This window comes from Cnephaeus nilssonii (assembly GCF_951640355.1).
Source record: "Cnephaeus nilssonii genome assembly, chromosome: 7".
In the NCBI taxonomy this organism is placed as follows: domain Eukaryota; kingdom Metazoa; phylum Chordata; class Mammalia; order Chiroptera; family Vespertilionidae; genus Cnephaeus; species Cnephaeus nilssonii.
In genome coordinates, this window is record NC_137078.1 from 43,357,652 (window position 1) to 43,429,740 (window position 72,089).

Genomic DNA, 72,089 nt, shown 5'->3' on the forward strand with positions numbered 1-72,089 from the left:
ATTGCTGGCTTCGTGAAATAAACTCCCTTAGCTTTCTTTTTTTGGTCTGTGAAGCTCCTGATTCCACCTTCAACTTTAAATTTTAGCCTTGCTGGATAGAGTATTCTTGGGTTCAGTCTCTTGTTTTGCATCACTTTTTATACTTCATTCCATTCCCTTCTGGCCTGATATGTTTCTGTTGTGACATCAGTTGATAGTGTAATGGGAGATCCCTGGTAGGTAAATTTCTGTCTCTCTCTTGCAGCCTTTAAGATTATTTCTTTGTCTTTTACGTTCACCAATTTAATTACAATGTGTCTTGGTGTGGGTCTTTTTGTGTTCATCTTGCTTGGGATTCTCTGTGCTTCTTAGATTTGTGTGACTTTTTTCTTCCCCAATTGTGGGAAATTTTCTGTCATTATTTCTTCAAACAGTTTTTCTATCCCTTGCTCAGCTCCCTCTCCTTCTGGCACCTCTATTATGTGGATGTTGTTTCGTTTCAGGTTGTCCCAAAGCTCCCTTAGACTCTCCTCTTGTTTCTTAATTTTTTTTTTCCAATTGCTGTTCGGCTTCGGTATTTTTATACTTTGTCTTCTAACTTGCTGATTCGGTCCTCAGCTTCTAGTCTACTGTTGAAGCCTTCCATTGTGTTCTTTATTACAGCTATGTCATTCTTCATTTCCACTTGATTCTTATTCATGCTGTTGAAATTCTCATCTGCTCCTTATAATTCTCATTGAGTTGTGTGTCTTTGTCATCCAGACATTTGAGCATTCTTATAACCATTACTCTGAATTCTTTCTCTGATAAATTACTTTCCTCCATTTCATTTAATTCCTTTTCTCGAGATTCCTGTTTCTTTCCTTTGGGGATTGTTTCTTTGTCTCCCCATTTTTGCTTTCCCGTTTTAATTGTTTCTATGTCTTAGATCCAACTGCTATGCTACCCAACCTCTTTGGAGTGGTTTTTTGGTAATTTGTGGGACCTAGTGGTGCAGTCTCTCAGATCTCCTGAGCTTAGTGTTCTAATGGAGCCCCCCACTTGAGTTATTTGTGTTCTCTTGATGTAGTTTGGTCTTGAATGTTATTTTCTTGTTCGTGGATGAAGTTTCGTCACAGGTTGTCTGACAATGAGACTCACCTTCGGCCTCATAGTGCAAGCTGTTATAGATGTGCTAGTGGTTCTGGCTCTTGTAGCAAGGGTTGTCTGAGATTTCACTGGCATGCGTCTCACTTTGAGATCCTGGAGTCCATGGCCTGGGAGGGTTCCTGGGGCCTGAGGCTGAGGTAGTGTGCCTCTGACCAGTGTGGCATGACTCTTGCTAGAGTAGTGTCACTCTGCAAATCACTGCAAGGGTCCCTGAGCTTGTGATTGGGGGCAGAGGGTGTCCTGGAGGCTGCAGATGAGGCAGCAGGACTCTGGCCAGGGTGGCTTCACTCTGTGAATCACAATGGGGTTCCAGGAACCAGCTGCTGGGGATGTGGGAATTATGGAGTCTGTGGCTGAAACAGTACAACCTTGATCGAAGAGGTACGCCCTCAGCAGTTCACCCAGGGGCCCAGGGGCCAGCAGCCAGGGAAGTGGTAGTCACAGGTTCTACAGCTGAAGCCATGTACCCTTCCTTTGACTGGAGAGGCGTGCACTCAGCAATTCACTGAGGGGCCCAGGATTCAGTGGCCAGGGAAGCGGTAGTCCTGGGGGATCTGCTGTTGGAGCAAGGTGACCTTGTGTGCAGAAGCTGGCAGCCGAGGATGGGGAGGTCGAGGGTCATGCTCCTGGAGCTGTGTTCCCTTGGTTTGAGAGGTGTGCACCCAGCGGCTCACCAAGAGGCTCAGGAGCCAGCAGCCAGGGAGGTGAGCTTACAGGGTCTGCTTCTGAAGTAGCATGACCGTGGTGTCCAGACGCCAGAAGCTGGGGATGGGGAAGTCCTGGGTTCTGCTGCTGGAACCATGTACCCTTGGCTGGAGAGGCATGCACTCAGCAACTCACCAAGGGGCCAGGATCCAGTGACCTGGGAAGCAGTAGTTGCAGGGTCTGCTGCTGGAGCTGCATGCCCGAGGAGCCCAGGAGCTGGCAGCCAGGGAGGCAGACTTCCTAGGATCTCTGGGCCTGAGCGGCTGCAAGGTCCTGGGTGGTGTCCAAAGCTAGTCTGGGTGGTGGTGAGGCTGGGCTCCTAGTATAGGCTGCTCTACCCTTCAAGATGGCATGAGCTCTGTGCCTGAGCCCCACAGCTATTTATGTTCTATAGTAATATTTTATTAAGTGGATTTCCAAATCATATTCTTTTAAATAATAGAATTACAATAGTTTCTAATGAGATGGGGATTGACTTTGAAAATTTAGTGTACCAAAAAAAATATTTTGTGGTTACTTCATGGAAAAGTACTTAAAAAGAGCTATTGATTCATGACCCAGTAAAGATTATTCCAGGGATGCAAAGGTTGGTTCAATATTAGGAAATCTATTTATATAATTTGTTATTTAATGGAGCAAAGGAGCTTATCTTCAAAGCTAGCAAAATCATATTTTAAAAATTTATCATTGTAATTTTATACTAAAAAAACCTGGCAGATACTATTTTAAACAAGTGATAAAATTTAATATCATCAGTAACACGACATATCAACATCATGTACACCCTAATATCATGCACTGAGAATGGTATGGCATCTCTGTGGTGTTGTTGCTTAATCTATGACATCAATCTAATCATGAGAAAACAGCAGAAAAATACAAATTAAGGGACATCCTGCAAAATAAATGACTCATTCTTTTCACATGTCAAGATCATGAAAACCAAGGAAACACTGAGTAAATGTCATAGATTACAGAAGACTAAAGTGACGTGGCCACTAAATGCAATGTGGGGTCTTGGGTTAGACCTTAGAACAGATATTAGTAAAAGAACCAGTAAAATGTGAATTTAAAAATGTAGCACAGCTCATAACATTATACCAATGTTAAACTCTTAGTTTTAAAAAATGTACCATAGTTGTACAAGATGTTAACATTAGAGAGAGCTAAATGAACTATATAAAAGAATTCTATGTACTATCTTGACGTTATTCTGTAAGTCTAAATTAATTCAAAATAACATTTTTTGTTGTTAATCCTCACCCAAAGATATTTTTCCATCAATTTTTTTCTTTATTGATTAAGGTATTATATGTGTCCTTATCCCACCAACCCCCCCCCCCCCCCCCTGCTCATGCCCTCACCACCCTGTTGTCTGTGTTCATTGGTTAGGCTTATATGCATGCATACAAATCCTTTAGTTGATCTCTCCTCCTTACCCACACCCTCCCCTACCTTCCCTCTGAGGCTTGACAGTCTGATAGATGCTTCTCTGTCTCTGGATCTGTTTTTGTTCATCAGTTTATGTTGTTCATTATATTCCATAAATGAGTGAGATCATGTGATATTTATCTTTCTCTAACTGGCTTATTTTGCTTAGCATAATGCTCTCCAGTTCCATCCATGCTGTTGCCAATGGTAAGAGTTACTTCTTTTTTATTAAAGCAGAGTATTCCATTGTGTAGATGTACCACCGTTTTTTAATCCACTCATCTGCTGATGGGCACTTAGGCTGTTTCCAAATATTAGCTATGGTAAATTGTGCTGCTATGAACATAAGGGTGCATATATCCTTTCTGATTGGTGTTTCTAGTTTCTGGGGATATATTCCTAGAAGTGGGATCATTGGGTCAAATGGGAGTTCCGTTTTTAGTTTTGTGAGGAAACTCCTTACTGTTCTCCACAGTGGCTGCATCAGTCTGCATTCCAACTAGCAGTGCACAAGGGTTCCTTTTTCTCCGCATCCTCTCCAGCACTTGTCCTTTGTTGATTTGTTGATGATAGCCATTCTGACAGGTGTGAGATGGTACCTCATTGTCGTTTTGATTTGCATCTCTCAGATGATTAGTGACTTTGAGCATGTTTTCATATGTCTCTTAGCCTTCCTTACGTCTTCTTTCGAAAAGTATATATTTAGGTCTGTTGCCCATTTTTTGATTGGGTTGTTTATCTTCCTTTTGTTAAGTTGTATGAGTACCCTGTAAATGTTGGAGATTAAACCCTTTTCGGTGATAACATTGGCAAATATGTTCTCCCATGCAGTGGGCTTTCTTGTTGTTTTGTTGATGGTTTCTTTTGCTGTGCAAAAGCTTTTTATTTTGATGTAGTCCCATTTGTTTATTTTCTCTTTAGTTTCCATTGCCCTAGGAACTGTATCGGTGAAGAAATTGCTTTGTCATATGTCTGAGATTTTGCTGCGTGTGGATTCCTCTAGTATTTTTATGGTTTTCCATCTTGTGTTTAAGTCCTTTACCCATTTTGAGTTTGCTTTTGTGTATGGTGTAAGTTGGTGGTCTAGTGTCATTTTTTGCATGTATCTGTCCAATTTTCCCATCACCATTTATTGAAGAGACTGTCTTGACTCCATTGTATGTTCTTGTTTAGAGAGAGTAGAAAGGAGGAAAAGACAGAGAGAGAGAGAGAGAGAATCACTGATGTGATAGAGACACATTGATTGGTTGTCTCCTGCACATGCCTGACCCAGGCCCAGGGATCGAGCCTGAAACCAAAGTACTTGCCCTTGACCAAAATCAAGCACGGGTCAATGCTCTAACCACTGAGAAAAACTGGCTATACTCAAAATAACATTAAAAAAACACTCATCAAACTGTATACTTAAAATGTGAATTTTATATACTATTTCATAATTATATATAAATTATACTTCAATTAAGCTACTTTTAAAAACAAAATTAATTTTGTTAGGAATAATTTTATTATCACTAAATCATTCCATCACTAACACTCTTAATAATCATGAGTACATATCCTTATGTCTATAATGTTATAATGTGGTTTTCTTAAAAATACTTCTCTAATAGATGTACATCCTTAAGTGTTTATAAGTAAATAGCATGGAGTTTGGGACCTACTTTAAAATACTTTAGTCAAAATAAACAAAACAGAGATTATTGAAGTTGGGTGATTTGTACTCTGTTTTTGTGAAAGTTTAATATTTCCCAAATATAAAATTTTTAGAATTTTTGAACATATTTATTTTTCAAAGTGACAGGAGCTCCAAATTCATGACTTTTATTATAATAATAATTAGTTGTCAAGAGCATGTATCCTAGCAAATATTTAAAAAAATGCATCCCCTTCAAGGTAAAGATGATATTTTAATGAGTCAGAAACTTTTGTCAAGTACTATGAAGAGAGCATTGAGAAAGTTTAGAAATGTTTCCATTGTTATATGGCTTTGTAAATGAAAATGGTGTCTATCTCCCATTAAAATTTCCATATCCAAATGTTTTAAAAAATTGGAAACAGAACTTTTAACCAGTTTTTAGAAAATCTAAATGAAAGGTTTTGTTGGGTATTATTGAACCACTAGAGGCCCGGTGCACAAAATTCATTCCCGGGGATGGGGGTGAGGGGGGAGGAAGTTCCCTCAGCCCAGACTGCACTCTTTTTTCTTCCTCTTGCTTTAAAATCGGTCAAGGGGGAGAGAGAGAGAGAGAGAGAGAGAGAGAGAGAGAGAGAGAGAGAGAGATCAATGATGAGAGAGAATCAATCATGGATCTACTGCCTCCTTGCCTCCTGCATACCCCCTACGGGGGATCAAGGCTGCAACCTGGGCATGTGCTCTGACCAGGAATGGAACTGTGATGTCCCGGATCAGGGGTCAATGCTCAACCACTGTGCAATACTATCTAGAAAGGGATCAACTTTTAAGAACATATTAAACAAACAAACAAACAAAAACAAACAAACCACCAGTCATGGTGGAACAGGAAAGACTTACTGTAAGAATCCATGACTAAGTGAGATCCAAATGATTAATATAATCTGTCAAGATGATGTTTGGGCAAGATAAAATATGTATGCTTTTCACATAGTCAAATTCAAATATTATTAAAATATTGGACATTAGGTGTCTTCAATACTTATGTCAATGATTTCTTCATTTATTATGGCTCCAACAAAATTTTTATTGACTATTAACTGTGCATTAAACACTGTGCTGGGAACTAGGATTTTATGGTGAGGAAGACTAGCATGATACCTCGCTTTACAGAAGTTAGAACTGAATAGTAAGAAAATTAAGTAAGCAATGATAATCAGATATCTTAACTTTCCAATTTACCCTTTGAACTACAGTGACCATTTTCTCTATTCTACTTTATCCACTCAAACTCATAACCACCTCCTTAGATACTGAAATTGCTCTTATCAGTTATCCGAACCATTATTTTTCAATTCTTTGACATCCATTAACCTTTCTCATTCTATCATACCCACTAACCTTCTCTTAGATCTGAGGAAACAGTCAGCTTATTGATTGCTTCATTCATTATGTTATTCTGTTTGGTCTTGTCCTCTCCTGCTTCTCTATTTGCCTTAAACTACATAGATCATCATCTGAATTATTCTATCACTAGCACTCTTAATAATCATGAGTACAAATCCTTATGTCTAATTATCTAGAAAAACAAAACAGAATCCTAATTCATTCTGAACTCTGCTATTTCATCTAGGAAGCTGAGTGCTGCAAGAAGAGCTCACACAAACATGAATATTTTTGTTAGCACAAATTCATGTTCTTCAACCTCAGCTGGATTCATCACTCAACTCACCACCCATACCATAGTGTCACTGTATATTAAAATAAATTAATAGTCTATCATTCTTAGGGTTCCTTTGCCATGACTTTCTCCATAATGAGAGAGAGCCACCCACAAGTGCTGTGATAAGTATTTTGCAAAGAGAAAAAAAAAATCAATATTTAGCCTTTTACCTTAAAATTAGGTTTCTTGAAGCTTATTTTAGAAAACAAATATACAGTTGTGGACATGAAGACTCGTGATTTGTAAAAGTAAGCGTTTTTAGTAAAAAGATAGCCACTAAAACCATTTTGCAAATAAAATAGCATAATTCATTATGAGCTTATCATTATATTCAAGATACTTAGCAGATTAGGAAGGAAACTGATGAAGATTTGGGCTACACAATTACAAGAGAGCACATTGTGAAAATAGCTCTGCCTAGTGCTAATGAGGGAGGGTAGTAGGATCCTGTGGCTCTCTGGTGAAGCACATGGCAACATCTAATACATATCGCCTCTTTAGTGTTTCACAGGCATCTGTACTTTAAAATTTTCCCAGTCCATCCAAATACTCCCAGCTCCTGATACCTGTGAATCAATAAGAGGGACTTTAGATGGCCAGCAAGGGCAATGGGAGTATGGAATGGAAAGTTCCCACTGCCTGTTTTGGATTAGATTAAATGGAAACAACTCAAAATGTTCTTTCAAATCCAGGAAAATGGGAACATCCAGGCCCTCGTTACTCAATGAGAGGATCTGGCACATCATAAGTACTCAACAAGTATCTATTGAACAAATGCATGTGTAAATGAATATATAAAATATGATAAAGTTGGGGAAGTGATATTGGGAGATAGACATATGATCAGGAGAAGAATAGGATAAGGAGTGATAGAAGGGCTATAGCTTAGTAGAATGATGCCAAAGGAAGTAGATTTTACTTAAGGGTAGAGGATGAGATGCTCTGGAAATTAATAGGTTCCAAGTTCTACCCTTAGACAAGGCAATTATTAATATAGAATTAACATATATGACATCATCTCCATGTACATTAATGGGTACATTTTCTGGACAAATGGTAATGGATGGAGAATGGGTAATAAAGGGTTGGGATGGTATGACATAGGTATTCATTCAATAAACATATATTGGACACCTAACATACTCCAGGCATCAAGTTAGGCTCTGGTGAATGGCGGCAAGCAGAAAAAACATGGTTTCTGTCCTTTTGTGACTTACCATCTATTGAAGAAAACTGACATTAAATAAATAACTTCAATTTATATTTATGCATAACATAAATTGTGAAAAATTCTGTGAGGTAAGAGAACAGTGTGTCATTTCAGAGAACTGTAAAGAGGTAGGGGAAGTCTTCTTTAGGGAAAGAGCTCAGGCTGAAAAAAGGAGTTAACCAGGCACAGAGTTCACATCTCTCCTAATTTCTCTCCACCAAGGTTAAAGAGAAAACGAGTTTTGGCAAGTAGAAAACAAGCTAAAGAAACTTGTACCAAAGTAAATACCCCAGTTCTCAAATATTATTGTTTAACTAGAGGCCCGGTGCATGAAATTCATGCACTGGTGGGGGGTGTCCCTCAGCTCAACCTGCACCCTCTCCAATCTGGGACCCCTCGGGGGATGTCCGACTGCCTGCTTAAAAACAGGCAGTCGGACATCCCTTTCACAATCCGGGACTGCTGGCTCCCAACTGCTCGCCTGCCTGCCTGATTACCCCTAACCACTTCTGCCTGCCAGCCTGATCACCCCCTAACCACTCCCCTGCCAGCCTGATCTATGCCTAACTGTTTCCCTGCCAGCCTGATCATCCCCAACTGCCCTCCCCTGAAAGCCCGGTCACCCCCAAATGCGCTCCCCTGCTCCCAGCCGCGACCTGGGCAGTGGCCTGGGAGACTGTGTGCACCTTCCCCCACCCCCACGATCTGCTCCCAGCTGGGACCTGGTTCTCAACTGGGAGCAGATCATGTGGGGGTGTGTGCCATCTCCCAGGCCACTGCCGGGGTTGCGGCTGGGAGATCACGCGGGGGAGTGTGTGCCTTCTCCCAGGCCACTGCCCAGGTCACGGCTGGGAGCAGATCACGCCAGGGGATGTGTGCCTTCTCCCAAGCCACTACCTGGGTCTCAGCTGGGAGCAGATCACGCCTGGGGTGCGCGCCATCTCCCAGGCCACTGCCCGGGTCACGGCTGGGAGATCATGCCAGGGGGGGTGTGCCTTCTCCCAGGCCACTGCCCTGGTCTCAGCTGGGAGCAGATCATGCAGGGGGTGTGCGCTGTCTCCCAGACCACTGCCCAGGTTGCGGCTGGGAGAAGATCATGCCGGGGGATGTGTGACTTCTCCCAAGCCACTACCCGGGTCTCAGCTGGGAGCAGATCACACAGGGGGTGTGCGCCGTCTCCCAGGCCACTGCCCAGGGCGCGGCTGGGAGATCACGCGGGGGGGGGGGGGAGGGGGAGGTGTGCGCGCCGTCTCCCAGGCCACTGCCCAGGTCGCGGCTGGGAGATCACGTGGGGCGGGGGTGTGCGTGCCGTCTCCCAGGCCACTGCCCGGGTCGTGGCTGGGAGCAGATTGGGGGGTGGGGTGGGGTGGTGCGCGCAGCCTCCCAAGCCAATGCCCTGGTCGCAGTTGGGTGCAGATTGTGTGGGGGGAGGTAGGCGCGGCCTCCCAGGCCACTACCCAGGTCAAAGATCACACGGGGGGGCGGTTCCTTCTCCCAGGCCACTGCCCGGGTCTCGGCTGGGAGCAGATCACACGGGGGTTGTTCGCAGTCTCCCAGGCTACAGCCGGGTCTCTGCTGGGAGTGATGTGGGGGGTGGGGGGGGAGGAAGCAGCGGCAGCCCTCCAGGCCAACAGCCAGGGCCGAGGCTGGGAGCAGATCAGCCAGGGGTATTCGGGACCCTCCCAGGCCAACAGCCCCGGTTGCATGCTGCCTGCTCTCAGCGGTAGCCCTCTCTGGGACTGGGGGACTTCAGTGGGCCTGAGAGGACTGGGCGCCGCCATCTTGTGGCCATGGGCACCGCCATTTTTGTCGCGGAGTGATGGTTAATTTGCATATTACTCTATTATTAGATAGGATTTTACATCATTTTGTTTTAACTTTGATGAGATGAAACAGGAACTTACCTCTTGTTTATATCAATTAGCCTATTGTAAAATTGGTTTTGGTATAAGTTGTTTCACTTAAAGTTGCAGAACTTATCGATGACTTATGTGAGGACTTACTGTATATATACCTATGTATATGTATACATACTTACAAATATATATACACATGTGAACATATGTAAACAATATATAAATATATATTGTGTGTGCCCATATACCCTCATATATACATATGAATATGGATTTATTAAGAGAACTCACCCTTATGCAATTGTGGTAGCATGTTGAACAGTTTATGAGAAGCTATTATCTTTGCATCTGGTTCAAAGAAGGTAATTGGGGAAGGAATGTAGATGTGAAGTAAGTAGCAGAAAAGACTAATTGCAGCCCACAAAAGTGAGCTAGAACCCAAGCCTTTAGCCTGGAACCTTTGCTCTCCTCACCTCCTCCAAGACTCCACCTTCAGGATGTAGACATCTTGCAGAAGAAGTTGGCCCATTTTTTTTTCACAGAACTAAGCACACACCTGGTGTAGGATTTAGAGAAACTGAAGGATGATCAGGTGAGAGACTGAAATTTTGCAGGCACAGTTGCTGCCCACATGGACAAGGTAAACCAGGAGATTTGCAAGAATGTACCTTGAGTTGCAAAATTTTGTGTCCTGCAACAAATCTTCCAAATGTAAAATGAATATGAATGCTGCTTTACATTCCCCCTTCCAAATCCTATGCACTCTCACAGGGAATTCTGAGAAATGTAGTTCCAGGTTAGTTACATTGACACAATACAAATCCACTACAGTACTGATGCTTTTTAAAAAATTCTTTCTGGAAGTCTTTAAGTATAGGTGAGATAGTTGAATGACTTTTATTGTTAGGGACTGAAGGTAGGAAGATGAGAGATTTGGCCCTGGTGTTGTAATCAGAGAAGGCTCAGGTGTAAGACAAATAGAGGGAGACTATTAAAGTTTTAGGAACCTAGTATTAGAATAGAGGATAATTCTGTCATTCATTTCTCTTATTAGGAAAAGGTATTCAGTCAATATAGTCCTGACCAAACTTTTCTGTAAAGGAAATAGGGAATAAAAGGAAATAAAGACAACCATAATCCCACCAATTTAATGAGAGTTCATCTGGAGAATACTATGAAGAAATAAAAGAGTTTTATCCAGCCAGCTAGTGTTTCCCCTAACCCAGCCAAAATATCTATTTCTTCATGAAGCATCTCCAAACTAACCCCACTTGGCTTCTTTTAAAGTTTCAACCACCCTAAACCTCTTCCTGTCCACTTCCCTGAAAGGTGAACACTCACTAAAATGCCTCTTTACAGTTGTGAACTTCCATCTGGCAGATGTTTCTGTCACTTGAGCTCATAGTTTTATAGGTCTACCGTGTGACTTCATGGGGCCATAAGCTCTGCAAAAGCAGCACTGGGCTTCTTGATCCTTTTACAACACTCTTTTGGATCTTGCTCTCCATATGAGGGTCACACATAGAAAATGCTGTTGACTGACTCAGTGATGGATGAAAGGATCGTCCTGTTTGGAGGAACTCAGTACAATCTGAGCAATTTGAAAACCTCTTGCTTACAAACTGCTGAAGCAATGTCATAAAAGTTAGACTTTTAAATAAAAGATACTTTAAAAATTTTATTTTATTGTTGAGAGTATTACAGATGTCCCCTATTTTTCCCCCTTGACCCCTTCACCCAGCTCCTGCCCCTCCCCAGGTCTTAACCTGTTTATTGTCTATGTCCATGGGCTATGCATATATGCATATATGTTCTTTGATTAATCTTAAGGAGTTGTTTCCTTGGGAAAAAAATTGTATAATATTAATGTGATAAATCCTTTAGAAGCAAACTGATTTTTTGTTTGGTTGGTTTATTTGTTATGTCAGCATATCCTTTTTTATCATATTCTATTCTTAAAAGGTTGCCCTCTTCCCTAAAAAAGTTTCTGCGTCCATTCATCTGCTGATGGACACTTGGGCTACTTATGATTTCACTTATTTGTGGAATCTAATGAACAAAATAAGCTCATAAACAAATTAGAAACAGACTCATGGAAGCTGTCAGAGAGTTGGGGGTTGGGGACTGGGTAAAAAGGGTGAAGGGATTAAGCAAAGAAAAAAATATAACTCATAGACACAGACAACAGTATGGTGCTTACCAGAGGGGAAATGGGGTGGAGGGAAATAGAGTAAAGGGGGGTAAATGGTGAAACTTGACTTGGGCTGGTGGACACACACTACAATATTGTGGGAACCCTAATCAAAGTACGCCGGATGTTCAAGGCCAATTGGAGTGTGGGGGTCCTGTCCAGAGTATGCAGAATGCTCAAGGCCAATTTGTCATATGCAGGTGCAAAGGCAAGGACACAGCGATTCAACTGTATGCACTACACAGGCATACTTTTCTATAACCCAAATACTGATGTCACTATTTGGCAAGAAGCCTCTTTTGCTAAGTTGGTATAAAGTATGTTACTGACCAGCCGGTACGAGGCTGCTTTCATGTAGGGTGAGGCTGCTGGGTATGGCTCCTGTGTTTGCTACTGTATTAGCAAAGGCTGCTGTGTTAGCAATGGCTGCTATGTTAGCAATGGCTGCTGCTTTGTAGGCTACTTTGAAGAACTATTTTGTCTAATGGTTCCTTAGTAGCAATGGCTACTTGGGCTGCAATAAAGACTCTCCTATTTGCCTATGACTTCTCATGTCTTCTCAGTCTAATACCTGGCATCCACGTGGGTACAGCTCCTAGCAGAGAAGGATCTGTGCCCCCACAAATATGCAGGTTATAGATTTGTATACCTAAAGCCTATATAATTTTATTAACTAATGTCACCCCAATAAATTCAACTAAAAAAGTTTCTGTGACCTTTAGAAGAAGGAAACTCTGCCTCATGCACTATAATGTCCTATTGGTAAATCTTACTTCTGGGTTATTGCTGGTTTTTAAAACTGCTACTTTATTAAGTTTTTCCTCCTTCTTCCCCTTAGGGAGTCACTTTCCCTATCTGATATCATAGGATATATTATATTTTTATGTATCTATTGAACATATTACACTATATTCTACATACTTACTACTATCTTTTCTACATGGTAGTAGGTCACTATGGCTGGTGCTTGTGTCTTGAATGAAGGGATATTGTAAAACACCCACAATAATAGGTTATATATGTTTTATCTCTGTGTACAGAGCCATGAAATATATATTTTGTAATGAATTTCCAGAATGAGGATAATCACGTAAGTTGGATCTGGGGGAAAAAATGTCCTCCTAAAGACCAAACTAGTAATAAATTTATAGCCCCACATACATGGAAATGGCTGGGGTAGATGTGTGATATGGTGTCAGTCATATCTCCTTCCATTGTTTAGTAGATGTATTACCTTGAACATGTTAATTCTTCTCTTTAAGCTTCATTATCTTGTTTTTTAGAATATGTATATTGCTACCAAACTCATAATGATGTTATAATAAATATGTAAGTCATAAGGTAAATACCTAGTACCTAGAATATCATAAAGCACTTAGGCAGGTGCTCAAAATTTATAAATGTTGCTTTCATGTACAATGCCCCTTTATCTTTCCTATTCCCAGACAAAAGCCAGTCATTTCTAAGGGCCCAACTTAAATTTCATTTTCTCCTAGAAGCCATACTCATATATACACGCTTTCTTCTTTCTTTCTTTTTTAAAATATATTTTTATTGATTTTAGAGAGGAAGGGAGAGGGAGAGAGAGATAGAAACATCAATGATGAGAGAGGATCATTGATTGGCTGCCTCCTGCATGCCCCCTACTGGGGATCAAGCGTACAACCCAGTCATGAGCCCTTGACCAGAATCGAACCCAGGACTCTTCAGTCTGCAGGTAGATGCTCTATCTGCTGAGCCAAACTAGCTGGGGTGGTTTCTTCTTTATATTTCCAATGTACACATAGAATTTTCCTATGTGTTTTACATTTTTGAAATGGTTCTCTTTTTAATTTCAAAATAATAATGTTTTCATAAGATAATAGATTTAAGAATCATTAAGACAATGCCTATTAACAAATACCCCTACCATTAATTGATGTCATCATTAGTTGTAACATCATTATACATAAAAGGAAAAACTCTCTTCATATATATACAATTGTGTATTTAGTTGTAGGCATACCTAGAACACATGAGGATTTATTGACTTGGTGAAAAACTCTGAACAATCATTATCTGGCTCCATCTCCCCATCTCTACACTCCCTGCTATCTCCTCATTAATCTTCTCCAACCTAAATCCATTCATGTTTATATTATTCAGCCCATAGTTTGTTAATACCTGGACTACATTTCCCCACCAGTTTCTGCCTACATATTGTATTTACATATATGCTCCATTTGTTCTAACAATTATTAAAGCGCATTGAATGTGAACATCTATTCATGATCAACTACCTCCACCTGTTCCAGTGGTGTTCAATAGATATTGAATGAATGAATGAATGAATCCCAAATATGCTATATCATAAACATAGTAAATATAATGTTTTATTAGTTATGTTTTGGGGCATGGAGAAAGTTATATTCTAATTGGATGAAATAGGGTCAGAACTTGGGGAGATACATTAATTCAACTAGTTGAAAAAATTGAGGTGAACATGATAACCATTACACTATTATGCTAAGTGAAATAAGCCAGTTGGTGAAAGACAAATTCCACTTATATGTGGAAACTAAGGAACAAAATAAACTGACAAACAAAATAGAAACAGAGGCATGAATATCTGGAACAGACTGACAACTGTCAGAGGGGAGGGGGAAGGAAGGAATTGGATGAAAGAAGGTTAAAGGGATTAGCCAAAGAACATACTGCATATGCATAACCCACAAACACAGACAACTGTGTGGTGGTGGCTAGAGAGAAGAGGGGAAGCCAGAGTTGTGTGGAGGTGGGCAAAGTGGGGAGGGAATGGGACATCTGTAATAATATGAACAATCAAAATAAAGTTAAAAAAATGGAAACAAATGCCAAGTTGGGATTAATTGACCAGGACATTATTAGGGGATGTGTTTATGAGAGAAAACTAGAAAAGAACCACAAAGAGCTGGGAGGGCGGTCAGACTGGGATGTAGGTCTACCTCCAAATGAAAGGGCAAGAAAAGGAATGTTGGGAGGGAACATCCTAGGCTGTCATACAGTATAAGGAATGTTCAGCAAGGCCAGTAGGGAACTCCTCAAGCCAAAGTCAGAGGGCAAAGGAGTTCCATGTCTCCCAGGAGGGGCCTGCGTCAGCAGCCCTGTTACATACAGTTGCTGACTGAGTAGCCTGAAGGAAACATGGCCTCAGAGCAAATGTGGCAGCCGATTTCTAAGAGTAGCCTCTGGGGCTCCTCTGCAAGGTGGAATCGCTTGTATGTCACAGGTGGTTCAGAGAGGAACACATATTCAGTAAAACAAATGTAATTCATGATTATCACAAACATTTATTGTGTACTTCCCCTGCCTGGCACAGGTGCATAGTCCCAGTCACATAAAAGTGTGTGTATGTGTGTGTGTGTGTGTGTGTGTGTGTGTGTGTGTGTAGCCCTCCTTCCAAACACACATTTTTACTTAATTTTGACTCAACATAATTTAATTCAATCATAATTTTTTAAATCCCAGACTATTCTACTGATGTTTTCAGCAACCAAATTTTCTCTGAGCCTTAGTTCCACTATGAAAATAATTTGAGAGTAAGTGGCTGATCTTTAAAATTCCCTCTTACTTCTAATGAAGAAGACTAACATTTTTGAGTGCCTATTTTATATTATGTTTTGTACCATGAAGATTCAAATATGTCATCTTACTTGATTCTTAAAGAAAAAAAGTCATTCAAGTAGATATTACCAGTATTGTCATCTTCATTTGGACAGATAAGAATTCAGACAAGTTTGACCAAGGTCAGTTAGCTAGTGGTGGATCTGGGATTCAAAAAAACTCTGAATTCATTTTTCCATGTTTTCTTAGTCAAAAAGAGAAGAAAAAAAAGCCTTTCCCATTAATCAAGAATAGTCACAGCTATCTCAAAGTGGTTTTCAAATTTTTTCTCTTTTTTTATGAAATTTATTGGGGTTTTCAAACTTTAAAATGCATGAGAACATCCAGGGAGCTTGTTAAAAGTACATATGAATGCTCCTATCCCATTTTCCCAGTGAATGTTGGATGGACCTTCAAATCTGCATTTGAAGAAGTATTCAAGATATGCTGATGCAGCTGGTCAGATGGACCCTGTCTTAGACAATATAGGCACAGTATATTGTTTCTAAGTAAAAGCGATCAAACAAACACGCAAACATAAAAAGTACAACCAAGACAGAGTCATTGCTCAAGGATGAACATAGTTGACCAAGACTATAAAGCTACCATAAGGCTGCACTCTCCACCTTTATCCCACTCCCCATCCATGTATTTTCAGACTTTCTCCCCTAAAATTATTTCCAGATATCTACCCTAGGGAAATAGAAACTAATCCATGAAAAAAAATGTTTACATAAAAATCTCACATGATTGTGTTATGATATATTACACTCATTTTATATCACAACATGCACTGGTGGGGTCCCTAGGCATGGTCGGCAATCAGGGCCTATAGGGGCTGTCTCTTCCAGTCCTGATCAGGGCTGGGCCAGCTGCTGTCCAGGGCCTGCCAGCCGGGGCCTGCCAGCTGCTGGATGGGACATGCCGGCTGCCGGATGGGGCCTGCTGGACAGGGGGAGGGACTGTAGGAGGTGTGCTGGCTGCGGGGAGGAAGTAGGGGGAGGTTGGGTGGCTGTGGGAGGTTGGCTATGGGAGTGCACTGACCACCAGGGGGCAGCTCCTGCATTGAGCGTCTGTCCCCTGGTGGTCAGTGCACATCATAGCAACTGGTCGACCAGTTGTTCCCGTTGTTCTGGTCATTCAGTCATAATGGCTGCTTAGGCTTTTATATATATAGATAATCTTGCATAGTATTATCTTTCCATTTAATTATATTTCATACGTAGTAAAAAATACTGGAAGAGCCCTGGCCGGTTTGGCTCAGTGGATAGAGCATCGGCCTGCAGACTGAAGGGTCCCAGGTTCGATTCCGGTCAAGGGCATGTACCTTGGTTGCAGGCACATCCCCAGTGGGGGGTGTGCAGGAGGCAGCTGATCGATGTTTCTCTCTCATCAATGTTTCTAACTCTATCCCTCTCCCTTCCTCTCTGTAAAAAATCAATAAAATATATTTAAAAAAAATACTGGAAGAAAATATATCAGCTGATTAACGATGGTTATTCACAAGTGATGACATTTGGGGGGGTTATTTACTTCTGTGTAATTTCCTATGATTTCCAAACTCTCAATGAATATACACATATTACCTTCTTATTAAAAATACTTCTTTAAACATTTGCTAAACTTAAATTTGAAAATTTCTTTGAGTGTTTGAAATGTACACTTCTAAAACAGCAGAAAAGCATATTTGATAGAAAGTTTTATTGACATATATTCAGACAAAGGAATTATTTCAATCTATGGAGATAATCAAACAACATTAACTTCTAGGATGTTTTTAAAATAAATTTGTTTTTTTTCTACAGTATGCTCTGGTTTAATTAACATTTCATTATGTGTAACAAATACAACTAATTATAGTAGTTTTCTTATAAAGTTATTAAAATACTAACTGGAGAGTCTTGGAGAAAATCATGATACCCATTTCTACATCAGAAACCTTTTTTCTATCATTGTTTTCCAAAGAGCCAGGCCTGTTTTTGAGATCTAGTAAATAATTTTCTCAGTGAAGAAAAAAATGGCAGATTTCATTATTTTGATGTTTTCTTTTAAATTTGCATCCTTAAAGAAGTGTTACTTCATTTCAATTCATGTGTTTATTTTTGGCATTAAGTTTGAGGTATCTAGAATTTCATGACTGAATTTAAACTATTCAGTCACATCTACCACTTCTGGGAAATTCTGACATCTTCCTGTAGTGTGCTTGTAAGTTTTTGGTTGTTTTCCCTTTCAAATTCAGTAGTGGATCATCAAGCCTTTGTATATGGTAGTTCTGGCAGTTGTCAAAGCAAAAAGCCCTACATGTTTCCAAATATAATTGATGTTCTTACAGTGAAATGAAAGCTTCTATTTAATGAAGAGCAAATTAATCAAATTATTTTTCTATATTTCAGATGAGTAAATTACTATAATTAAATTATTCATGGAGATCCGGTTTAAACAGCAACAGTTATACTATTCAGAAATATAGTAAGAAAAGTATTTCAAAACGTATACCCTAGAAGTATAATCAAGAAGCATCTTCCCAGGAGAAAATACATGAGCACTAAATGAGATTAGAGTACCTTAACTAAGGGAGTTTCTGATAATTATTTCTCCAACCTGCATATTTCCAATATGAATAGTAATGTTCTGAAAAGTGAGTTGTTGTTTTTTTTTTATTTCTGATCTCATATATGCATGGGTATCAGGGCCTATAGGGGTTGTCTTGCCCAGTCCTGATCAGGGCCGGGCCAGCTGCCGGCCAGGGCCTGCCAGCCAGGGTCTGCCAGCTGCTGGACGGGACCTGCCGGCTGCCAGATGAGGCCTGCCGGACAGGGGGAGGGACCATAGGCAGTTTGCTAAATATTTAATATTTATTAAATATTAATAAATATTTAATATTTATTAATTGTCCACACTGTTAGGCTTCTATCAATAATTGATAGAATGTAACCATGTTGGAGTACTGAGAATTAAAACAATCCAGATAGCATAAAAATAAAAACTGGTAATATTGTACAGCTTTCTAGTAGCCATATATTCTTTATCTTCCCTTCTGTTATTTTGTTTGTTTGTTTATTTGTTTCTCTTGTTTCATTTTCTGGTAAGAAAAAAAAGTGTGTTTTTTTTTTTCTTTTAAATATGGGAGCCTTGAGCCCATATTTCTTTTTATTAAATACTAGAGGCCCAGTACACGAAATTCGTGCATGGGTGTGTGTGTCCCTCAGCCCAACCTGCACGCTCTCCAATCTGGGACCCCTCAAGGGATGTTTGACTGCCAGGCCTAAACAGGCAGTCGGACATCCCTCTAACAATTCTGGACTGCTGGCTCCCAACTGCTCGCCTGCCTGCCTGATTGCCCCTAACCGCTTCTGCCTGCCAGCATGTTCACCCCCTAACCACTCCCCTGCCAGCCTGATCAATGCCTAACTGCTCTCCTGCTGGCCTTATCATTTCCAACTGCCCTCCCCTGACAGCCTGGTCACCTCCAAATGCCCTCCCCTGCATATTCCCTCTTTATTAGTTAGGGTTTTTTCTTTAACATATTGGACAGCCCTAACTGGTTTGGCTCAGTGGATGGAGCAACAGCCTGCAGACTCAAGAGTCCCAGGTTCAATTCCAGTCAAGGCCATGTACCTTGCTTGGGGGCACATACCCAGTGGGGACTGTGCAGAAGGCAGCTGATTGATATTTCTCTCTCATAGATGTTTCTAGCTCTTTATCCCTTTCCCTTCCTCTCTGTAAAACATCAATAAAATATTTATAAAAAAAGAAACATTTAAGATTCCTCCACATCTACCTGGCTGGTGTGACTCAGTGGCTGAGAATCCAGGCTGGGCTGGGAGGGAATCACTGCGTGGGTGCGCGCGCCACTGCCAGCCTGAAACCCCAGGCTGGGGGCGTGGACCCAAACCTCCGCTTGGTGCTAGCATTCCCAAGTGGCTGCAGGCGGGGTGGGAATGTCCCCGTGTCACCATAGTGACGCGGGGACGTTCCCGCCCTGCCCCCAGCCACTTGGCCCTGCACTCATAGGCTCCGAGTGGCCAGGGGGCTTTCTGGGACCCCTGCCGCTCAGGGCCTACTGGCCTACAGGCTAGGAGCAGCCTGGGTCCTGAAGATGTTCCGGGACCCAGGCCAATCAGCGCATGCGTATGCAAATTACCCGCCATCTTTGTTGGGTTAATTTGCATACTCACTCTGATTGGCTGATGGGCGTGGTTTGGCTGGTGGGCGTGGCTTGCATATTACCCTTTTATTAGGTAAGATGAACATATGAAAACATTATTTAACTTGATTGAGTCCCAATTTCCTTATCTATAGAGGAAGATAACATGTAGCTATTTGCTGAGTTGTTGAGAGGATTAAATAAATAATTTTGTAAAGTATTTATGCAAAATGCATATGTACAAGGATATTTAGTGCATCATTTTTGCATCATTTTAGCAAAGATAAATAGCCTAAAATGTTTCTCAGTAGAAAGTTAGTAAAATGCATACAATGAAGTATTATGCAGCCATAAAAAATAAAGAACGAATTATGTGTAGATATAAAATAATCTGCAATATAAAATAATGCATGAAAAAGTATTAAAAGTATATAAAATATACTAAAGAGAATTGTTTATGCAAGAATTATACCCTTGGTCTATTTTTCATATATAAATTTTACAATGTTAAAGTTTACTCATTTCTGTAAGGTTGTTTTCTAAACATTAAAAATGATTATCACAAGACTATACTTCATAATAATATTTATTTATCACAAATATTGCTTATGCTCTTTAACAGTCATTTCAGTTTAATATCTGAATATTCTGCAATATATGAAATGTAGCATTATCTGAGGACTCATAAAAATTGGCATCATCATATAATTGCAAATTTGAGGATGTATAAATATAATTCTATATAAGTACTTACTTAGGGACTTCTACAAGTTGTTTAATTAACATAGTGGAGCCATTCTTACTTCTCATGTACACTCAAGTTTAAGAACCTTTTAAAACATGTTAAAAAGAATGGCTATAGAGATACACTATCATTTAACTCACTTCAGGTTGCCTCCCATTAAAACTATAGGTATCTTATTAGGAACACAAGTTTAGTTTAAGACTGGTCTAAGTCAAACATAATAGAAATAATACATTACATTTTGTTTTATCTACAACTCCACAGCAGACAACTGAAAATGCATGCTACAGCATATAGTTATCTCAGTTACAGAACCATCACTAGCTCTCCTAATTGAGATAACTAGGTGATTCCCTGGAGAAATTCTTAATTGTAGAGGATCTATAGACTGTAGGGTGTATTTTATAAACTCTTCCTTAGAGACCATCTACAGTGTCTTACAATATAATTGATTGTAATAAACTATATTTCAAACATGTTGCAAAATCCAAGGGAATGCTTTAGTAGTCATAATGGAAACATTATTCCAAGAGAAACGAATACTCAAACATGTTTCATATAAAGGCACTTCAAAATATATCCCTCTAATTTCTCAAATCTCAAGAAATTAAAAATCCCATCAGGTTTCTTGGAGTTGCACAGAAAAGCTATTAACTTTCATTTCTTTTCAAGACTGCATATTTGTGTAGGTCACTTTTTAATTTAAACTGCTTACTTAACCTATAAAATGCAGTTAAACTGAGCTATTGTTATCAATCATGACTTTAGAAATGTAACCTTTAATTTTATTATATTACTTGTTCAAAATGTAAAACTTTATTCAAATGTCAGTTTCTCTACCCTACTTTTCATGAAAAGATCAGCCATTTTACTAAATAGTATGAAACCACTATCAATGCACATTATTGATGAAACTGTGGAGAGCTTTACCCTAAGTTTCAAAATACACAGTAGTCTTATATTTTTATCCATAACATGTGATGGCTGCATGTTATTTTGCCTCAGTGGAAATCATTGTCAGCATAACTTGTAGCTGAACTCTAAAATATTAGTTAATAAAATATTTGCAAATATTTTTTATCATCTTGATACTGCAAAGTTTTCCTGAGGCAGATGCATGCATCCATTAGAGTAGAAATATGGTTTTTACCTTCTGAGGACAGATGTTCAAGTTCCGTGATCTTAAAATGTCTACTATTTTAAAATAGTATCTTTTTATAAAGAAAACATAATTATATATCTCAATCCAGAATCACTTACATGTGTATTCTAGTAGAAGGCTCAGAAATTTAAATATTCTAATAGCATGGATATTGATTTCAGTATGGATTGAAACACAAACAGAAACTTCTGAGATAAAAAAGGTAGCAAAATTATTTTATATTGTCCAGAACCAGAAAGAGGAAAAAAAATTTAAACAGATGCAATGTTTAGAACTAAAAGAGTTAAAAACCATTAATTCTGTTGAAAATATCTGAAAATAGTGAGAAAAAATGATCTCTTTAGAACACAGAAAGCAAACATTTCTTGCCAAGACTGAAAATTCACTGTAATGCACATTGTATAGTTTCAATAGAGAGCCATTGTTGGCCATCTCTCCTTAACCTTTATAAAATCTATTTGGGAATCAAAGAGCTCTCTTTATCTTATGGTTTCACCATGGAGTCTCTGTCTATACAAAAAGAAAGAGTATACATTCTTTAACTTATTATTCCGGTAAAGTTGACCAAATGGACATATGCCAACTATTAGCTATTATTTGAGGGAATTCTTTATTGCTCGATTTGTAGATTAGTTAGTAAACTTCCTCTCCTTACTAAATCTCCTTTCATTTTACACATATTTTTTTTAGGCTATGTTCCAGGCACTCTCTTGGCATTTGGAAGTTCATAATAAATGAAGCAGACTAAAGTTCCCACCTCAAGGAGCTCTTGTGGTAGTGGGGAAAAGGGAATAGAAAATGTTGAGAATGAGGTGGCTGAAATTTTAAATTGGGTCTCTAGGGCTGACATCACTGAGAAAGTCATGTTTGTATAAAGATCTGAAAGAAGTAGGGAGCCAAACATGTGGATAACTGCAAATACACAGGTTCTGAGTCAGAGACCTGGCTCTATTGTTGGAGGAAGAGCAACGAGTCCAGTGTGGCCGAAGTTGAGTGAGAGAGAAAGATGTCGGAGACAAAGTCAGGTGTGCCAGCTGTATAATGCTTTATAGGCTTTTATAAGGTTTGTGATTTCACTTTGAGACAAAAAGTTATTGAAGATTATTGGCTAAATAATGAGATAATCTAACTACATTTTTAGAGGATTACTTGGGCTGCTAGGATGATAATAGACTGTACGTGATGAAGTATTGAAGCAGAAAAGTCACTGAAGATGCAAGTGAATTAATCTAAGTGAGAAACAACAGAAAAATTTGACCTGGATAAAATTAATGGATTATTGTGAAGGAGTTGAATTTTTAAACATATTTTGAAGATGGGACCAGTAGGATTTCCTGATGATCCAGATGTGGTATGTGAGACAGACAAAGAAATAAGGTTTTGGATTTGGGTAACTTAAATAATGGTGTTAACATTTACTAAGATGTGAAAAGGTGCAGGAGGAACCAGTTTGGGGGAAATATCATTTGATGAATTTGTTATTTGTAAACTTTAAAATGCCTATTGCCCTTGGTGGGTGGCTAAGTCTGTTAGAGCATTATCCCCTACATGAAAAAGTTGGGGTTTCAATTTCTCATCTGGGCACATACCTAGAACACATAAGGGAGGCAATCTCTCTCTACCTCTCTTAACATATTCTCAGGTGAGGATTTAAAAATGAAAGAAAAAAATTAAAATACTTATAGCACATCAAGTAGAATGTAAATTAGGTAGTACAGTATGTGGATCTGGATTATAAGAGAGGTTTTGGTGATTTGGGTGAATCATTAATATCTATCTATCTATACTAACAAAAGAGAAAGATGCAAATTGACCATACCTTCGTGACACCCACCAGCCAATTAGGAGTGAGTATGCAAATTAACCCAACAAATATGGTGGGTTAATTTGCATATGCAGATGCTGAGCAGCCAGGGGCAGGCAATCTTTACTGCCCCTGGCTGCTCCGGGCCTCTGGGCAGCATGGGAAGACGGAAAGGTGGCTCCGGGCTGGAGCAAAAGTGGTGCTGGCAGCCAGGGGAAGGAAGGCCCATTCTTGCACAAATCTTCGTGCATTGGGCCTCTAGTATATCTATAATAATAAAAGCCTAAGCGACCATTGCAACTGAACGGATGATAGAGCAGGCTGCATGGAGCGACAAGGCCAGCAGGGGGCTTAGTGAGGGGTGACCAAATGACTGAACAGCAGGCTGTATGAGGCAAGCAGGCCCACAGGGGAGTCAGTTGGAGGCAATAGGCTAGCAGAGGGGGGCAATGAAAGGCGACTAGGCTGGCAGAGGGGCAATTGGGGGCAACCAGGTCAGCAGGGGGGGGGCAGTAAGGGGCAACCAGTCTGGAGGGGAGCAGTTTGGGGTGACCAAGCCAGCAGGGGGGCAGTTAGGGGTGATCAGGAAGGCAGACAGGTGAGCAGTTAGGAGCCAGTGGTCCCAGATTGTGAGAGGGATGTCCGACTGCCAGTTTAAGCCCGATCCCCAGGATCGGACCTAAACTGGCAGTCGGACATCCCTCGAGGGGTGCCGGATGGAAGGGGTGCAGGCTGGGCTGAAGAAACTGCCCCCCCGCCCCGTGCATGAATTTCATGCACCGGGCCTCTAGTATATGTATGTGTGTATATATATATGCCTAAGCGAATTTGGGTGAATCATTAATATCTATACTAATAAAAGGGTAATATGCTAATTAGACTGGGAGACCTTCCGGGAGACCTTCCGGACGTCCTTCTGGACAAAGCCATGGTGGTGGGGCCAAGGCAGAGGCGGTTAGGGGTGATAAGGCCGGCAGAGGAGGGCAGTTGGGGGCAAGCAGACCAGCAGGGGGGGCAGTTGGAGGTGAGCAGGCTGGCAAGGGGGGCAGTTGGGGGCGAGCAGTACAGTGGGGGGGACAGGTGGGGGTGAGCAAGCCGGTGGGGAGGGGCAGGTGGGAGTGATCAGGTTGGTGAGGGGTCAGGTGGGGGTGAGCAGGCCGGCTGTTGGGGGTGAGCAGTTCAGCAGGTTAGGGGGAAGTTGGGGGCGAATCAGGCTGGTGTGGGGGGCAGTTAGGGACAATCAGTCCGGCAGGGGCGGGCTCTTAGGGGTGATCAGGCCGGAAAGGGGGGGGCAGTTGGGGTTGATCAGGTTGGCAGGCAGGGTGTTTAGGGGCAATCAGGTAGGCAGGCAGGTGGACATCCCCCAAGGGGTCCCACATTGCAGAGGGGGAAGGCCGGGCTGAGGGATACCCCCTCCATGCACAAATTTCATACACCGGGCTACTAGTCTATATATATAAAAACCTAAGTGACCATTATGACTGAATGACCAGAACGCCTGGTCAACCAGTCTCTATGACGCACACTGACCAACAGGGGGCAGTCGCTCAATGTAGGAGCTTCCCCCTGGAGGTCAGGGCGCTCCCACAGCAAACCTCCCTCGGCCAGTCAACCTTCAGTGTTGCCTCCTCTCTATTTCTCCCCCCAGCTGGCAGGCCCCGATTGGCCCAGCCCCAATTGTCTTGGCCCTGATTGGCCTGGCCCAGATCAGGACTGGGTGAGATGGCCCCCATCAGCCCTGATTGCCAGCCAGGCCTAAGGACCCCACCTGTGCATGAATTCGTGCACTGGGCTTCTAGTGTAGATTATATTTAAATCCATGATAATTGATTAACTCACCAAATAAGATAATGTGACAGGCCCTGGATGGTATGGCTCCTTTGGTTAGAGCATTGTCTCATGCACCAGAAGGTCTTGGGTTTGATTCCTCATCAGAGCACATACCTAATTTTGAAGTTCGATGTTTAGCCCCTAGCATGTATGGGAAGTAACTGATTGATATGTCTTTCTCCTCTCTCCCCCTCTTTCCCCCCCCTCCCTTTCTTTCTCTCTAAGGTCACTTAAAACATAAGATAGTGTGACAAAAAGATAAGTTGTCCAAGGAGTAAGTCTTGGGTATTTCTTTGCAAGTTCAAGAAGATATGGAGAAAAGAGAAGGGATAAAAATACTTAATTATTTCAACTCCTAATAGTATAACTTATAACTTACATTACATAGGGAATAACTATTATTTTTGGTTGAGTTGATTAATTATTCAAATAAGTTGACCAACTGGAAAATATGTATTTTAAAATGAAAAACAATGTTAATCTATTTGTGGAAATAGATAAAAAATTAATAATAATATAATTATAGTATGGTGGTAAAAAAAACTGTGATAGAGTTTTAGACATTGTATGTAAAGTGTGGCTTACCTTAATCATACTGGGATTTTGAGGAATACATATTCATGTCCAAGGCCAACCTCCTGAAGAAGAAGAAAGTTATTCCAGCTTAAGAACCCTCCCTTCCTCTCTGAAATCAATAAAAGATAAAAAAATTAATAAAACAACTAAGCCTACTGTATATAGGCATGAAAACAAATAGGACACTATTTCCATACTAAACCCATCACGGTCAATTTAACTGTGCACCTTGAAAGTTTCATACATAGACTCTGCTGGCCAATGGTTCATGGAATAAAAATGGCTTACTTTACTAGTATACTTCCTTGATCTTGCTACCATCATTTTCAGCAAATAGGTTTGGCATTCTGGGCAATTTCCTGTGACAATTTTATTTAAAAACTTAGACTGACATAACACATCATCTCTGCTCCCACGTTTACTTTGGGGTTTAGGATACAGTGATTCCATTCACACTAAATATTCAGACTTGTCACTTTAAAATATACTTGTGGGGGCTCTGCTTCTCTCCTTCTCTGAGACAGAAGCCTTTCAAAGACCCATCAGAGGGGAAGCAGTCAAGGAAGCATATTTTAAAGTGACAGGTCTATATCCACACTCTATGGTATTAATGAAATCCTTAGTCTAAGAACTGAACTCTTTAACTGCACAAGAGCCACTGTGGTCTCCAGCCTCCCTCTGCTAATCATTTCCAAATCAAGTTCATGGGCAAGAGAAGCAGCTCTTTCCTAGGATCCTCCCGGGGTGTGGCTGAACTCAGCAGCTAGTGGAAGCAGGTGCTTCTGAGCATACTGAAGAACGTTTTCAAATATCTTAGGCTTGCAATTTTAAAGAGCCTCTTTGGATTTGTTATTTTGAGGAAGGCAGAGAGAAAGCTGATCCGCCAATAGAAGTTTTCAAAGGCCCTTGACTTACTGAACCATAAAGAATGTTCAGTGTGGAGCCCGGTGGATTTCTTTTTAATGCTTACATTTGGCATGGTGCAATTAGCTTGGCAACATTTGCTTGTGAAAGACCACAGTTGCTAACAGCGAAGGATTGTAGGTCAACCTCGTGACTCACTGCCAAAACTGCCTGGACAGTGCTAGCATGATGCTTGGAGTCAGTCCAGGTAGTTAGTCCCTGAAGAAGTTTACATGAATAATGATCATCCTCAAATTAACCTCAACATTTTAAAACTGTGGCAATGGAAATGGTTAATCCCAGACTTTCTCTGTTGTCTGAGCATTGCCAATTGCTGACTGCAATGCTTTCTTTTTGCTTGCTTACAATTGATCACATGCATGAACTGACCTGTGCATAGGTGGCCAAGTACCATTTGGAGTGGCCACCTAACATTTCTGTAGATGCTATAAAACTAACGCAAGTGCAGAGACAGTTGGGATCCCCAGGGTCGGGGATTACAAAACAGTTATCTCACTCTAATAGCACAATCTTCTGAGTTGACTGTCCAGCACCAAGTCTGGAAACAGATGCTAGACTGTTGTTGTGGATGCTCAGTACCTAGAAGGGGAGATATAACCTGAATCACTAACAGATTGAGAAAGTTTCTAGACACCTTGACCCATTTTTGATGCTTTGTATATTGTAACTGTAGTAATCTTTTTCATTCAAGGTAAAAAGTCTTCTCTTGGTTATAGAAACAGTTTAGAGTGGAAGATAAGCCTGTGATCAGTAGAGCCAGGCTGCCATAAGTTGAATTTCAGATCTCCCACTTTCTAATTATGATCATGTTACTCTTCATGCCTCAGTTTCTTCATCTATAAAATGGAGTTGTTGTGTGGCACAAGGTATAACGCATTTGATCTAGTGTCTATAACATAGTAAGTACTATGTACATATTAGTTATTATTATTATTGCTTAAAGATCATATTTTGTTTGTTTGATTCTACAAACCCTTAAAAGTAAAAATAAACTTACATGGCCTGAAGATAAGAAATATGTTTCTGCGTGTCTCCTACGGTTTATTTCATAAGGCTGCTGTGAGACTTAAACAATGTCAATAAAGTATAATGTCTGGAATCTACTAGTGATAAATACATGTATCACTAGTGCAATTATTATTGTTAACATTGTCTGCATTACCTATAACAAATTATTGGTGAAAATGGATTACATGGATTTAATTATAATAAAATCACAAGTACAAAGTCATAAAGCATTAGAGTCAGAAAGAACCCTAAAGGAAATCCATCCCAACCTGTAATCCAAGAAATGCTTATCCTTTTCACTTTTCTTCTCTCAGCTAAACACACACACACACACACACACACACACACACACACACACACTATCTTGAACATTTCCCATGGAGATATAATCATTCCTCTGTGAAGTGGTCTAATAATGTATAAATATTTTAAATATTGGCAAGTTATTCATTTTATTTACCTGAAATTACTATTTTTTAACTTACTGCCTCGCCTTCTGCCCTAATGATTCTTTCAAAATCCTCTAATTCCTCTTGTATGTCATGTCCTATGTTCTATTTTACACTTTTTTCTTTTTTCTCTCAGCTAAAAAATTCTAGTTTATTTTACTAATTCTCAGGCACCGTTATTTTGAGTTTCTTCTTCATTCTAATTGCCCTCCTTTGAATGTGTTCCACTTTGACTATTTTTTCTCCTTAAATGTAATGCCTAATGGAATATAATACTCCATATGTAATCCCTTTCAGTACAAGGTAAAAAGAAAATATTACTTCTCTACTGGACATTATATTTCCATTATGTAGCCTAAAATCAAATTAGCATTCGTGGCAGTTGAATTACAATCTTGACTACTTGACAAGCTTATACTCAAGATGCCCCTCAATATCTTTCTTACAAATTGCTCTTATTTTTTCCCATCTTGCACTGTTACATCTAGGTTTTAGAACCTAAAAATAGGGCTATATATTTATCCCTAGTAATTTCCATCCTGACTTCTTTAAAATTAGAAGAATTAAATTCAGCCCATAGTTCCATCCTGACTTCTTTTTCCCCACAGATTCGTATTAGGTAACTATCCCAGCTTTGTATCATCTACATATTGTGAGAAGTTAGTTACCTGTGTTGTCCTTGAAAGCCTAGAGTATTGAAGGTGACAGTCAGTGGTTAATGTCAATCATTTAAACAGTACTTTTTGGGTATTATCATTCACTAATTATAAATTCTCTGAGTATTTGAACACCCAGCTCAGTTTACTCAATGATGCTGTGGAAACACTAGTCAAATGCTTATGGATGCATTCCTCTAAGTTACAAATGGTAACCTGGTTATTAAAGCAAACAAAAGACAAAAACACTACCTATACCATAAAGCCTCCACTTACAAACATGGAGAAATGCCTTACCAGATGCTTCAGTGTCTCCACTTAATCATCTCACTCATCCCCCATGTTTGGCTTCAGTAGAGAAAAATAACAGACATTCCCTTTATTCTTTCTGTAGGAATATGCATGGACTCAAGTAGAAACTCCCACTGAATTTTCACAAAATGACACAGCACCTTACCTTCAGATATTATTTTTATTGTGATTTATGAGAAGGAACACTGGAACATATTCTATGTTCTGGTCAAGTATAACTATCACACCCTAGCTTGGTATGTTCTCAATTTCTGAGAATGAGGTTGGGTATTCCTTCCCTAGGCAACTGTGGTTTTTCTGTTCAAGGTTTACAAAGTCACTTCAAATATATATATTTTTAATTTTACACTTGGAACCATTCACTCATTTGTTAACAAATATATATATATATGGCAAATACTATGTGATAGAGCACCCAAGCATAGCAAGATTTATAGCACCAAAGTAGAAAGAATGTTAGGGAAGACCACTCACTCAAAAGATGATGTACCTGTGTCAAGGTTTAGGAGAAAGAGATAACTACAGCTTACAAACAGCATTTCTGGCCAAAGACACACACACACACACACAGGCACACGTCTAGTCTTCTACCAACCCTAGGTCAACTATCAACTCTCCCCCAGACCTTTGTAATAGAATAATTATTCTCCCATCTTTTGTCCATGTCTCCTAAAGCCTATTCAAAACATGGAACACAAGAGATCCTTATAAAATGCTAGAGGCCCAGTGCACAAAATTCATGCACTGGGGGGGGGGGTCCCTCAGCTCAGCCTGCACCCTCTCACAGTCCAGGATCCCTCAGGGGATGTACGCCTGCCAGCTTAGGCCCGTTCCCCATGGGGAACGGGCATAAGCCGACAGTTGGAAATCCCTCTCGCAGTCTGGGACCCCTCGCTTCTTACCGCCTTCCTGCTCACTGCTCCTTACCACTCAGCTCACTGTCTTTAGCACTGCCATGGAGGCAGGAGAGGCTCCCGCCACCGCTACTGCGCTTGCCAGCCGTGAGCTCAATCTTTCTGTGTAGTTGTCTGTGGGCCAACTGCTCTCTTCCTTCTCACTTCGGGCGAGCAGCATGTGAGGGCAGAGTGCACTGTCGTGGAACTGCCCGGAGCTGAGGGGAGTGGCCGGGCCCATGGGGTGAGAGGTGGACACAGGGGACACTATCTCACCCAATTGTGGGGCGGGCTGGCTAGCCTTCATCTGCCTGATCTCATCCAAAGAGGGACCCAGCAGGGTGTTTGCCTCTCTATTCTCCATCCTTCCATCTGTGACACCTGTCACCCTTGCCAGACCTCCCCCAAAGTGAGTTCAGCTCAATCCCTGAATGTAAAAGGGCATGGGAGGTGGAGGGAGGCCTCCACTCCAATGCCCCCTAATTCCCAACAACAGGACCTGATCTCAGGACAGTGGCCACAGCTGCAGAACATAGATCTGTTTCAAGAAAAGTTGGGAATGCAGACTTTCATATGAGCCCCTATTCCAAAAGGTGGCAGTTTATTCACATTGTGGCAAAGACACCTTCAAGAGTAACATAAGTGGGTAAAGTCAGGGCCAAGCTGGGCCATTTCCTCATCCAATCTCTCTGAGGCACGTGAACAGAACCAAGTCTCAGCTCTTCACAGGATACTTCCGGGGTTTTTTTAAGCCTAAAGAATATTAGTCTGTCTCCATTCTTGTTCTTTGGGATTTTTTCATTGTCAGATAAAAGGATACATGCATTGGGACAATCCTCTCGAGATACACTATTCCAGTTGCACCCATGTGATGACGACAGTGCCCCTCAGAGGGAGGGAGCCAACAGATGGGGAGCAAGGAATTCTGAAAACCAAGGCAATGACAGAGATGCTAAGCCTTTTCTTCACATGTCTGACATCCCTCTTTAGGCAGCCTGCAGGCCGGGCGTCTGCTGCACCTTTACCACTTGATGTCCTGGCAGGCTGCCCTGGGCCCTGCTAGGCAGTGTGCAGGGCCAGGCCCGGGGGAGTCTCCCCTCCCCCCCCCCATGCCCCAGCCACTCCTGGTACAGCTCCTGCACATGGGCGCTGGTATGCAGGGCCACACCAGGATGGCAGCGTAGATGCCTTCCGTCTGCTGCAGCAGTGCCCTGTCTGCACACCCGTCCTCACCTGGGCCTGGCCCCTGTCGCTTAGGCATCCCCAGCGCAGGCCAGGTCCTCTGTGAAGTGGCAGGGGAACTTGCCCCTCTACAGCTTCAGGACCAATTCTGGATGTTCCAAAAGCTCTTAGCAGCCTCAAAGCATAGCGGAAACTCTCCATCCCTTTCAAGGGTGACCTCCTGGAAGTCTTTGTTCCTCAGGGTGCGGTAGGTGAGCACTCCCACGTCCTCATTGAACAGCTCCTTGGCCATGTGCCTGAAGATGTGTGCCAGGTACCCATTGGAGCTGGCACCCTCGTGGAGCCTCACCTCCTCCTCCTTCATGTCTCCAAACAGTATCCACGGCGGCGTCATTCCAGGCAAGATCACTTTGCTCCATTATCTGGACAATTTCACCTGAGGTTAACATGCAGTCAGCACCCTGGGAACTATGTAAAGCTGTGGGAACATCTTCTCAAAGGGCCTCCAGTTTCTTGTTATAACCCAGGGCCACAGTGACGTGGAAAATCTTGTCTGGGGATATGTTCTGCCGTCTGGTGAGGTAATCCTTCACCAGAGAGCCCATGATCTTCTGGGGAAACTTGGCCGTGCAGAGGTGAGGGGTGATGGGGTGACCCAGCACGCACTCTGCATATCAGTCCCAGCTGGGGCAGGCGGAGGTCAGCATGGGTAGCCGGGGCTCTTCCTCACGGTGCTGGCAGTACCGACGCACAAATTCCTTCCGACTCTCCAGGACGCTGAAGTTCGCAGCTATCTTCATGTCAAAGGTAGTGCACCCCAAGGCTTTTTAGGAAGTTGCAGAGCCTTCTGGATGCATCAGTGACACTGAGGCTGAATTTAGCAGCAAAGTAAGGCAGAGACTGAGGACACGTGGACACTGCCAGCGCCTTGTGCTGTGACCTATCACATTTCTTATTAAGGTTCAGAACATGGAAGAAGTCCTTGGTGTTCTGTTGAGAAACTTGGACTCCTTCCTCTGCGGTCACACAACTGTCACATGCCAGGCAGTCACTCAGAAATATCTTGGCATCAGCCAGCTTATGTTCTCCCTTCTCTCCATTCTCCTGAGCCGGACTCCGGACGTTGACTGTGGCCTTCTCTTGGTCATTGTTTTTTGTTTTTTTTACTGCATTCCTTCCGTGTGCAGTGCTCACACTTCATCTGGAGCGGGGTGGTGGGGGGCCGGCTCAAGTGACCTGGAGGAAGCACGGGGAGAGGAGTCACTGCTGGTTGCCCCTGGCACTGCTGGCGGTATCCTTTCTTCCTTGTGGAGTGTCTAGGGAGGGGAAGCGGCCGCAGTGCCCGAGGCCGAGTTCCAGGAGGCCGGCAGCGCTGTCGGGATCGTGCCAGTTGCACTGGTCCATTGGTGCCTGTCCTGTCCTCTGGAGATTGTACCTGCAGGACTACTAAGGGAGCCAGTCCCCAGTTCCGCACCGCCTCCACCGATTGATTGGAGTCTGAGGGCTGGAGGAGGGACCAAGAGGCCTGCCTTCCAGCTGCTGCAAGTCCCTGCCATGACACTCACTCCGGTTCCCTGTTAGCCATTCCCTGATCAATGGAGCCTGAGGGTCAGGGCATGGACCAGTCGTCTGTTCAGTCATTACGGACCCTGGCTCTTTATATATATAGATAGATAGATAGATAGATAGATAGATAGATAGATAGATAAATGCAATTATGTCACTGAAGTGCCCAAACTTTTCCAATGATTCCTATAATAAAATCAAAGAATAAATATGTCAGGATAATATCCCAGAATAAAATCAAATAATAATATTAAAAATTTAAAAATCCAAGAATAAAATAAAGGACCTGAAATGGCCTCTCAGGCCCTACTAAATCGCCAGTCCTTCACTTTGTTGACATTCTGATCACTCTTCTATGGAGTTGGTGGGTGCCTTGATGTTTTTCAAACACTCCAAGAAGCCTTCCACCTCATGGCCTATGCATTTACAGCTTCCTTGGTCTAGAACTCCCTCCCTACAGATAGCCATATGTCCCATTTCTTCCTTTATGCCAGTTCTCTGGTCAGTTGCTGTTTAATCCAAAGACCATCTCTGACCACATCATGTAATATCCCACCACTCACATTGACATTCTCCATCTCTTTCAACCTGCTAACATTTTCTTCACAGAACTTATCACCATGGGTCATTCTATCCTTTTACTTACTTGGGCATTATCCACTTCCACCCACTAGGATGTAAGCTCCATGGGGGCATGGATTTTTCTCTGTTTTGTTCTAGCCTCCATTCCCAAGTATTTTCACAGGACTAAAATGTCAAATGCAGAATCAGTAGCCTATATAATAAAAGCCTAATATGCAAATTGTCTCAACCAGGAGTTTGACCGGGAGTTTGACTCCTCGCTATGATGTGTGCTGACCACCAGGGGGTAGTGCGGAACATGGCGGGTGTCAGTGTTGCAGCGCTGGTAGCAGAAGGCAGTGGAGGCCTGTCAGCCCCAATGGGCTCTGATGAGAGCAGGACCGCAGCGGGATGGTGGAGCAGGTGAGCAGGTGGCACCAGGCCAAGGTGGGTGCGAGCAGGGCCCTGATCGCCCCACAGACTGCGACCAGCAGTAGTAGCGGGGGATCGGGCTGCTGCCCAACTCCCAGGTGCTGAAGGAGCCAGGCTGGGGGGTGGGGTGAGACCCCAATCTTTCACCCTGTAGGCAGGATTATGGAGGGGAGGGGGCGGTACTGACACTTCCATTACAGAGAAAGGGCAAATAACAATATTAAAATATTTCTTCTAATTATTTTCCTTTCAATGTGCAATTGGTATCATTATATGAAGAATCAAGTATTATGTGCTAGGGAGAATGTATCTTATCTGTTGGGCCAAGAGAAACTATTGAATGACTTGGCATCCTTTGGAAGCATGAGTGAAATCTGTGGATTTTATGTGCCCTCAGGGTCAACCACCTTTCTTTTTAGGTGAAGCTGCACTCCAATATTATTTCAAAGATGCAAGCCCTGAAGAGAAATCTCTGCTACAACTAACTAGGGTTATGAAGATTTTAATAGTCTATAATAATATCCAACATAGCCTGATTAATCCTATCAGCGCATTTTCCTGGCTACTGAGAAACCACTGAAGCATATGAAATTGGAATCATTGCCATTTACCTATATGAATCAAGAACAAGAAATTAAAAGAGACATAAGTTAACGTAATCCTAAAATGAAGTAATCCTGTTTAGGTCAGTGTTAAACAAGATGAAAAAGGAATTTACATATTACAAGGTTAACACACCAGGCTGTACAGTAAACTTCTGATGTCAACACAGAGATTTTCAAATAAACGACGACGATCACATAGTTTTAGTTTCAATGCTGACTTCATTGTGCATGTTACATATGTAAAAGTAACTGCAAAAGGGGGCCACGTGTGGGTTTCTTATGGCAATAAAAGAACATGCCAGGGAGATTGTGAATAAATAGCAGTTGTGACCCAGCAGGCAAAGGAAAGATTCTAGGAAGAGTTAAGACATCTGTCCCCTGTATGAGCTCAGAGCTATGGGTTACAAGAAACATAAAAGTGGTACGTTGGTTTCAGAAGATACTAAAATTCAAGGAGTACTTCTAAGGCATGTTGGTAAATTTTCTCAGCTATTTGGTTCATGATTTTCAGGGTCAATACTGAATGAGCATATGATCTCATCTGGTGAATTGTTTACTCATTTGCTTGATATTCAGTCAGAAAGGTACATATCTTAGATTCTAGAGAGGAAGGTAAATGGGAGCTGTGTGCATGAGGAGCTCCATTAATACTTGCATAACTAATTTTTTCTCATACGTTTAGCCACCAAAAGCTGCAATACATATGATTCACACCATTTTCTTCCTCTCCTACCAACATAATAATCCAATTAGATTATTTCTTATTTAGAGATATGAATACTAGAATAAAATAAATAATATAAAAGGAAATGATATTCCAAAGGAATTTTATGTAAAGAACATTACATTGAAGAAAAGCAGTACCTGATTTGCTTAGTCAAATGTAAATAAATGATTTCTTAAAAAATAGACATTTTATCAGTTATTTGTGAAAGTTTGGCTATAGTAAAGTTAGGAACTATCATATGTTATCCTCTAGACAGTTTTCAAGGTTAGGTCATAGTATCTTCTTTTAGAGATAAGAAAGAAAAAGTAATTGGGAGAGCTTAGTGACTTACTTGAGGTTACAAAGCTAATTTAGAAGCAACATTAAGATATGATCCTAAGGCTGTCTGATTCTAGCATTTTGAACTCCCTAATAGTGTAGGTAACATTGTCCAGTGTGCACTTTTCTGAAGAGCAGGTTAATAGTTTAACAGATTCTGAATGGCATGAGTCATGTGAAAGGTACAGTAGCCCTGGTTTTCCCTGGGGTTACAGGGTAAATGTAGTGCAGGTTATGAGTCAGGCTCACTGAATCCCATTGGCCTCAGGATGCTCCTGGCATCATGGGATAGATGAAATGAGTCTGGAAACTCCCTTATGAGCTGTAGGGTTGGCTCCTGTCCAATATGCTGTGGTATGGACAGAATTTGTTCTGATAAGTTTTGTGTCCAAACTAATGATTCAGGTATATGTAGTGATTGGTCAGTGCCTTTGCCATGTTTATTGAGAAATACTTTGAAAATTGAGCTAGTTTTTGCAAATGCTAAACAATTCAAAAACTATTTCATGTTGCAAACATCATTTGCAATCAGTTCTGTGCAGCCACCTTCTATCACCATCCAGAGAACATTTTCTTCATGGATGTCTCATAGCTCTCAAAGATCACTAGTTGCTTCAACATTAATTTGAGAGTCCATGAGGTAAGGGTAAATCTTGTATGTGTCCCAAGTGATACTGTTCAGAAAACGTGTGCTTTCCAGTACTTAGTATCATTTCTTTGAACACTAAGATTATATCTTAACTGAAAAAATGAAGAAAAATAAATATTCCAACAAAATTATACCCTAATCTTTAAAGAAGACTGTAAAAGTGTATGAGATAAAAGGGAATAAACAATGTCCCAGAGTGAAGTAACTTTAAGATATTTATACATGTAGACTCAGCCTGCTGAGAATGGTGTCCCCAAAATATCACTCACCCCATTCCACTTGAAATTATAAGCTTTAAAAGCTGGTTCACTGAATAGTGTGAACTTTATTTTCTACCCTTTATCTCTCATTGTTGTAGAAATCAATTAAAGTCATCTTAACTAAGTGGTAGGCAGAGAAAGAGGGGGAACAGAGCTTCTCTTAGGTCTAACTAGAATATGACACAAGGTGCTCTGCACTCACAGCCTCTTGTTCAAACTCTCTAAAAGTGTCCAATCTTTTTTGTTAAGAATTGCCTTCTTCAACTAGTCTATTCTTATTCTTCCTGTTTTCTTTCCCTCTCTCTCCCCCACCCTTCCTCCCAGCCCCCTTTCCTTCCTCCTTCCTTCCTTCCTTCCTTCCTTCCTTCCTTCCTTCCTTCCTTCCTTCCTTCCTTCCTCCCTCCCTTCCTTCCTTCCTTCCATTTCTTCCTTCTTTCTCTCCCTCCCTCTCTTCTTCCTTCCTTTCATTTAATTTCCTCCCTAAACCCTACATATAATAGTCATTTGATCCTTAAAACTCCTCACAATTTAATTATTGTCCCCATTTTTCCTATGGAAAAAAATGAAACCAACAGGTGAAGTAACTTGGCTAAGACTTATTTAGTGTCAGAGATAGGATTCAAATAGATCTTTTAGAATAAAAATTTTCAGAGAATAAAAATACATTTTTATCCTCTCTCTCTCTCTCTCTCTCTCTCTCTCTCTCTCTCTCTCTCTCTCCTCCCCACTAGTTACTTAACATTAATTGGCATTTTTACAGATTATAATACCCTTGAAAATTGTAAGAACTGATACTTAAAAGAGTAAAGTCTGAGATTTCACAAAACAAAATCTCACAAATTTCCCAGGGTCAAACACTAGTGTTTGCAGAGTTAGCTGATAAAAGATCTTTATCAAGTTGTTTCCATCTTTGCCAAACAAGGTACTACTAGGGTAGAAGTTTCCTTATTCAGAAAGTGAAATCAGGGTTTACCACTGAAGAAAAACAGATGTTTTAGAATCTCTTTCCCTAAAATTCTTGAAGTACTTATCCCCAGAAATTATGTAGATTTTTCTACACAAACAGGAATTTCAATATAGCAATATCCCAAAGAATTCTTTATTAGCTTTTGTAAAGTATTAAATAATCTTATAGATAAACAATAATAGCTTGTACGTATTAAGTAACTCATGTGGGAAGTGTTTTCCATTCAATCTTCAAAATAATCCAATGATGTTGATACAATGACATGATTATTACAATTTTTAAAATGAGTTAACTGAGGTATCTATAATAATGAAAGTGTAATATGCTAATTAGACTGGATATCCTTCCGGAAGAAGCCACCCCTTTTATGAATTTCGTGCATCGGGCCTCTAGTTAACATACATTAACTTATACAAAGTCACCAAGAAAGATACTATAGGAATTAATGACCCAGTGAACCTGGTCCCGAAACCCACTCTGCTCACCACTGCACTATAGTGTCAAAGTTTATTTAAATAAATAAAAAATTATTCTTTAAAAAAGTAATAAATTTATTTGTTAAAATATTTATATTGTTTCACTTATTATGACATTACTAAATCTCCTCTTAATCTTTGGACTAAAAGAAAATATTTGCTTTTACATATCAGTATAACTTAGTCCCTTGAATGTAGTAAGTTTTGAAAAGTATTAACCACATCATTAATAGAAATGTACTAATTTTATAAATTAATTACAAAATCCAACTGTTGTTTCAAAATTCAAAGACCTTTTAGTACTTTTTTTTATCTTAATTGATATTAATCACAATAGATGGACAGATATTTCTTTGGCATTTTATTTTTATGTAAGAATTGTTAAAAATACTGAAAAAGGAGGAAGAAAACTTGAAATCTCAAAAAAGGGCAAAATAGAAAAGATGGAATTTCTGAAGTTATATTTTACTTAGTTCAAAGAAGAAAACCATCTTTTTACTGGTATATGTAAATTTACATGATGAAGCATCCTTCAACAAGTTATTAACATAAAAATGTTACAAAATGCTAAAAGTACTTCTTAATTTAGCATCAGAAAAATTTATATGGGCATTATACTATTAAAATAAAACTGCTTAAATTAGTATAAATTGGAAAGAAAATAAATGTGGAGTCTCTTTTCTTTTTATCTATGTACTCCCAAAATAACCCCCCCCACACACACACACATACAATAATAGTGAAAATAGTTATCTCTGCTCCATTTAGAATATTTTCGAGTGTTGGTATTTATCATGGTCTTATTTTCTCATTTTTGTGTATTACAAACCAGGAAACAACAAATAGTGTTTAATTAATGTGATTTAAAAAAAACATCCTGAATCCTGTGAGTAGAGTGATATACTTTCTGCTACATTTCATTTTCCAAATATTCATTTCCTTATTTTTATTAATTAACTCATTTTCTCAAAGGATCCATCATAGACAACCAAAGGGCTAGTTCAGAACAATCCTATATAATAAAAGGGTAATATGCATATTGGTCAGGACACCATCACATAACAACCAATCAGTAGACTGCGTCCTCGCCCCCTATGCCAGCCCGGGGTAGAAGCCCAAATCCTAGCCTACTTAAAACGAGGCTGTGTTCCATCATATCAGTAAGAAAGGGACATCACACACTTGCCTGGGCATCTAAGTCACTGGCCTAGAGAATCAGGGTTTCAGATAAGGGGACACAGCATTCCACTGCTATCTTGAGTTTGTGGTTTCCAAGGAAACAGCCAGAGGGATGATAAACCCTCCGCAAAGGGCTCAGCTGGCATCTATCTAAGCGTGGGCTTCCTTTAAATCGAGCCTTTTCTGCAGTGAATGACCCCAACCCTCCCTGGATCAGGCAGGTTCCTGTGGAGCACAATGTCCATACAATACAATGGGACCCCAGTTTTGTCTCTAGGGATCTCATGCGTGTTAGCTCAGGGCAGCGGAGAAGGAAGGGAAAAGGCATCACGCAGGGCAGCTTGGGCGAGCAAGCAGAAGGAAACTATGTCTGGCAGATGACTGCCCTGCCACCCCCTTCAACATATAAGAAGAATCAAATAAATCAATACAAACACCCCTCCACTGCCCCGGGAGGGATCCGGGACTGAGGGGCATCCCACCCAGGCATTGCGTACTGCTTCCCACCCCTTTCATCCAAATGGACAGGTTAGGGGGTCAAGGGGAGCCTCAAGGAAGGGGATCCCCGGCAACCACACCCCTGCCCTCCCTCCAGAACCTGACCTCTAGGAGTGCAGGGCCTGACCCCGCCCCTAGCAGATTTGCATATCCCAGATCCTCTGGTGCTTCCAGGCACTGGGAAATCCCGCGTCTTCCCTGCCTCCCAGCCGCTGACCCTCACTGTCTCCTACCTCAGAAGCACTCTGTCCTTCCCAACTTTTGGTCTTTATAGCCTAAATGCATGGTGGGCATAGTTGCTTCTCCACGTATTTTATTTGATAAGAACCCAGGGAAGCCGCTTAGCAACTGAGCTGCTCAGATTTCATCAGGGACAATGAATGACACACCTTACTTGGCTTTGATAGCAAAGCAATCTTTTTCTTTTAATTTTTTAAAAATAGATTTTTATTGATTTCAGAGAGGAAGAATGAGGGAGAGAGATAGAAACATCAATGATGAGAGAGAATCATTGATCAGCTGCCTCCTGCATGCGCCCTACTGGGGATTGAGCCTGCAACACAGGCATGCGCCCTTGACCAGAATTGAACCTGGGATCCTTCAGTCCTAAGGCCGAAGCTCTAGCCACTGAGCCAGACCAGCGAGGGCAAGCAATCTTGTTCTTTCTTTTTTTTTTTTTTTAATATATTTTATTGACTTTTTACAGAGAGGAAGAGAGAGGGATAGAGAGCTAGAAACATCGATGAGAGAGAAACATCTATCAGCTGCCTCCTGCACACCCCCCACTGGGAATATGCCCGCAACCAAGGTACATGCCTTTGACCGGAATCGAACCTGGGACCTTTCAGTCCGCAGGCCGACGCTCTATCCACTGAGCCAAACCAGTTTAGGCAAGCAATCTTATTCTTAAAGACTTGATTTTTATCATAAACAAGTGGATTTGAATCATATCAAACCAATATACATTTTTTAATGAAATGTCTCTTCATTTCTACTAATGCAATCCTACCTTAAAGCTTATGTTGTATAATCTATACTAATAAAAGGGTAATAGGCTAATTAGACTGTACATCTTCCAGACATCCATCCGGATGTCCTTCCGGACAAAGCCACGGTGGCGGAGGCCGAGGCAGAGGTCATTAGGGGTGACTAGGCCAGCAGGCAGAGGTGGTTAAGTGCTATCAGGTGAGCAGTTAGGAGCCAGCGGTCCCAGATTGCGAGAGGGATGTCCAACTGCTGGTTTAGGCCCAATCCCTGTGAGCCTAAACCAGCAGTCTGACATCCCTCGAGGGGTCCTGGATTGGAGAGGGTGCAGGCCGGACTGAGGGACCCCCCCCCCATACATGAATTTCATGCACCAGGCCTCTAGTATGTAATAATTGTGAATGAGTGAGTAGGATCGAATGTTTTAGATTTTTAAGAAAGTATTATTTAGGGTTGGGGAGGTGTTATGGTACTCAAATGCACAGGAAAGATCCATTAAAAAGAAATATTGAAGGTCATGTGAGCAATTTTGTTTCATTTAAGTTAGGTTTTAAATGGTGTGTGAATTTTATTTTGTCTTTTATCCCATAAACTAGAATCATATGATTTACTAGAACTTATTTTCACTGTCTACCCTTCTTTCTGACACTTGCCTAAGTGCAGTCTCAAACTGAGGGCATTTTCTCAAATCAAATATTATTAAGCATAAGTAACTTCTACAGTTCACACTATGCTAGCCCCATGAGTGGTAAAAATACATGAAATTTATTTCCAAATGAAAAAACCACAACAACTCATATATTTTTCCTTCAACTTCCTTGGATTCTCTGGTGAGTGAGTGTTCCAAAGTTCACTTTCAATCTCCTAGCCCCTTGCATAAAGCATTTTCTTGACCATGGGCATTCTGGCCCTAATTTTGCTTCTCTGATCTGGGTTGCCCAAGCCTATGATTTTGTGAGGAACTGGGTTACTTCTTCCTGAATTTTTAAAAAAATCTTCACGCCATATAACTACCATTTCTTTTCTGTAATGAGAACATTTAAGATCCACTCTCTCAGCAACTTTCAAATATATAATGCAGTATGCTGTACATTAGCTCCTCAGAACTTATTCATCTTATAAATGGAAATTTATTCTCTTTGACCAACCCAACATCTCCCTTCCCCAACTTCCCCTGTCCTGTCCCTGAAAACAACTATTCTAGTCTCTGTTTTTATGAGCTTTAATTTTTTAGTTTCCATATAAGCAATGTCATACAGTATTTCTCTTTCTCTGTTTGACTTATTTCACATAGCATGACACCTTCAAATTTCATTTATATTGTTGCAAATGGCAGAATATTCTTCTTTCTAATGGCTGAATAATATTTCATTGCGTGTATATGGGTCATGTTTTTTATTCATTCATCCATTTACAGATCCTTAGATTGTTTTCATATCTTGGCTATTGTGATGAATGCTGCAATAAACATGGGTATTATCCTTTAAATGTGCTGCTAATATTTTGCTGAGATTATTTGCCTTTATTTTTATCAGGGTTATTGTCTTACCGGGTTCTTTTCTTGTGTTTTTATCTGACTCTGTTATCAGGATAATGCTTGTCTTATGAGTTTTGCAGAATTCTCTCCTCTTCAAATTTTTAGAAGCGTTTGAGAAGGATTTGTATGTGTTTGGTAAGCATCTGTTCCTAGACATTTCTTTTTGATATACTTTTGACTACTGATTCATAATTCGTCTGTTCAGATTTTGTCTTTCTTCATGATTCAGTCTCAATAGGTTGTATGTTTGTAGGAATGTATCCATTTTTTTTTAGGCTGTGTAATTTGTTGGCTTATAATTGTTTACATTAGTCTTTTAAAATCCTTTGTATTTCTGTGATAACAGTTGTAATGTCTCTTCTTTCGTTTCTTACTATATTTGTGTCCTCTTTTTTTCTTTTCTTGGTAAGTCTAGGTAAATATTTGTCTATTTTTTATATTTAAAAAAACAGCTTTTAGTTTATCAAAATTTTCTATTGCCCTTTTAGTATCTATTCATTTATTTCTGCTTTTATCTTTGTTATAGCCTTTCTTCTACTGACTTGAATCTTAGTTTGTACTTTTTCTAGTTTCCTTAGATGTAAAGTTATGTGTTGTTTTTTTTTGGATATTTTTTTCTTAATGTAGACATTCATTGCTATAAAGTTCTCTTTGAACTGCTTTTGCTGCACCCCACACATTTTGGTGTGTTGTGTTTTCATTTTTATTTTTCTCAAGATTAAAAAAAATTGTATTCTAATATTCTTCTTTGACCCATTGGTTGTTCAGGAACATGTTATTTAATTAAATGACATATTTGTGTATTTTCTAGTTTTGTTTTTATAATTGATTTCTAGTTTCATACCATTGTGGTTAGGAAAGATGCTTAATATTATCACAATCCTCTTAAATGTATAAAGACTTATTTGTGGCCTAACCTATGATCTATCTTAAAGGATGTTCCTTGTGTGCTTAAGAAGAATGTATTCTGCTGCTTTAGATGGAATGTTCTGTAAATATCTGTTGGGCTCATCTTATCTAACATGTATTTTCTGTGTGGATAATATCCATTGTTGAAAGTGGGGTTTTGAAGTTTCCCACTATTATTGTATTGGTATTTTCCCTTCTGATCTTTAATGTTTGCTTTAGAGGCCCAGTGCATGAAATACATGCATGGGGGTGGGGGTGGGGGGGAAGGGAGGTTCCCCTCAGCCCAGCCTGCACCCTCTCCAATACAGGACCCCTCGGGGGATGTCTGACTGCCGGTTTAGGCCCACAGGGATCAGGCCTAAACCGGCAGTCAGACATCCCTCTCCCAATCTGGGACCACTGGCTCCTAACTGCTCACCTGCCTGCCTGCCTGATTGCCCCTAATTCCCCCCCCCCTCACCGGCCTGGTTGCCCCTCACTGCCCCGCCTCTGCCAGCCTGTCATTTGGTTGCCCCTCACTGACCCCCCTGCCAGCCTGGTCACCCCATGCAGCCTGTTCAGTAATCGGTTTGGTCGGGATGGTCACTTAGGCTTTTATATATATACTAGCGTTCCCGTTGCAGGAAAAATCCTGCAATAGGGTTTCCTGCTGCACTCTACCCCACCCTGCCTGCTCTCCTCCCTTGTCCCCCGCCCCGCGATCTCCGCCAGCCCCCCTACTTTTCTAACTTCTCCGCCAGCCCGCTCTCCTTCCTTCTTCCCTGGCCCCGCCTCCGCTCCTCCCTTCTCCCCCGGCCCGCCTTCTCTGCCAGCCCGCCTGTTTTTCCCTTCTCCCCCGGCCCCGCCTCCGCTCTTCCCTTCTCCCCCGGCCCCGCCTCCGCTCTTCCCTTCTCCCCCGGCCCTTCCTCCGCTCCTCCCTTCTCCCCTGGCCCCGCCTCTGCTCCTCCCTTCTCCCCTGGCCCCGCCCCTTCTCCCCCGGCCCCGCCTGCTCAACTTCCTTCTCCCCCGGCCCCGCCTCCGCTCCTCCCTTCTCCCCCGGCCCCGCCTCCGCTCCTCCCTTCTCCCCTGGCCCTGCCTACGCTCCTCCCTTCTCCCCTGGCCCTGCCCCTTCTCCCCCGGCCCCTCCTGCTCAACTTCCTTCTCCCCCGGCCCCGCCTCCGCTCCTCCCTTCTCCTCCCGCCCCCCTTGCTTGCTTCTCTGCAGCTTTGCTCCCTTCTGCAGCTCTTGGCTTCTTTCTACGCTGTCGCGATATGCAAATTAGCCGCCATCTTTGTTTTGATAATTTGCATACTCGTCCTGATTGGTTGGTGGGCGTGGCTTGGGCGCAGCGAAAGGTGCGGTCAATTTGCATATTTGTCTATTATTAGATTATATATATATATATATATATACACTGAGTGGCCAGATTATTATGATCTCTGAAGGCAAAACAATCTGGCCACTCAGTGTGTGTGTATGTATATATATATATATATATATATATATATATATATATATATATATAAAGGATGATTAATAAATGGTATCCATGTTCTTATTTGATCAATGTATGAAAGGTATTTAATGATTTGAGAGAGGAAAAGAAGGTCATAGTTACAGGCATACTTTAAAAAAACAACTTTCCAGTATCTACACTGAGTGGCCAGATTATTATGATCTCTGAATGCATAATAATCTGGCCACTTAGTATATATCCTATATAATAAAAGGCTAATATGCAAATTGTCCCCTCGACCAGGAGTTCGACCAGCAGGCAGGCCGGCCAACTGCCCATGTCCCCTCCCTGGGGTCTGGCCAGCCTGGCAAGGGGGAGGGGACATGGGCAGTTGGCCAGCCTGCCTGCTGGTCGAACTCCTGGTCGAGGGAACAATTTGCATATTAGCCTTTTATTATATAGGATATATACTAAGTGGCCAGATTATTATGCATTCAGAGATCATAATAATCTGGCCACTCAGTGTAGATACTGGAAAGTTGTTTTTTTAAAGTATGCCTGTAACTATGACCTTCTTTTCCTCTCTCAAATCATTAAATACCTTTCATACATTGATCAAATAAGAACATGGATACCATTTATTAATCATCCTTTGTATGCCAGGCACCATCATAAGTAGTTACATGTGATCCTCACAATGATCTTAAATAGTAGTTGCTACTACTATATTCCAGAGTAGTTAAACAACTTGCCTGAAGTCTCCCATCCAGTAAGTAGCAAGAACAAGGCATGCACGTAGATTCAATTGATCTAAAAAATAACCAGCTTTCCACCATAAACGGATGTATATAATCTTTGATAAAACATTACCATCACTTTGAAAATTCTTTGATTTCAGACTTGCTGTTGAGTGAGGAATTATTTTCCATCTGGTGAAGCTCTCATTAACAGGCTTAGGATAGATAGAAGTCCTGGAGTAGGCTTATCTAAAGAGCGGTCCAACCTTTTGGGCCTTGGACTCAGAGGCATGTTATTGATAGTTTTATTTGGCTTAAAATCTAATTGAAAAATGTTCCACAGTCGTGGAAGATATTAGATCTGTTAGTTTCTCTCACTGAGAAAAATTCTTCAGAACATGTAACAGAAAAAATACTTCAGATTTTTTTTGTTTGCATCGTTAGCATGATAAACACACATTAGTTAAATAATATTCAAGGCAAAACTATCATTTTATATAAAATTTCAAACAATAGTTTAATTTAGCAAACATTTCAACCTAAAAGTATTATTCCACAGAGAATTATCTTTGTATTTCCTTGCCTTTTGATGTATTGCTTCAATAACAAGACATGATATTATAATTTCAGTTCCAAAAACTGATGGAATAAGGACATATAGAAAATTCTATTTTCAGAGGGAGGAAACACAGTACAAATATAATATTTTTTCCTTATATGTAGAGTTATATAATATCTTTATTTTTAATAACATATTGGATTTTATTTGTTCCTTATTTGTATGTGTGTGTTTAAATCTTACCTTAAATTTAAGCTTCTTGAGCGTACACAGTTTATTCTGTATCTTTCAAGTTCCATTTATAATAATACACATTTGCTGAGAAATTACAAAATTATTAGGTAGTAGTACTTTTGAATGCATAAGTTTAAAGTAATATTATTTAAGAGTTGAATATTTAATGTAAAAAATGTGAAAGTTAATTTAAAAAACAAAACCCATCTAACTTGACTGACACCAACAAATAACTAAAATGGTAATAGTTTTGTCAAGAAGTCACAAAATATTAAGAGTTTGTATGTAGATATGTGGGCTGGCAACCAAAACTTCTCAAATTCATCCAACATTGTAATCAACAATATGCTTATTGTAAGGAACATACATTAGTTAAGATTCGAGCACAAAAACTATAACTGTAATTTTTCACTTTTCTGAAGAATGATAATATTAGTCAGCATGAGCTAATGACTATTACTCATATTTCAAAAATATTTTAAAAGCACTCATTTTCAAGAATTTTACCATTTAAATTCTACCATTAAATTTTACCATTTTTGTTTACTTTTTCATGGATTTTGACATCATCTATTTATTAAATCAATATGGAAAATTCATTTTAATGTCTATAGACACTTAGATATATTCAAACTAAATTGAATGAGAAATGGAATTACGAGCATATTTCCTAGTATATATTTGCAAACTGAAATATGTATGGATCACTTTCCTGGAAAAGATCCACAAGTGAAATTGTGCTCCAGGAATTATCTGGATGAACCAACAGCTTGATGTAAGTGATAGTCCATAGTCAATTAGTTGATAAAACAAATTTTTATTTTGAGGCAGTAAGTAGTTATATTGCAGCATACTCCACACTGTCCAAGGAAATGGTCACCAAACCATTTTTATGAGTATTTAATTAAATGTGTCTGGTTAATAATGGTCCTTTGAGAAACCTAAGGCTGAAAATTAAGAGAAACCATGCACTTGGGCATCTGATTGACATCACTTTTATTTAATATAATAACACCCATTGAGTTCAATGGAGAAGTTCATATTAGCCTTTATTTACATTTAATTAGCACCTCTCTAGATTAATTCCTCATTTTATAAACCTAATATAACCTTTATACTGGAAGATGTGAATCAAATATGATAACAAAATGTACCTGGTTATTTTAATTAATCTGTCTAAACTGAACATGCCACTTCATATTCATAAAGATCAAGCTGTATGCCACCCTTAGACTTCTCATCATGTTAATTGGCTGCTCTGCTAGAAAATGATCTTTATATTATTCTGACTCTGTGGCAAGTAGTACAATCCCAGTTGGTTATAATGAGCATGGAGAGTAAACATATAATCTTTATTTCAGATATTTATTTATTTATTTATTTATTTATTTATTTATACTAGAGGAAAATGGAAGGATAAGTATTGGTCAATTAAAGTTATAAAGTATAGATGATTAAAAATAATTTTCTGTGTTTTCCAGAATTTTCTATGATGCACATGTATTACTTTTTAAAAATTATTACATACATAAATAATTTATACATATTATATATATATACATATATATACACAGATATATATATATATATATACAGATATATATATATATACATATATATATATATATATATATATATATATATATATATATATATACAGATATATATATACTGTCTTGGAAATCCAAGAAAACCATTTATCATATATATTTTCTACTCTTATTTAACTTGATTTCAACATTAATAAAGATGAAGGTGAAAAGCAGGTCAAGAAATATGAGCCCATGTGAACCTCAATGGTTTGGATAAAGGATAATAAGACAAATAAATATATGAATCAATGAATGTTACATATGCTTTGTCCTTTTGGGAAAGTCACTGGTAACCTCAAATACAGAGTGCATGTAGCTTTCCAAAATGTCTTTTTTTTTTTTTTTAATGGAAGGGTTTGTTCTTTAATTGTTCTCATTAGATTGGACCCAAGATAACATACTTACCATCTGATTCTAAGATTAGGCAATTTCAGAGGCACATTCCACTAATTTGTAATTATCAATTAGCTATATTCAGACTAAGAAGAAAGAGAAACAATCTAGCTAGGGAGACAAAGAATTCAGAATGTAAAATCAACAAGTGAATAATAGCAACCAAAAGAATGTTATATAGTTTAGAAATTCTATAAAATAAAGTTTATGATGTCATATCTTAATTGATTCTGTAAATTGAGACTGATGCCAAAGGCAACCAGAATTTGTGCCAAAAAAAAAAAAGCCCAACATGTAATTTAAACAGTTTCTCCTGATAATATTCTCTCTGCTCAAGAACTTAATGGATAATATTATCATGTTACAGAAGTAATTGTTTTCCTGTCATATTTGACAATGAAATTTAAAAATTGCAGTGTTCTTTCTAGAAAAAGCAGAGTTACATTTAAATTTCAAAGTTTATTTTTAAGTGAAGTTTTTACTTCATATGTGTGATAATTTTTTTTTTAGTTTTTTTCATCTTGTTTTCTTGATTGCCCAGTGATGTCTTACAGCATCCTTTTCCCCAATCTTTAACTGTTGTCCTTAATTATAAATTAGACTATCACTAAAATAAACTTCTATAATTTGGGGCTACAGACAGGGAGCCAGGGACAAATTATTCTCTAGAGAAATAGGGAGGAAAGCAATGATTAAATAAATAGAAAACCAACTGGGGAAAATTTATAAATTTTCATAAAATGTTGACTAACCAACATTCCTTTTACTCAAACATTTGATAACAATATTTTCCCTACTTTGTCAAGTGTAAATGAAGGCTGTATATCCACATTAAAGGAATGTTCAGAGTCCAGTGGGATTAAATGGGAGACAGCGGCATTGTAACCAAGCTGGGAAACAGGAGACTTGGGTTCCAGCTCCAGTTCTGTCTTTGCTTAGTTCTGTGCTTTTGGGTAAGACATCATTTTTTGAATCATTGCTTTTTTCACCTGTAAAGATTTAATTGATCTGTCTGATATGAGCATCCCCTTGAATTCTTATATGTACAATATTGATGGGTTACAAATGAGTAATCTCACTTAAAGACAAACTTAAACTGGATCATTTACCAACTTAGAATAGTACATAATTTGATCTGTTGATTAACTTCTCACCACTCCTTATTTTGTTGATTGTCACTAACTAGTATTGATGTCTTCTTTTTACTTGAGTTCAATATTATGATCTGTATGTTTACAAACTACACCATGCACACATTGCACAAATAACAAGGGAGAATCCATAAAGACATTTTAGAAGTGAGTCTCCTTTGACAAGTTGTCATATTTGAAAAGAAAGATAAAATACAGAGCACTGTGAATTAGCTTAACTACATGAGTATCACACCTCCCTTTATGCCAAAAAGTTAGGGCTAACAAGCAATCTGTGTGTTGTTTAATATTACAAACTTACTACTTTCCAGCTGAATTCCCTGTGATACTCCCAATACTATATTAGTCTGGAATTTTTAAATTTCCCTAAGGAGAGTAGAAATTGTATATAATACCCAATGGTGTTAACACTTTATCATAATCATTTATGTTATATTTGTTGGGGGAGAGTAGTAGTACAGCATCTTGGCTAAGAACAAGAATTTGGCCCGGCCAGTGTGGCTCAGCAGTTGAGCATCAACCCATGCACCAAGAAGTTGCTGGTTCAATTCCTGGTCAGGACACATGCCTGGTTGGTGTCTCGATCCCTGGTGGGAAGCATGCAGAAGGAAGTAGATTGATGTCTCTCTCTCAATGATGTTTCTACTCTAAGAGAACAAGAATTTGGCTGTGAAACTTAATAATGACCAGTTTTTATTTATATGGGCTACAAAGCAGGGATAATAGTATACTCATTTTGTGGAGTTACCGTGGTTATTCAGATGAAGTAAAAAATCTACCTAATAAAAGAGTAACATGCTAATTGACCGTAGCTTCGCAATGCCCACCAGTCAATCAGGAGCGAGTATGCAAATTAACCCAACAAAGATGGCGGGTTAATTTGCATATGTAGGTGCTGAGTGGCGGGGGCGGGACACTGGTGTCATTGCCATGGAGACGACACAGGCGTTCCGCACCACCCCAGCCGCTCTGGGCCTCTGGGAAGTATGGGAAGGCGGAAAGGTAGGAGAGGAAGAGCTGAGGCAGTGCTGGCAGCCAGGGGAAGGAAGGCTCATTCTTGCACGAATCTTCATGGATTGGGTCTCTAGTATACATATAAAGTGCTTATCATCATGGTGGCTTCTATAAGCTTTTATGTAAATGAGATTAACTAAGGAAAACATTACAATATTTGAAAATCAAATGGAATTTTCCCAAGTATTATTGTTTTTTTGCTATTAAAGCTTTTTTGAGGTATAATTAAAATATCTTAAAATTCATCTGTTTAAGTGTACAAGTCAACAGAACAGTTTTAAATATATTCAAAGACTTTTGCAACTGTAACCACTATATAATTATAGAGCATTTTTGTCAACCCCCCAAAAATTCTATAACTTAATCTATATTCTGTCTCTATGTATCTGCGCTGAATATTTCCAATAAAGATACACAATATGCTGTCTTCTGTGACTGGCTTTGTTTTTAGTATATTTTCAAGTTTCATCTATGTCTTAGCATGTATCAGTAATTGACCTTTTATTGAAGAATTATAATTTTTATTAATATGTCACAATTTGTTTATCCATTCATCAGTTGATTGATATTTTAGTTGTTTCTACTTCTTGGCAATTATGAATAATTCTGCTAAGAAGATTCATGTACAAGATTTTGTGTGGCTATATGCTTTCATTTTTCTCTTGTGAATAAAAACATGAGTGGAATTTCTGGGGATCATATGGTAATTCTGTCTCATATTCTGAATCACTGTTAGAAGGTTTTTCAATGTGATTTTACAATCCTACTAGCAATATATGAGTGTTTTGACTTCCCAACATTCTAGTTATCACTGACTTATTCCTGTGGTTTTTAGCCATCCTAGTGGGTGTGAAGTTTTCATTTATATTTTTTAATGACTAATAATATTGAAAATTTTTTCATGTGCTTGTTAGCCATGTATATATCTTCTTTGATAAATGCCTATTCAAAGTTTTTCTCCATTTAAAAATTGGTTCACTTTTTTTTAATTGTTGAGTTCTAAGAGTTTTTTCTTTCTTTCTTTCTTTTTCTCTCTTTATTGAATAAGGTATATATTCTGGATCTTAATTCTTTTTCAGATAAATTATTTGAAAATATTTTTCCACTGTATAGATTATTTTTGTACTTTCTTGATTATGTTCTTTGGACCATGTTATTTAATTTTTATTTATTCTTTTATCATTTGTGCTTTTGGCATTGTCTAGCAATCATTGTCTAACTCAATGTCAGAAAATTTTTCTATTAAATTTAGCCTAGGAATTTATAGTTCAGCTGTCATATTAAGATCTATGATTTATTTTAGTTAATTTTTATGTTGGTATCAGGAAGAGATCTATCTTCATTCTTGCTCTTTTTTTTTTTCCAGTGGATTGTTGACACCATTGTTAAAAATAAATTCACTATAAATGTAAGTATATATTACCAAGTTCCCAATATATATATATGCTGTAATCTAATGCCTATTCTTATTCTAGTAACATACTTTTTTAAAATATGAAAACAGATGTTTATTACAGAACATTATTTTTTCTTATTAATTAAAAGCTTTAAACAAAACCGCATAATTCCACAAACTGACTAACTTGGTCGCTTGCAAACATTTTAGACCAGAGAAGCATGTTTGTTCTTAATGAATTTACATAGAATAAATTCTCACGACGTTTGATTCTAAAATGTATGAAATGACTTAACATTATTAATAATTTAAAGGAAAATGTAAACATAAGGATAATTTAAACACTATTATTAAGTTATGTGTCAATTTAAGATCAGCAATTGGAAAGATATATTAAAAAAATCTGGGGTCAAAAAACTTTTAGGAAGCAAACATTGCCTTTGTACATTTAAAGATCAAGGGCTAAAAATCCACTCTTGATGAATACCATATTAAGCAAAGGATGTATAACATCCATCACACATCTGTTTCAAAAACAGCATGTTTTCAAAATTATACATTTCTTTACAAATAAACATTACAATATTAATAACTATAGAGAAATCATTGGAATGCGTTCCAAAATATGTTAACTCTCACAAGGCATCCCAGAGCCATATTTTATGGCATCCATTTTAATCTTGGGGCTTTAATCTTTGTTTTAATTGGGTTTATGTCTCCATTTCATCTTCTTCATAATTGGCATGTTCTTTTTTCTTTTTCTTTTTTTAAAAATATATTTTATTGATTTTTTACAGAGAGGAAAGGAGAGGGATAGAGAGTCAGAAACATTGATGGGAGAGAAACATTGATCAGCTGCCTCCTGCACACCTCCCACGGGGGATGTGCCTGCAACCAAGGTACATTCCCTTGACCAGAATCAAACCTGGGACCTTTCAGTCTACAGGCTGACGCTCTATCCACTGAGCCAAACCGGTCAGGGCTGGTCTTTTTTTCTTTGCAAACTTTTTTCCAATTGTCCCCACCACGGTCTCATATCTTCTAGCCATTTCTTCATCTAACACATTAAGCTCCACTGTTTCATGTTCAACTTCTTCTGCTTTGTTCTTAGCATTCATCTGAAGCACTAATTTCTCAATCTCAGGATTAAATCCTCTATATGACATTCTTCCATATAGAAGATCTTCACATAATAAGAAACTCTGCTCTTCTGTTATGAAACTCTCTTTCTCTTTAAGCTCTGGTAAATCCAAGTACCAGTGCTCTTCACTAATGATTTTCTTTTCTTCTTCTTCTAGTTGTTTCTTGGTTTCCTAGTCCAGTCCCCTGTGCATGAAGCTCAGCCGCCATGCTGGCTCCCGTCGGTCTGCATCTCCCTGGTAGCACACTCTTGATAACTATAGCTTCCTAGTAAGTTGAAATTGAGAAGTGTGAATTTTGCTCTTTTGTTCTTCTTTTTCAAGATTGTTTCAGTTATTCTGAGTCCCTTCCATTTTTATATAAATTGTCAAGATCAGCTTATCAATTTCTGAAAAAGCCACCTGGGATTTAGGTAGGAAGTTTATTTGAATTAGTGGAATTATTTGGGGAATCATGCCACTGTAACAATTTAAGTCTTTTGATTCATGAACATGAAATATCTTTCCACTTAGTTAGGTTCTCTTCAATTTGTGTCAACAATGTTTTGTAGTTTAAGAGGGCAAGTTTTATACTTACTTTGTTAAATGTATCTTCAAGTTTTAAAATTATTTTTGATACTATTATAAGTAAAACTGTTTTTATACTTTTATTTACAGATTGTTTGATGTTAGTGTGTAGAAAGATAATTGATTTTTTATATTGATCTTGTGTTATGGTCAACCTTGCTGAACTTGTTTATTAGTTCTAACAGTTTTTTAGTGATTTCTGTAAAAATTTTTACATATTACTAGACGCACGGTACATGGAATTCGTGCACGGGGGCAGGGTGTCCCTCAGCCCAACTTGCACCCTCTCCAATCTGGAACCCTTTAGGGGATGTCCGACTGCTGGTTTAGGCTCAATCCCTGTGAAATCAGGCCTAAACCAGCAGTCGGATATTCCTCTCACAATCCGCTCACCTACCTGCCTGCCTGATTGCCCCTATCTGCTTCTGCCTGCCAGCCTGATCATCCCCTAACCACTCCCCTGCCAGCCTGATTGCCTCCAACTCCCCTTCCCTGCTGACCTGATCTTCCCCAACTGTCCTCCCCTGCAGGCCCGGTCAACCCCAAATGCTCTCCCTTGCCAGCCTGGTGTCCCCTAACTGCCCTCCCCTGCTGGCCCAGTTGCCCTTAACTGCCCTCCCCTACAGGCCCGGTTGCCCCTAACTGCCCTCCTCTGCTGGCCTGGTTGCCCCCAATTGCCCTCTCCTGCAAGCCTGGTCTCCTCCAACTACCCGCCCCTGCCGACCTGGTCACCCCAACTGCCCTCCCCTGCCGGCCTAGTCGCCCCTAACTGCCCTCCCCTGAAGGCCTGATCACCCACAACTGCCTTCCCTGGCCAGCCATCTTGTGGTGGCCATCTTGTGACCACATGCGGCAGCCATCTTGTGTGAGGGTATGACGGTCAATTTGCATATTACCTCTTTATTATATAAGTTCATGTCATCTGTGAATAGAGATAAGTCATACTTCTCTCTTTTCAATCTTGATTAGTTTATTTCTTCTTTTCTTGTCTAATTTATCTGGCTAGTGAAAGGTAAAAATCGGTGGTGCATGGGCAGGATAAATAGCAATCTCAGACTGTAAATAAAGAAAAAATGAATTTATTTAAAGAAGAGGGGGTGGGGTGTGTTGATATACAAAGGGAAGGGCTGCACAGCACCAAGCCAAAGAGTATTGGGGCAATGATGGCAACCCTTAGGACCTGGAGTCTCATCCTTATATGCAGCAGTTGTCAGTGGGTTTGGGGGCTTGGGCAATGGGGTTGGGTCAACAGGAATGCAGATGTTCAATTGGGTGCATCTTGGTGGTTTTAGCTCCTTATATGGTTTGATTCCTAGTGTCTGACATTTCCTGTCTGACAAGTCTTCCTGATTTGTTCTCTTGTGGCCATTAAGATTATATTGCTTTGTAAGTCCTAAGTTAGTACTTTCAGTACAATGTGGAATAGAAGTGGCAAGAGCATTCATTCAAATTTTATTCCTCATTTTATGAAGAAAGCAGTGATCTTTCACCTCTAAGTATAGTATTTCCTGTGTGTGTGTGTGTGTGTGTGTGTGTGTGTGTGTAGATATCTTTTATCAAGTTGGGAAACTTCACTACTATTCTTAGCTTCCCTACTATTCCTAATATTGAACTTGGGTCAAATAGTTATTCTGCACATATTGGAATAATCATGTGATTTATATTCTATTAATATGGCATAACAATAATTGATTTTCAGATGTTAAAACAACTTAACAAGTTGCATTCTTGTGATAAATCATACTTGGTTATTTTGAATAATCCTTTACATGTTTCTAGAGCCAGTTTGGTAGTATTTTATTAGAGATTTTTTGTTTATGTTCATTTATATTTTGATCTATAGTGTTTTATTCCTGTAATTATTTTGTGTGTTTTTCTATCACAGTAATACTGGCCTCATAGGATGAATTCGAAGTGTAACTCATTCTATTTTTTGGAATTGTTAGTGAAGAATCAATATTAATTTTTAATTGCTTGTTAGAATTCATAGTGACAGATGTGAGTATGGTGGGGTTTTTTTTCCCCCTAAGGAAACATTAAAGTCATTAATTCAATTTCTTTACTATATTATAGGTCTATTCAAATTTTCTATTTCTTTTTAAGTCAATTGCTATTCTATGTTCTCTCCGGGAATTTTTAATTCCATCTAAGTTATCTATTTTTTGGCATTTATTTTTTAAAATTTTATCTTTATTGTAACTATATTACAGGTGTCCCCTTGGGCATGCATAGTCATAGTCATCTTGGACCTCTTTCCTCTCTGCCCCCTCCCACCCTCCAGGGATGACTGGTTTTATCTGAGCTCTTCAACTTTGTTTTATCCGAATCTTCCTGTAAATTTCTGGCTGGCCTCTCTATATTAGTATCATACCCAGATGTTACTCCTCACTAACTGCTAGCAATTGCTCTCTTATTTACAGCAATGCCCTAGAGCTTAAATTATTTCACAGTCTGATTAATTTAACCTCTAACCTCTTTGTGGGAGTAATCTTTAACTCCTCACTTTGAGGTTTGGTTAGACCCTCAGGAGGATTCTTCAAAGCTAAAGATCTCCATTGTTTTGACAGTATCTTTGGGCTGAACATCCCACACTTTTTTTCCAAATAAAGTCAGATTCCTTAAGCTACTCCATGTTGTTGGCTGGGCCTGCCCTGAGTAAGACTGTCATCACACTGAACTGGAAGAAGGAAGCTGGCCATGACTAGGCTTCCATAGACTATCAATATTCTTATCAAGACTTAGTAGATTTTTAAAAAATAAATATATCTTAGTTTTCTTTTAAAAATCTCCAGAGATTTTTATTCTTTGCTTGTTTTTCATTTTTACTTCTTCCAGTTGTTTTTCTGGGGAGACAGTTTACAGAGCCCCTCATGCCACCATTCTGGATTGCTTGTTCTACCCAGAATGTTTTAAATTGGCTCAACCCTGTTGTGTGTATTATCCAGGCAATTATATGAAAAGAGCTCTTTGTGGTATAATTTTAGTCTTCCACAGATATTTTCTGGCTACATCAGGCTGTGAGACTGTTCCAGTCAGCAGTCCAATGACCTCAAACTACAGATAAAACCTGGAGCTGTGAATACAGATGAGAGTGGACCTTGGGAACCTGCTTGCTCAGGACTTCCTCAGCAGATGGTTCTCACTTTATGTCCTTATTTATATTTTGTGGGAGGAGTAAGGCTAAGAATAGTGTCTTACTTAGGTTTTTGTTTGTTTCATAACCTACACAGATTACATAGAATTGTAGGTGTGACGGGAAAGCCTCAAACAAATACATACTGCTCATTGGTCATCAATTTCAACACTATGAGTGTGGGCTTTTACAGTCATGCAGCCTAAAAAACTATTTAATGCGATGGGGCTTGAAGTCTTACATGCCAGTCAGTTATTTTTGTGCTTTTAGCTAAATCCCTGACTTTGTTCTGCTCTATATTTTTGTAGCTTCAAACTCACGGGTTATATTTTCCAGATACTTTTAACAACTAACTCTTGTTTAGGTTATGTCCATGAGAGGCACTGGTGTAAATTTGGAAGAAAGGAGGAGGAGAAGAGTAGTCTTTAACTCCTGTCTTTGAGGCCTGGTTAGACCCCCCAGGAAGGTTCTTCTTAGCTAGAATCTCAGGTGTTTTGACAGTGATTTTTGTCTGAACATCTTTTCTGTTTCCAGTGGCATTGGCGGCAGCAGTGGGGCAGGATCAGAAAGAATAACCATGGATGCAGTAGCAGAGGCCTTGGAGGGCAACTCCTAGTTCTTTGTCTCTAAGGACAAAAGTTTCACAGAGATCTCAGGTTCTGTGAATTCTCTGCTTCCCTCTTTCTTCTCCAACTCCCGTTTACAGAGTCACTTATCTTGAGGTAAAGATACTTATCTTCCCCTCTTTTGTTCCTCCAGCCATTCCAACATCCTTATAACTAATTCTGAATTAAATTCTCTGTCTGAAATACTAAAGGTGGTTTCCCCTTTCTGACTAGAATCTAACTCATACACTTTAGTTATCTAAATATTTTCCTATAGAACAGGAAGGTCAGAGAAAAATGGAGTCAAGTACTACTTGCAAAGGAGTTAGGGGCACTATGGTTCATTGCTAACTGACGTGAAAATAGCAGCAGTTGGGAACCCATACTACCCATTATGAAGTATAGCATTTTATTCAGGTACGAAATAAGGAAAAGCTACAATTACAATGCTTTTAGAACAAAATTTAAGGACAGTGTTTTGCAATCTCCAAGTAGGCAAATATTTTATAAATAGTACACAGAAAGCAATATCATAAAAATAAAATAGACTTTATTAAAATTGAAAATTCCTCCCCATTAAAACATACTAAGAAAATGAATAAGCAAGCCACAGGCTGGGAGAAAATATTTGCAAAATATACATATCTGACAAAGAACTTACACATATCTGATAAAGAATTCCTTCCAAAAAAATACCATAATTAGAAAAAAAGGGCAAAATACTAAAATAAGCACTTCAATAGAAATATATATGTAACTGGTCAATAAGCACACAAAAGGTCCTCAGCATAATAACTTACCAGGAAAATGCAAATTAAAACCACATTGAAATACCACTGAACTCCTACTAGAATGGCTAAATTTATAAGACTGACAACCCTAGGGCTAAAAAGGATGTGTAACTACCAGAACACTTATGCACAGTTACTAAGAATCTAAAACATCTTAGTACTTTCTTATAAAGGTTTATAGATAGCTATCCCATAACCTACAATTTCATGTGTAAGTATTTATCCAAGAGAAATGAAAACATATCTTCTCTAAGTCTTGAATGCTCATATAAGCTTTATTCTTAATAGTTCCAGGTTGGAAGCAATTCACATCCCAACATCAAGAAATGGAAAACAATTTGTGATTTATATATGCAATGGAATGCTATTTAGCCATAAAAGTTAATGAACTACAGTTACAAGCCATACCATGAGTGAATTTTAAAAATATTATGCTGCTTGAAGCAAGATAGATACAGAAGAGTACTTACTGTGGGACTGCCATTTAATTTCTAGAAAAGGCAAACTATTGTGAAAAAAATCAGCAGTTTTTGCTTTTGGGATTTGGAGTGGGTTAATGGAGAAGGAACATGGAGGAACATTCTGGGGTGATAGATATACCTTAAATAGAGGTATGGGTTATACAGGTGTGTACATTTGTCAAAACTATTCTTAGCCTGGCCGGCATGGCTCAGGGGTTGAGCATCGACCTATGAACCAGGCAGTCACAGTTTGATTCCTGGTCAGCTTATGCATGCCGATCATTGATTCTCACCCATCATTGATGTTTCTATCTCTCTCTCCCTCTTCCTTCCTCCCTGAAATCAATAAAAATATATTTTAAAAAAATCTTCTTAAAGTTCACTTAAGGATTTGCACACTTTATATTATGCAAACTTTTCTGGTAAAAAAATTTCAAAAATTGATGGGTATGAAAGAGTCAAATATTTCAGAAATCTACTCCTTCACTTTTGTCTAATGCATTACTGCAAAATTAAGAGTATTATTTATTTGCTATTTGATCATGAGCAAGAAATAAATGCAAAATGTAGTATCCTTTAAAGTTTTATAATTTTAAGCAAGAATAATTACTAGCATAATCTAAATTCAGTATTTGGCAGCAAGAGGCATACTACATACATTCACAGCAATGTGTAGGCTGGGCCTTGGAGACAGGCCACGTATGTAAACATGGAAGCTTGACCTGGGAAATCATTATTCTAGAAAGAGACTCAGCAATGTATCAATCTGAAGATTATTTGTATTAAATTCAAGACAAAGAATAGAAGCAAACAAAGTATAATTGACATGAAAGAAACCAGACTATAAAGACAGATAAGAAGACAGAAAAAAATTGAAAGGTATGTCTTATATTTGCCTTGGATTTTTCTTTCTAGATTTACTCTCTCTGAATAAAGTACAAAGCTTTAGTGCAATCTGTTAACATCTTTAGAAATTTGCTCATTTAGTTCCAAAACTACTGATACAAACTCTATTTCCTGTCAAGTTACTTCACCTACTTCAAACTGTTTATATGCTTTCTTTCATTTTATTTATTTTAAAAGCAGCATCAATAATGAAAAGGGAAGTCACATAGGTAAAAACCTTTACCTGCTGAGTAGACTCTTGAAGTAAGTATGTAAGATTCAGGTTTTCTGACACATAGAGAAAAGATTGTCATTTGGATTCCATTTCGTAAGATCTTGACTCAACTATTAAAGCAAGAAATGCAATTCTGGGCCAGTTCTACTATATGTAGTCTAGCCAGAGCTTAAGAACATGAGCTTTGCAATATCTACAGCTGAGTTTAAATTTCAATTCTGCTCCTTAACAGCTGTGTAACTTCAGACAAATTATTTAGTCTTTTGAACTTCAATATCTACATCTACAAAGTTGAAATAATGCTTACCTCAGAGGGTTAATAGGATTAAGTGAGAGAATACAGGAAATTATTCAATACCTGACATTAATATTAAGCATCATTTTTTTCAAAGATATGACTAACAAGGTGGCTCTACACAGTTCAGATGCCTGTTTTTGTTATAACTAAAGTTGATTTGAATCAGAGTTTTACAATCACCAAGATATATTAGTTGAAAAGAAGTAAGACAACATAAGGACAAACTATGTACAGATTATTTTTGTCTAATTTATTGCAGACCTAAGTCTTACAGGACTTTTAAGCTTCAGAGTATTTCACTACTAGATTGATAAATTTTAGCACTGAACAGACAGATGGAGTTTCTATTCAACTCACCATTTAGGGACTTTCCCCCCTCCTCTCCTGTTCCAGGTAATGGAGTTTTCTGATCCTCATCAATTGTTGTTGCTAAGGCTTTTAGTCTTAGATTTAAGACTCTTAAGTCTGTCTTATTATTCATTTAATCATTTAATAAACATGCATTAATTTCTCATCTTCCGCAAGCTGCCTTGCTTAACACTGATGATATAAACACTGAATATGATAAGCAAAGTCTCCTCAAAAAAAAAAGTAAATTAAGTAACTTTAAATCAGTCATTAGATGCTTAATCTTTTAATTAAATTGCTAATTCTGACAAGGAGGAAAAGTATCCTACAAAATAAGGAAGTGATATGCAAATTGACCCTCACACCCTCACAAGATGGCTGCCTACAACCAGGCCAGCTGGGGGTTTAGTGAGGGACAACCAAACGACTGAACAAGCAGGCTGCATGGGGAGACCAGGCCAACAGAAGGGGGCAGTTGGGGCTGACCAGTCCAGCAGGTGGAGCAGTTGGGGGTGACCAGGCCAGCAGAGGGGGCCAGATGGAGACAAACAGGCTGACAGGGGTGGCAGTGAGGGGCAACTAGGTCAGCAGGGTGGCAGTTAGGGGTGACCAGGCCGGCAGGTGGGGGCAGTTGGGGATGACCAGGCCAGAAGGGGGGACAGTAAGGGATGACCAGGCTGGTTGGGGGGGCAGTTAAGAGCAACCAGGCTGGCAGGGAGGGGGCAGTTGAGGGCAACCTGGCCAGCAGCAGGGGACAGTTAGGGGTGATCAGGCAGGCAGGCAGGTGAGCGATTAGGAGCCAGCGGTCCAGCATTGTGAGAGAGATGTCTGACTGCTGGTTTAGACCCGATCCCTAAGGGGTCCCGGATTGGAGAGGGTGCAGACTGGGCTCAGGGCCCCCCCACCCCCACCCTATGCATGAATTTCCTGCCCTGGGCCTCTAGTAGGGTTATAAGATTTTATTTTTACAGAGGTTTGGGGTTTGCACAGACAACAATTCCCTAAGAGAGTAGCATGCATTAAACTGAGATTTGATGGTCAGTAGGTATTTGAAAGTGCACCATAAACCAATGCCTTAAGTACAAAACTTGTGATACTTCAAGATACTTAAAGCCTATATGATTGAAGCTCAGAGAGAAAGAGGGTAAGGACTCAAGATGAGAATTACTAAGGTAGGCTGGAGCTAGATGATGAAAGTTTTTTAGGCCATATTAGATATTCTACATCTCTTTTTTCACATTTCTTTATAAAAGCTTGTTTTTCTTAGTGGGAAAAGGTTTACTGATAATTGTGCAGTGTGCTGCCTTTGCTGACCCTCATCACTCTGTGTACACTATTGCCTTTGAGCTCCCTGGAGATAGCTACTCACTTGCTCTGAAGGCTGACCTTCCTCCTTGGCAGCCTGTACCCTATTCATGTTTCTTAGGCAGTGAAGATCGCTCATCATTGGCTCTCCAGGCACAAGTTAGTGACACCGTTGTTCATAATCCTTGACTGCAGGTCAGTGTCAGTTCATTTTCTCACCAATGATCAACTTTTTCTGATTTGACTGAACTCAGGAGCCCATGATGAGGATTGCACCCTTAGGCTCCCTTCAGCCTCCCCTGTGCATCCATCCTCCATAGCAGCAGCACCAGCCACATAGTTCCCTTTTGTTAGACTAAGAGGTGCCCACCATTAACTACATCTTACTTTTCTTTCTTTCCAATATCTCTTCAAGGTATTCTTAGCTTCTATTTACCAATGAGAAATGTGAGATTTGCTCACTTACCCAAAGTTACATAGTAAGTACCAAGCACTAAGATCTAAATCCAAGTCTCTCTGCTTCAAGAGAAAAATAGCTGCAGCAACAACAAAAAGACAATGCTATTTATTTTGCCCCTTGGTATAGAGGAAGAAAAGCCCAAATTCAGCGCTATGAAGACCAAGTAGACTAAAAAGTGCCCCCCAAAGCACTGTTCCTCAGGACATGTCACCTTTTTCTCACTCTTCTTATTTCCTTTTTAGCTATTTTATTTTCTATCTGTTTATAGATTAATTTCCACTTCTTCATTTCACAAGTCTTGCAATACTTTCAAAATTCTTTATCTCTCTTCTTTCTCCCACTCAGATTTACAAGTTGGTCCGAAACACATAATGATTTTTCAAAATAAACTGCCAGAGCTTTAAATCAAAGTTTTAATTCTATATCAGACAGGTCCTGCTTTTTGCTGACATATTTCTCCAGTACTTTCTCCATTTTTTTTTCAGCAACACTAGCAAAATTAAGTGAGGTGCAAGAAAAAAACAATTTGTTACTTTTAAGGTGGAAAAATACATTTTCCTTTGATTCTCTTTTTCTGATTACTGATATAGACCAGCCACAGTATAAAGGAAATGGACTACGTGGAGAAAGGCGACAGTATTAGATAATCGAAGATAATGTCAAAACAAGAATATTTTCATTATCACAGGCAAACTGTCTATATTACAGCTATTGAGAGACTCTATAATCACCATAATTTTCAGAAAATGTCCTTAAACCTGCATATATTTTTAAATAAATATTTTCAGAAAATTTTTCTATAAAAGATTACCAAGTATTTGACCTTGATTATTACTTTTTTAGAAAACTATATTCCTTGAACTAATCACTGTATCATATACATTGTCAAATACAAAATGTTTACAATAAAACAGAATTGTATCAAATATAGAAATAGTATGTTACATAAAGTAGTATTCTCACTAATGTTAACCCATCAAAAATTTGTGACAATTGGGATGAGACCTTAGAGAAAAAGATAATGGATTTTAATTTCAGACTATGAGATGGAGAATTGTTGAATGGCTTGTAAAATACATGTTGGTTTTGATCAGCCACTGCAATTTATTTTGTATTTCATTTGGGGCTTCTCAGTATTCAAAACAGACTCCTTATTGAAGCTTTTTGTATAAATGACATATTTTCTGGAGCATCCATTCTCCAATATTTAATTAATGTGTCCTTTTGACACTTAAAATATCATCTAAATACGTTTGTGTATGGAAAGGATGGGTAGTTTAAACCAGAGAGGAAAAAAATAAACAGTGGACTCATTTTCAACATATTATCAAGAGACACAACAATAGACAAGCATCCACTGTTATGATAAGCAAGAAATGAATCTCAAATCCCATTCAGGGTGCGGAAAATTCTACCCTTAATATGTTTGTAAACACATTGTCATAAAATCAAACTCCTTGCCTGACGTTGATGCCACATCACTTGGAAATAGTGCAGGGGACCTGATTCTAAGAAATGTAATTTCCCTGTTGCTTACCTTGTGAAGAGCCCTATTTTTAATATCACCTATGTATGAACTAAAGTGATTGTGACAACCTCATCTCTAATGCAACGAGAGTTGTGGTTACTTTATAGTGTTTTGTTTGTAGAAAAACACAGAAATACCGTATGGAGAAACACATACCTCATGGGTCTGATGCTGAAGATTTTGAGTAGACAATCAATCTTTTGGCTATATTCAGAATGCAGAAATACTAACCATTATGCAAAAATACTTTCACTTTCAGGGATATTTAGGTAAAAAAAAACCTACTGTGTACAAGTTCTAATGTGTAGTATACTGTATAATTCAGTGCAATTTTTTAAAAAACATTTTATTGTTGAAAGTATTACATAGGTCCTCATTTTCTTCCATTAACCTCTTGTAGCCTGCTTCCATCCTCCCCCCCTCCCCAGGCCCTCACCACCCCATTGTCCATGTCCCTAGGTTATGCATATATGCATACAAGTTCATTGGTTGAATTCAGTGCAATTTTAATTAAATAAATGTATTGAGTAGCTTCCATATACAAAATAGTATGCAATTTACAAGATCCTAATTCTCTTTTTAAGCATAATAATATGTAGTGCTGAAATACATAGTATACAGAGATAGCAATATTGCCAATAAAGTAAAAAAATATTTGTCCAGTGTAGTATTTTCATTGTATCTCTTTTAAAAAGCTGTTAAGCTGAAACCGGTTTGGCTCAGTGGATAGAGCGTCGGCCTGCAGACTGAAGGGTCCTGGGTTCAATTCCGGTCAAGGGCATGTACCTTGGTTGCGGGCACATCCCCAGTGAGGGGGTGTGCAGGAGGCAGATGATCGATGTTTCTCTCTCATCGATGTTTCTAACTCTCTATCCTTCTCCCTTCCTCTCTGTAAAAAATCAATAAAATATATTAAAAAAATAAATAATAAATAAATAAATAAATGAAAAGCTGTTAAGTGTCCTACGTAGTATATGCTCCATCTTAAACCACTCTAAAAATTAAGATAACTTAGCAAAATATCAGATATATCCATTTCAACATATTAGTTAGCATCCACTATGACCATGAGACTGGCTCAAGCTGATAATGGCAATATTTGTTTCTCTGAGATTTTTTTATATTTTTATACTGTCATGTATTTAATTTAGAAATGACTTACTTCCAATTTTACATTAACCTCGGGCACTTTGAAAATCAGCAATTTAGCAAGATTAACAGTGGCTTCTTTAGTACACTGTTAAAATTTGTTTAAGAAAATTTTGCTTCTGATGGTGAATATTTTTAATGTTAACAAATCATTAATAACTAGGAGTTAGCAAATGGCATTCTTCATTCTTTCTTTCAATAGATCTTCAGTTTTTTTTATAGGTGATAGTTTAGGTATTAGATGCCCATTTGTCCTGTGTAAGAAATCAAAGGAAATATTTTTTTCTTTATTGATTAAGGTATTACATATGTGTCCTTATCTCCCCATTGCCCCTCCCCACCCCACCTCACTCATGCCCTCACCCCCCTGGTGTCTGTGTCCATTGGTTAGGCTTATATGTTGTACAGACAATTATACTCTCTGATTAGTCCCAGCTGAACTGTGACCTCCATCTCCTGTCTTTGTACTGACTGAGTGCTGTTTCCAAACTGTTTCACTCTGCTACGCAGGCCTGTATCTCCCAGGACACTGCACAACACCTGGTATTTAGTCATGCTTGTTAGGGCCTGGCAGGACTGCATTCTCTTCTTACCCAGTACAAACAGCTTTAGATTATTTTCCTCGGGAGTTAAAACTAGACAGCTCCCCTCCATGAGTGATATTCTACTCTACCTGCCAGTTGACTATTCCATAGTCCACTGGTTCTACCCAGAAGGTTAGCTAAAATCCGCAGTAAACGATCTTGAACTTCTCAGAAATCCTGACATTTTAGGCTTCCCAGGATGCAAGACCCCTTTTATAGAGCCTCATAGACTCTTACCCAATTAGGCTCCATGTTCTTTACCAAATTAAAATAAATTGTTTCTTTGAGGAACAACTAGGGATATCTAAAAAGAAAGACATAAAACTAAGGGGAAATGTGGGCTGAAAGGACCGAAGTTGAAACAGGAATTCCTGGCATACTTCAGCCGCTGTCCAAGAACAGCAGCAGATCATCCAAAACCAAATCTGACTGTGTTCAGACTGAATGGTAGAAGCATTTTAGCTCCAAGGTCAAAGCAAACAAACAAAAAGTTTATATTCTCTGGAGGTAGATATAAAATAATGAGAGTAGTTATGATAAACATTTTTTTAAATAAAAGAAACGCAAGCTTTTTGTAGGTTCAATGTGTTTATTTTGTTAGCTATCTTCCCAGCATCTAGAACACTGTCCAGTACATAGATGTTGCTCAGTAAGTATTAGTTACATAAATATTGAAAATGTCAGTTTCATTGGAATGTTACAGACCTATCTGCCTGGTGCTCTCTTCCAGCAGCTGTTCTCTTTCACTGTCACAATTAGAACCAGAGCCATGGCCCACTCCCTTTCTTCCCCATCCCATCAGAGTGGATGGGACTGAGCTTCCAGGTTCTGACTGAACCTGGACCAGTGATTCCCTTCCCTGGAAATTGTATCCTTGGATAAAGAAGGGAATCAGCTCAAGTTTCTTGGAATGGCGCATGCTAAGATATAAAATTCAGGAACTGTTGACAACTTTGTTTCCCACATTAACAAGATATGGAAAAAGATTATTGATGGCATTTCTACACTGTCCCTAGTTATCCTCAAGACCCAAATTAATTGGTGTTCTTCCATTGTGTGACATTTGAGCATTTACCAAACAATTTTTTCAATTTTCTAAAACTAGGTCAAGGATTTTTATTTATTTATTATTATTTAATTTAATTTATAATTAAAATCATTCTAATTTTTTCTTCTTCCTTCTCTCCCTCCTTCATTTCATTCCTTCTTCTCTTTAACATTAGCCACCGATCCATCTATTTTCTATCTAAATTGAATATTCTTTAAAAGAGATGTATTATACTAATATTAAAATGAGTAAGCAATGATAAATTCCCTGGTATCTTTGTTATGAGCATGTAGCAAACAGTCATAGATTGAGGAGAAGTTTTAGTTCCTCAAATATGATTACTTATTTGTGTTGATACATGCTCAAGGGCTTAATATAGAAGATTAACATTATTAACAGAAATTTTTTATTGTTTTCTTTCTTATAAGTCTAAATACTATATTTTCTTGATAGAATGATTGATGTAACTATTACCCTTAAGTGCCAATTATTGAAGCAAGAAAGTACTCTCTGCTTAGTCTGAAACTGCCAGGATGCTCTTAAGTCAAAATGTCTAAAAAATGTGTATGTTCAAAACACAGTCAGGATTTGTAACACCGACCCTCTTTTCTGAATTTAAACTCTTAGGTTACTTAATCTTAATAAAAATTATCTTTGCTACTTGAAAATCTCAGCCTTTAAAATGATATTGTGAAGACCTTTGAAAGAAAAGGAATGGAAGTTTATTTAAATGTATGTGATATTTAAAAAGCAAACTTGAACCAAGTAAAGCACCAGTAAAAACATGGTATTATTGTGACATTTATTAATAATTCTATGTAATAAAAGACTAATATGCAAATAGATCAAAGGGTGGAACAACTGAACAACCGATTGCTATGAGGTGCGCTGACCACCAGGGGTCAAGCACAGAACATGGTGGGTGTTGGCAGCAGGTGGCAGAGCATGGAAGATGGTGGACGTCAGATGTGGCAGGATGGTGGAGCAGGAGAGCGGGAGTGCCAGACCAAGGTGGGGCATTGGTAACTCTCATCAGGGCAAGACTCTGGTGGTCACTCAAAATTATTTGCTCCCATATGCCACACTCCCACCCAGAGCTCGCACCTGCTGCCAGAGCCGGCCCTGATCTAGGTGCCGTCAGCGGGTGCGAGCCGTGGCTGCCGGCCCCGATCACCCCTGAGGGCTTCTCCACCTCCCCCTGCTCCTGAGGGGCAATCAGGGCAGCAATTGCCACTTGCACCCACTGACAGTACGGGCCTGGCTCGCACCTGCTGCTAGCGCTGGCCCCAATTGCTCTGTACTATCAGCAGGTGTGAGCGGGCCGGCGAGCCATCATTGTGGGAGAGGCAGCAGCAGGAGCATGACTGCTGCAGACAGGGGATCAGGGGCTGTGGTGGGAGGGGCCAGGTGGGGCTGTGGAGGATGGGCCGAGACCTGGCCCTGTGCCCACAGAAGCCTCACGGCTCACAGTTTCTTTCAAGATGCACAAATTCATGCACTGGGCCCGTAGTCATTAATAATGGCTAATGCTGATAGTGTTTATTATGTGACAATAATAATAGTTTTATATTATTGATCTATTTCATTATCATACAATTATCTGAGGTAAGTATCATTATAATTCTCATTTTATAGTTAAGAAAATTTTGAAGCAGAAAAGTTAAGCAATGTGCCAGTTTCACTATTAACTTATGTATCACAATTTGTTGGGGTTCCAGTGAACTCAGATGCTGGGCTTCTACATATCCATACTTGGTTGGAAGAGACTGAACTGACTAAATTCAACCCTCTAAATATCCTAGAATCATAGGAAGAGTTCAGATTAAAAAAAGAAAATGAAATGGATATGAAGAGTTAACAGAGAAAAGTAAAACAATATTCTAGCCATAAATGAAAAAGAAGGCAAGAAAAATGTCCTTTGGGTCTTCTTTGGTAAACAGTTATTTCATTTCCCTTTAGGGGAATGAGTGTTTCCTACTACAGCAAAGATGAACTTTGTTATCAGAAAGCCTAGATGCTTCTTCCTGGCTATGCTGCTTCCTATCTGTGTGAGCTTGAGTGTGGCACATGACATTTCCAACATTAGATGACTCATCTTTAAATGAAAGTAACAATTCATGCCTTATGTACTTAAAAGATGTTTTTAAGGAACAAAAAGTCTAGTCATGTAACATACTTACAAATTGTGAAGCACAAAAGTGCATTACAAATATAAGGCATTATTTTTTAATTTACCTTTATTGTTGAAAGTGTTACAGATGTCCCCTCTTTTTTTCCCATTGACCCCCTCCACTTGGCACCTGCCCCCAGGCCTTTACTACACTATTGTTTGTGTCCATGGGCTATACATATATGCATGTAAATTCCCCAGTTAATCTCTCCCCACCAACCCCACCCACCCCTGTCTTCCCTCTGAAATATAAGGTGTTATTAAACTGAAGTTATAGGCTTTGAAATATTAAAAATCAGAATTGCCAATTAAACCCCCAAAACCTACTATGTAATGTTGTCTTTATGTACATTGGCATCATATTATTTGCTTGAAAAGATCCCATTTAAATGTGTCATGTTAGATTTAAAATATCTTTTATTACTCAAATAGATATTCTAGTAGTTACAAAGTCTTAAGTATCTAATAAAATTCAAGTTTAAATAAGTGCAAGTGTGCTTACTGGTATTCTGAAGATTTTTCTCTTATTTTAATAATGAGTAATATTAAAAGAGTCACATGTCTAAATCATTTTCATATTAGACTGATAAAGAATAGTATCATTAGGTAATTGGCTTTCCTATTTAATGTAGAGCAGTGGTGAAAGCAAAGGTGATGATAGTATTTAAATATTCAGTCCTTATTCATTTCTTAGTTCACCTGAGTTGTATTACCAATCAGAATCTTATGTAGTGAGATGGAGTCTTTCTCAGAAATTTATAATACAATTTTCCTTAATAATGTTGAAAATCATTAATAAATTTACAAAGTTCTAATTTATAATTTCCTACAAACATTTTTTAAAAAATAGATTCAGTTATACCAAAAATAGCAAAACTTACTTGGTTTTATTTTATTTTTTAAATTTTATTGAATTTATTGGGGTTACATTGGTTAATAGAATTACATAAATTTCAGCTGTACAATTCTATAATACATCATCTGTATATTACACTGTGTTCACCATCCCAAGTTAAATCTCCCTCCATCAACATTTGTCCCCTTTTGATCATGGTATATGATCAGTTTGCTAATATTTTGTTGAGGATTTTAGCATCTATATTCATCAAAAATATTTGCCTATAATTTTCTTTCTTTGTTGTGTCTTTATCTGGTTTTGGAATTAGGATAATTCTGGCCTCTTAAAAGAAGTCTGGGAGTCTTCCTGCCTCTAGAATTTTTAAAAATAATTTGCGAGGGATATATATTAGTTCTTCTTTGAATGTTTGATAAAATTCACCTGTGAAGCCATAGGTCCAGGACTTTTTTGTTGGGAGTTTTTATTTTATTTTATTTTTTCCATGACCAATTATCCCTTATATGCCCTCTTTCACCTCCATCACTTACCCCCACCCCCCACCTATCACCATAGTATTGTTCATGGCCATCAGTTCCCTTTCTCTTTCTTTTGCTCAATCCTTCCACCAACACCACCCCAACATGCCCCCAACCACCACCACCAGAGCTCCTACGTTGGGTGTATGGACCTTTAAAAATCTTTAAAAAATATTTTTTTAATCTTTTAAGGCAACAAATTTTCTCCACGGAGTATCTACTCTTCCTATTACATCCACACTCAATTTAGTCATCCTGGCTCTTGCTTCAACTCCAATGCCAGATATTTAAAAGAATTCAATCACTTGACTTCAAAAAGTATACTGTATTCCCTGCAAGTTTATGAATTCCATGGAAACTAAACACAAACATGTTTAGATGAGCTTTTTAATTTGCTGTAAGAAAACTCCATATTATTATATTAAGCTTGGTCAATTTTCTTCAGCTGATTTCTCAGTAAATGAGTTTGGAAATTTCTACTGCAAGAATCCTACATAATAAATCCTATATAATAAAGAGGTGATATGCAAATTGATTGTCACTCCAACACACAAGATGGCTGCCCTCATGTTGTCAAAGATGGCTGCCCCCAGGTGGACACAAGATGACCACCACAAGATGGCCAGCATGAAAGGGCAGTTGTGGACGATCAGGCCAGCAGGGGAGGGCAGTTGGGAGGGACCAGGCCTGAAAGGGAGGGCAGTTGGGGGCAATCAGGCCTGCAGGGGAGGACAGTTGGGGGGGACCAGCCCTGTAGGGGAGGGCAGTTGAGGGAAACCAGGCCAGCAGGGGAGGGCAATTAGGAGCAACCAGGCCTGCAGGGGAGGGCAGTTGGGAGGGACAAGGCCTGCAGGGGAGAGCAGTTGGGGGTGACCAGGCCTGCAGGGGAGGGTAGTTGGGGGTGTCCAGGCCTTCAGGGGAGGGCAGTTGGAGGCAATTGGGCCAGCAGGGGAGGGCAGTTAGGGGCAACCAGGCTGGCAGGGGAGGGAAGTTAGGGGTGACCGGGCCAGCAGGGGAGGACAGTTGGGGGTGATCAGGCTTGCAGAGGAGGACAGTTAGGGGCGACCAGGCTGGCAAGGGAGGACAATTAGGGATGACCGGGCCAGCAGGGAATGGCAGTTAGGGGCAATCAGGCTGGCAGAAGAGCAGTTAGGTATCGATCAGGCTGGCAGGGGAATGGTTAGGGGGTGATCAGGCTGGCAGGCAGGCAAGTGATTGGGAGCCAGCAGTCCTGGATTGTGAAGGAATATCCGACTGCCCACAAAATGGGCAGTCGGACATCCCTTGAGGGGTCCCAGATTGGAGAGGGTGCAGGCTGGGCTGAAGGACACACCTCCCCCCCTGTGCATGAATTTCGTGCACTAGGCCTCTAGTTTGTATATAGGCCTTGTAGAAGAAAAATGTCAGTGGTATTATCTTGTCTACCACCTATTAACTGGGTGACTTTGCTTAAATTACATAATTTTTCTGGACTAAATTTTTCTATGGATAAATTTAGCTTATTAATCATATCTATCTCATAGATCCATTGGAAAAAATTGATCAGTTTATATAAGTAAATTTCATAGATCAGTGTCTGCCACATAGAAAGTGTTCAACAAATTTAGCTATGTTTTCTGTTATCAGATTAACACCCTCATTGTGCATATGAGATTATTGAAATCCATAGATATACTGGGTCTTACCCAAGGGCACTGAGCAGTATGAGGATGAGGCATGCCTGTCAACTAGTCTTTTTTAACTCCATTCTTCCTTGAATCAGTAATAGTCAACTCTTACTTTGTGTTTCTTAGTTATTTGCACAATGCCCTGGAACATACTAGTAGGTCATTAAATATTTGTTGAGTAAGTACATTAATGAATATATAAATAATATATTTCATTGATTAATAAAACTATCATTATAAGTATACTCCAGGTAAAATGATAAAAGCTCTTCCTTTCATCCTTTTGTACTTATTCCTAACATAGTTCAAATCAATTCAGAAAAGTTAGTGATACCATTATAAATAGCCAGTTATTAATAAACTAGAGGCCCAATGCACAAAATTCATGCAAGAGTAGGCCTTCCTTCCCCTGGCTGCCGGCGATGGCTTCCCTCTGGCACCTGGGACCTGGGCTTTCCTCGTAGCCCCAGCTTCGTCGGGAAGGTCGTCTAGAAGGACATCCGGTCTAATTAGCATATTAAACTTTTATTAGTATAGATAAGAAAGCAGAAAAGGGAAGGCCAGACATTATAAACATGGCTATCTGGGCACCTTCACCAGGAAGCTGCAACTTTGCACTCCCCAGAGAATCACTGGTCCTTTCCTTGCAAACCACTGGGGGAAGGGGCCCAACAAAGGGGAGATGGACAGATTCACAGTGAAGTAGGGGTGATGTAGGAAAGGTAATTACTATTAATCAAGCCTGAGGAACTATAGATTGGCCAGAGGGAGTGAGGCCACTTCAAGCTTTTGAAAATTTGAGGGTATATAATCCCCTAGACAAAGGAGCTTGCTCCCTTGGTGATCTTGGCTCTTGTAGCTCTCTTGCATTCACCCATGTTCCTAGAAGCCTCACTGCCCATGGCCACATGGACCCCACATGCAATGGATTGATGGACTGCAGCTGTAAAAACAAACTAAGCTAGCTTGATGTTGGA

The 72,089-nt window shown here is 39.3% G+C and overlaps 1 pseudogene across 1 annotated transcript; it reads right to left on the bottom strand.

Moving 5' to 3' along the window:
* Positions 1-27,178: 27,178 nt before the first annotated feature.
* LOC307102866 (nuclear prelamin A recognition factor-like) lies at positions 27,179-32,387 on the bottom strand (annotated as a pseudogene). The gene is made up of 3 exons: positions 31,118-32,387; positions 28,812-28,830; positions 27,179-27,265 (listed from the first exon to the last, which is right to left on the bottom strand). The product of its transcript is annotated as a nuclear prelamin A recognition factor-like (transcript).
* Between the last annotated feature and the right edge of the window lie 39,702 nt (positions 32,388-72,089).